Source organism: Nicotiana tomentosiformis, chromosome 4, assembly GCF_000390325.3.
Source record: "Nicotiana tomentosiformis chromosome 4, ASM39032v3, whole genome shotgun sequence".
In the NCBI taxonomy this organism is placed as follows: domain Eukaryota; kingdom Viridiplantae; phylum Streptophyta; class Magnoliopsida; order Solanales; family Solanaceae; genus Nicotiana; species Nicotiana tomentosiformis.
The window spans coordinates 115220636-115290292 of record NC_090815.1 but is presented as its reverse complement, the minus strand read 5'-3'; the positions used below and the strand labels follow the sequence as shown (position 1 = coordinate 115290292).

Below are 69657 nucleotides of genomic sequence, written 5' to 3'. Positions count from 1 at the left end.
ATAAAGGAATACTACCAAGTAGCAACAAAATGATCATACAACTATCCTTTTGTTTTATCATTTTGTTCATCAAATCTGCAACTATGAATGAATAATTTTGACACGAAGGACACTTGTCCTAGGATGCTTTGGCTGAGAACTGTGTGGCTTCAACTGCTATTATTCAGAACTCGCCACCACTCGTATAGTAGCCGATATTCTTGTCCTGGAAAAATATTATGAAACACTCAGGATAGTTGAAGAGACCTGACAGCCCACAAACTAGATTCCACATCCCACCCCGTGTAAGACGCCAAACAGAATCTTCTTCATGATTAGGGAAGAGGGGAGAAGAGAAAGAGAAAAAATAAAGTGGTGGGGTGGGGTGGGGGTGGGGGTTGGAAGCCTGATCACAAAAGAATATAACTTGCCTGGGATATCATCCTTTGCTTGTTTAGAAATTGAGTCCGGGCCTTGTTTTTTTCTGAATTTGGTGACTTAAACAATCTCTGCAAAACAGAACATTATCCCAAAATAAATGCTTCCCCTCAAATTCAACCAATAATTCAACAAACAAGGAAAAAGCATTTTGGAAAAAATACATTTATACAACAAAGTCATTTGAAACAGATTATGAGATGAGCACTTCTTCCAGTAATAACAATTACTACCTTCGCTCCATATTATTTGTCGCTTTGGCAAACCAAATATTGATGCAACACATTTTACATTAAAACAAAGGAAGCATTTCTTACTTTTTTTTCTCCAAATGTAACCTTACTGCTCCAATGAGTGGTGTCAATTATCAAGACGCTTATGCGAGAGATAAATGGTAATTTAGGCAAATACTCTTACGTTTAAGAATATTAGATGTCTTTCTCAAAGAGCGCAAAAACTTTAAAAGACAAATAATATTGGACCGGAAGCAGTAAAAATTAAAGTATTTCATAGAAGCTAAGCATGCTACCTTTTCAGCGCCGGATACACGGTGCTCAACACCAGGCAATTTCTTCTTTGGCGTGAAACCAAATACATCATGAAGAAACTCATTTTCCTGCATAATTTGGAGAGGAAACAGCTAATGACCACCGATTAAACGATTCCAATAGCCCAAAAACTTGATTTTTTAACTTAGAAAACAAACCCGCATATGCTTCACAAATCCTCCTCCAAGGAAGTGCTTAAGGAAGTTTAACTGTTAAAAAAACAATGATTTCAGCAAATAAGCAACCAGCCGTATTTTAAAACCAAAAAGAAACAAAAGGGACCTGTATAAGTTGAGCCCAAGTACTTGTGCTAAGCGGTTCTCCACCAATCTTGGTCGAGGCCTCAGGACTATACCCATCCTGATGTTAATTGTCAGAAATTAGAAAATGCAGCAAAAAGAAAAGAAAGAATGTAAAAGGAGCAACTTGAAGATAGCGAATTACCTCGAGAAATTCCAATATATCTCGAAATGTGTTTCTTTGGTGGTTAAGATCCTTCTTGGCTGATCCTTTACCTCCAGCTTCTGCCGAAAGGGTTCTTACCTGGTTCAGGACTTTTGCCCTTAATCCCTGTATATGTAATAATTCCCTAGATTTGTTAGCTTCATCTGTGGAGCTGTCACTAGATCCTTTAGCTTCACCAGAAAACTTTTCCAGACTCCCAACTTCAAAAACTAAAGCAAGTGCTTCGCCTGCTGCAATGCGCACAGATCGATCTTCCTTGTCTAGAAGAGTTGAGAAGTAGGAGATTGACCTGCATCACAAGTAAATGATTCACCATCTAACACTATCACCAAACACAAGCCTTACAACAGCTCATAATTCTCACACGTCTAATTTTCCTTGGACCGATGCAACAATTACAAGTTCTTTTCATTCTTCTTCCATGATCCCTTTTTCCTTCTTTTTTTTGTGTGTGCATTACAAGTTCTTTTCATTCTTCTTCCATGATCCCTTTTTCCTTCTTTTTTTTGTGTGCGCGCGCACTGTGTGGAGGAGGGAGAGGTTCAAGTGGGGATTTTAGGAGAGTTACTCACCCTTGCCAACTTTTTGGGTTAAGTGTCCATCCATCCATGGTAGTAAGGAGGAAAGACCAAGAAGATACAACTGCTGTTATCATTGCTGGTGAAGGTTTAGCAGATGAAACCTGATCCATAAACCAGGACAAGTTAAGAACTGCCTAAGCAAATAACTGATTTGATTGACAGGAATCAAGCATTTTATAATTTAATTTGTTAGAAAACATCCATATACAGCAATAAGATACTATACGACCTATTTCAGAAAATGAAAAGATGATCACGAATAACATACATTAGGACCCAGTTTTGGATGAATGACTTGCCACATCAATTGCATCGACTTTTCTGTTTTCTCCGGTTCTTCGCCACCAATAAAGGTAATAATGGCCAAACACTCCAGTAGCTAAAACCACAAAAACCAAACAGCAGTCAGCTCCAAGCTAGCTAACACCAATATTAAAAGAACTTTTCACCATCTATGAACATACCGAGGATATTTTAGAATTATCAGACCGAGATTTAAGAGCCTCTGAGATAGGTGACACTGATTCTTCCAGAACCTCGTGTGCTTTGTCCCCAGGGCCAGCAGTTAAAGCAAGAAGCCCTATCACCCCAACAAAGAAAATTGAAAATTTTCAAACTCAAACATTTGGCCGAATGATCAAGTTAAAAGGACTACAATTAATCAACATGCACAGATGACTAACCAATAACATGAGATGCCAAAGCTATCTCCTTGGAGGAACCACGTTTAATGGAATTCAAACATTGTTGCAGTAATGTGGCAAACCTGAAGGATAGAACATAACTGTGAGAAACACACAACAAGGCATGCACCTAGAGCTTTTTTTCCTCGTATAAAGTAAAGTAATTTATTACAATGAGAAACATGCACCTAGAGATCTTAGAAGTCAAAACATGATAGACGACAGGCAAGTCTGGTGGAAGTTTTCGACAAGAGGTTTCACGTTTCATTCACAATTAGATTATAGTCATGGCAGCATACTATTTTATTTACTATTGGATGAAACATGGCAGCATATTAAATGTGCATATGATATAATGCATTGCTTGTTACGGCGCATAAAATTAAATTCCTTACCAAAATAAATACCAAAATGATGACTATACCACCATTACAATGACATTAATAGTGCCTATTGAACTAACTGAAGGGTTCAAGGAACATTCTAAGCCATTATTGAATGGGCTATAAAATCTGACTAACCAATAGGAAGGCTCTAATTCATAGAATACCATCACAGTGGCAGCAAATTTTCTAAAGATGGTATTACTTCATCAAAAAAAATTCTAAAGATATTACCAGTTCTAGCCAAGCTCCCCTCCCCTCCCCCCCCCCCCCAAAAAAAAAAAAAAAATTGAAACAAAAGTCCAGAACAATACAATATAAACAAGCACAACTGATAAGACGTAGAAGCATGCACTTAATCTACATCAAATTTCCTATGTATTCAACGAATCAGAATAATATGATTTAATAAAAGTAGGAAAATTCTCATACTTCTTTTCAACAAATTCATGCTGTATGTTACTATTGAATGCTTCTATAATAGATGCCAAAGCCTTCTCTCTTGTTGAGCCCCTACAGCCAACAAACGGGTAGAAATACTAGTTAGCCACATTCTTCATCAGAAACAAAACCTCAAGTGGAGCAAATGATAAAAGATGGAAACTTCAAAAATAAGTAATAGTATAGTCAAACCTTTTCTCATAAAGGGCGTCCACGCACTGATCAAGGACAGTCTCCTTATCAAATTGAACCTCCTCTAAACCAGACAACATCATATCCGACCGAGTAGTTGACGATGAACTAACGCTATCCGTGTCATCGCTATCCAGCATTGCAGCACTCCTACGTTGCGAACTTCCTAAGAGGAAAAAAAAAAGATCCACCAGCAAACACTTTAATTCCCAATTCCATTTGCCTATCAAAACAAAACAAAACCAAAAAAAAATCCCAATTCCATTCTGAAATTCCCAAAGTTCCCCACAAAGCAACACACTTTACCCAACCCCACAAAAAATAGGGTTTCCTTTTATGCTTAACCCATTTGGATCCTATTGTTAGCAAAAACAACTACTACTATATTTAAGTAGCGAGAAGTTAAAAGAACCCAAAGATCAGTATTCGTTTCAAAGACAGAAACCCAATTCAAAAAGCTGATATTTTTCAGGATAAACAAGTTAAATAACAGAAACCCAATTCAATAAAGTCTCTATTTTCACAATAAAAAGGTTATAGAACCAAAACCCAATTCAATTTCATGATAAACAAGTTCAATAACAGCAACCCAATTCAACAAAGATGATATTGTTCACGATAAACAAGTAAAATAACAGGAACCCATCAATGAAGTTTATATTCTATCACAATAAACAAGTTAAAGAACAGAAACCCAATCCAATTTCAGGATAAACAAGTTAAATAACAGCAATCCAATTAAATAAAGTCTATTTTTTCACGGTAAACAAGTAAAATAACCGAAGCCCAATTCAATAAAGCTTCTATTTTTTCACAATAAACCGAATTCAGTTTGACGATAAGCAAGTTAAATGATAGCAGCCCAATACAATAAAGTTGATATTTTTTGACGATAAACAAGTAAAATAGCAGAAACCCAATTCAATAAAGTCTCTATTTTTTCACAATAAACAGGTTAAAGAACAGAAACCCAATTCAATTTCACAATAAGCAAGTTAAATTACAGCAATCGAATTCAATAGTTTCTATTTTTCACACAAAAAAAAGTAAAATAAACGAAGCAGAAACTTACTTCTACCCATGGTGACAGCTCCAGGTAACAAAGGTTAGAAGCAAATACAAGGTTGACTAAAAATCTGACGATGAAAATCAAAATCAAAAGGCAAAGCTGGCTTTGAACAAACAGAGAAATCAAACTTCTTAATTGAATCGAAGAACAATGTATCCATAAAGTAATTTTTTGGGAAGAAAATTTGAGAAACGGAGAAGATCTAGAGATTTCGCACAAGATTACAAGGAAAAGAAAAAGAGAAGTATTAGGAGAAAAAGCCTCTGCTATTTATAGATCTAAGCACAAATAATAATTGGAAAGTTTTTTATTTTTTTCATAGAACGAGATATTCAGGTGGGTGGCTGCGAATATTCGGGAATGGTGTGAAAGGAAAAAAAAGGGGATGGTAGGGCTGATGACGTGGCGTGATCAGAGCCGTAGAGTTGGTTACCGGAGAGTTTGAGAGTCCAGTGGGGTCCATGGATATGTGAAAGACAGCGTTGAAATAGGGATACACGTGGAAAATGCACGTGCAGAGTTTCCCTTCCTACGGAACTGAGTGGCGTGTGTTTTATTTCCTTTTTCTTTTTCTAGGTATCGTGTTTCTTGAGTGTGTATTTGTTACGAAACTAATATAAGCTTCTTCTTCTTTTTTTTGTGGTGAAAAATGTATTTTTATTGTCAATTACAGTATCTATTGATAATTGTGCATATTTTGATTATTTCGTTGAATATTTATTTACCAAGTATTAATTAGGTGAAGTTCTAGCTATAAAATAAATATTTTTGCCTTCGTCTGATTATTTCCTTCTAATTAGTATCTAATATATTCACATTTTGTTGAAACGCCAAACTTGCATTTAGTTATCTGTTCTAAGAAGAAATAAATTGACAATTTCTTTACCGTCAATATTTATATAACTTTCTATCGAAATTTCTTCAATCAAAAACTAGTTCGAGAAGCATCTCTCATTCACCACGACGTAGACTATCTTATTCCGATGATGATAAATCATAAAGTTTATAGTATATACAGTCAACATTCTCTATAATAACTTTGTTTGTTCCGATATTTTTTTGCTTTTATAGTGAATGTTTGTTATATACCTATAACAACATTTGACGTTTACATATGTTTTGACTGTTATAGATAAAAACTATCCAAAAATTAATTATTTTTTCTTTTTTCATGTTACATATACAAGATAGAAAAATTATTAAAATTTAAAATCTCAAAAGATATGCATATTTCACTAGTCAAATATTGAAGAAAACTAATATATTATTAATAAATTTATAACTAAAAATATAAAAATTTAAACTCTAATGCGGGTATTTTAAAGTTACCTAAAAAATAATTTTTTCAAGATTGATGGAAGAACTTTGTAATTGTAGCTTGTTTCGTATATTTCATTCTCTTACTAGCGATATAATGCATGAATTGGTGAAGATTCGTGTCCAAATTTTTCAACAAAAAGGTATCAAATAGTTTTTCCTTAAAGTCAATCTAAGAGCTTAACAATTAAATTTTCTATCTAAATATTTTTTAAAAATTGTCCAATAAAAAAGATATTATATGCATATCTTCAAATGTTATATCTTATGCAAGATAGAAACATTATTTAATGAAAAAGATTGTGTGCATATTTTTAAAATTATTAGTAATCTTAAAGGTTCTATATGGCTATTATAGATAGGTAATTTTACAAAGAGCGTTCTGCTATAAAAATGGTTGTTGCTGTCATAGGTAAAAAGCTGTTATAGAGAGGTAAAATATAACTTTAAAAAATCGATTCTGGGAAAAACCTAACTTTTATATAGAATAACTGTTATATAGGAATATTGTTATAGATAAGTCTAACTGTAATACCCCAAGCCCCTGAATATGTTTTCCTTACAACAATAAAATTATTGACTTGTTTTATTGAAATACTAATGTTCTCTTTCTTTTTTCTTCAAATTGTTTTCCAACAATAAATATATTGTAATATGCATTCTGCTGAATACAAGATGTGTTTCACCATCATTTAACTCATCATTAACAGCAATTTTCTATTAAAATAAACAATGAAAATGTTCTTTTCTGGCAAGTAAAAGCTGTCCCTCTTAATTCCACTTGATATACTAGTTTTTCGTTTTGATAACCAATCAATGAACCGAAATGATTTCTTTTAATTTTTTCATTTAATTCTTCTATTAGGATAAGAAATGTCCTATATTCACCTTTCAATAACAGAGAGATGAGAAATTATTATGTGAGAGCTCGAAGGGATTATCATGTGGGAAGTCAAAAGGATTTATTCGCAAGAAGGGAAGTCCCCACAAAAAAAAAAAAAAAAAAAAAAATTGAGATAAAACAGAAGAGGAAAAGCTCCTAATCACATCAAAATTTCATGCAGTTTAGACATTTTTCTAACAACATTAGTTTAAAGAATTCCATATAAAGTTCCTTTATCTCCGGTACGGAAAATATTTTCTTGGAAAATAAGTAATAATCTTATTTATTTTTCAGTATTTTGTATGCGTAAACTTCCAAATACATAAACCTCCGAACTCATAATTTTGAAACTTGTAAAATTTCGAACATGTAAATCGAAAGATGAAAAACTAAAACTGAAAATATATAAAAAATAAAAAACAAATTCGGGAGGGGGGAGGGAGGGGGGTGCAGAAAAATGAATAAACAGAAATTTAAAATTACAAAAAAAGTACCCAAAAAAAATGTGCGGGGGAGGGGGGTATGGGGGTGGGGTAAGGCAGTGTGAGGTGGGTGGTGCAGAAAAATAAAAAAATAGAAATTTGAAATTACAAAAAAAAAAAAAAAAAAATTGCAGGGTGTTAGTAGGGTGGGTGGTCAAAAAAAAAAATTGAAATTTGAAAAAACTAAAACCTTTTTATGAGAGGGGGTGAGGTGGGTAGGCATGGGGTGGGGTTAGGTGTATGGGTGTGGGGTGGGTTGGTGAGGGTGGAGAAGGTTGAGAAGGAGTTTTGGAAAGGTTGAAAAGGTTAAGTTCTATAAAGCGGTGGTTAGACCGGCCATGATGTATGGGGCTGAGTGTTGGCCCGTTAAGAATTCACATATCCAGAAGATGAAAGTAGCAGAAATGAGGATGTTGCGGTGGATGTGCGGGCATACTAGGATAGATAAGATTAGGAATGATGATATTCGAGAGAAGGTGCACGTGGCTCAAGCAGGCAACAAAGTCGACTATTCGTCTTCACTTCCTCAAAAGTGCTAAAAAGTTTGATGACAAGATGCGGGAAACGAGGCTTAGATAGTTCGGGCATGTTTAGAGGAGAAGTCCAGATGCTCTGGTACGGAGGTGTGAGCGGCTGGTTGTGGAGGGCACGAGAAGAGGTAAAGGGCGACCTAAAAAGTATTGGGGAGAGGTGATCAGGCAGGATATGGCGAGACTCCAGATTTTCGAGGATATGACACTTGATAGGAAGATGTGGAGGTCGAGTATTAGGGTTGTAGGTTAGGAGGTAGTTGAGTCGTGCCTTACTTCGTACCATTGTGGGACTAGCCATGTATGGTTTTTGTCTAAGATAGCTAATGGCAATGTTGTGTCTTACTATTTCACTTTTCAGTGCAGGTCATATTTACTAGCTGTCGCTTTTGCTTTGCATCATGGTGTTCCTATTTTTCTTATGATTGTTGTGGTGATACTAATATTGTATCAATTTGCTTTGCATCTTTTTTCTGGATTTCATGGTATTCCTATTTTTCCTATGATTGTTGTGGTGATACTGATACTAATATTGTCTCCCATTGTCTCCTTTTGTCCTTTTGTCTTTTTTGTTTTCTTGAGCCGAGAGTCTTTCGGAAATAGCCTCCCTACTCCTTCGGAGTAGGAGTAAGGTTTGCGTACACACTACCCTCCCCAGACCCCATTAATGGGATTTTATTGAGTTGTTGTTGTTTTCCCTTCTTTTGAAAAAATATTTTCCAAAATATTTAAAACAACCAAACATGAAAAAATTTAAAAAATTCATACCAAACACACCCCTCTTTTCCCATTTTTGTTTCCATCTCGTGAAGCTACACCTATTGCAAATACCATATAAAATTCATGATATTGAAAGCCCCATTTTTGGTGATTTTTGGAAATGAAAATAACTCTTATGTTATTTACACGTGAAGAAAAATACTTTCCAACTTTACTCAAATCAATAGATATATATCATGTGTTTTTACATATATTTTTGTAACTTCTATAATTACTAATACTAGTTTATGCTATATTTTACCATGATCTATCACTTATTCATAATTAACTGAAAAATATGATACTTCCTCGGTTTCAATTTATGTGACAATGTTCGAATTTCAAGAGTTAAACGAATTATTTTTTACCGTAATTTTTTTATATGCCTTTTAATATTTTAAATTATTAATTATTGTGACTTATAGTATTTTTATGTAGTTTTCAAATATATAAATTTTATTTTAAAAAATTTAAATATTTTGTAATTAAATACACGGTCAAAAAATAGGAAAAACTACCATCTATAACCCCTCAAAATTTTAATAGCCCATATTTTTTTTACTTACACGAAATGGCCCTTCGGCCCAAACATATTACATCTAATAGTCCGAAATATCTATTTTGTATATTTTTTGTATAGTGGCAGTCTATTTTGTATATCTTTTGTATAGTGACAGCCTATTTTGTATAATGACAGTCTTTTTAGTATATATTTAGTATAGTAACAGTCTATTTTGTATATATTTTGTAGAACGACAGTCTAGTGTATATAAATTATATAGTGGCAGTCTATTTATTATATTTTTATATAGTGACGGTCTATTTTGTATATATTTTGTATAGTGACAGTCTATTGTATATAAATTGTATAGTGACCGTCTACTTTAATATATTTTTTATATAGTGACAGTCTATTTAGTATATATATTGCATAAAATTTGTATAAAGAGTGTACCGTGCATCTTGCAATGTATCCATAATATATCATTAATGTATTCCGAGCACTTTTGTATCCAAAGTGTATAGACTATTGTACAATGTATAGATTTTGTATATATTAAGTGTATTGTGCATTTTACTACGTAGTGATGTAGTAAAATGTATATATGAAAGATTTTCTAGAATTTAATATTGTGTTAAAAATTACAATGTTGATAGTTATTGACAATTTATATCTATTATATAGTATTTATTTGAATGTACATTTACGTTCTTTGTACGTAAAGGGGTATTTGATTTAAAGAATGAAGAACATATTATTGTGTATTAAATAAATAAATAAACCTATGAAACAAAAACCATAACACTAAGGATATATTATTTTGAAGATGACCGACTGCTTTCATCTAGCAAATTAAGAGTCAACAACAACAAGGATATATTTTTTTAGGTTTTATTGTACACTATTCTATTTTTTATAATTGAAAGTTTTTTTGATTTGGTTAGAAAATTAAAATAGTTCTGTATTTCACGTTGTTTGGGGATTAAAGATATATTTTTTATTTTTAAAAATGAGATTCTTAGAAGAAAAAAAAGCATTTGAAATATCTGGCGTCGGGTTTGGGATGCGTTCGATGGGGCTTTTTGTTTCATCAACTGACTATTGTAATTAATTAATTTCTGGCCAGTAACCGTTAAAAGTTTGGCCGAGCAGCCAACAATGATAAAAGCTAAAAAAAATATCACGTAAATTGAGATAGAGGAACTGAAGAAGTATCTTGTAAAATCTAATGATTAACTTTTTAAAATTCTTGTGTACTTTCTAAAAAGCTTAGTCAATAAAGTTTGACTCAAAACCAGCTCATCAATTTCAATATTAACTGCCCATTTTTTTCTGTTATTTTTCCAGTTATATAAACCGGTAGTTCTTTGTGTAATAAAAATATCACAAGAACGCGCCAGAAAACTTAGCAGCATCAAAACGGTTACCATATAAATGTAGAAATAAGAGAGAAAAATCAAAGAGAGATAGAGAGAAAAAAAGAAGAAGCTAAAGATGGAAAATCCTGGTTCAAGTAAAGCAGAAGTGCAGCAATACACATACAATGTAGCTGAACAATTAGATGGTGGCAATGATGATCATACTGATGATAATTACATGCAGATATTATACAAGAAAGAAATCGCCAACCCTATACTCAATGATCAAGAAGCTTTAAACATTATCAATGAGAATTGGATTCAAGAATTTCGCACTGCTGCAATCCACTACATTCTCAGAGTTAGTAATCAAAAACCCCATTAATTAATAATGTGAAAGAATTAATACTGATTTTCTTATTTTATTTTGATGCAGACAGGGGAAAGATTTCAGTTTAGAATCCACACAGTTTACACGTCAGTGATATATCTTGATAGGTTTCTTGCTACACGGACAGTAATTGTAAGTGAATTAAGATTCCTCTGAAAATGGTAGTATTATTGATTGGGTTATTTTCTGAATTGCTATAATCTTGTTTGTAGAGGGGACAAAACTGGTCAATAAGGGTAATAGCAGCAGCTTGTTTATCATTGGCTGCAAAAATGGATGAAAGCAGAGACACATTGCCATCATTATCAGAATATCCTATGGAAAATTTTGAATTAAATAGTAACCCAATTAATGCAATACGGATGACGGAAGATTTGATTTTAGATGTCCTTAGATGGAATATGTGGTTTGTCACTCCTTTTGCTTTCACAATATTTTATTTTCAATCAAGATTCTGCAGAGAAGATTCAAGAAAAGATTATATTAGAGCCAAAACTATGGAGATCATAATGAGTGTACTTAGAGGTAATGAGGTTCTTTAATTTTCCCTGTTCAATTCGTAGATTTATGACAGTAATTATAGTTATTAAGAGTTACCACTAAGTAGGTGTTTGGACATACAAATTGTAATTTTTGAAAAAAAGAGAGTAGTATTTGGAGTTAAGTTGAAAAATGATATTTGAACTTTCGAATTTTGTTTGTATATGCATTTCACTTGAAAAAATATTACAGTTTTATGAGTGGGGATTTTTTTTTTTTTTTTTTTTTTTTTTTTTGAAAAAGTAGACAAAAACCACTTTTTGATTTCTGAAAAACTCATTTTCGAATTTTTTTTTTCAAAAAAACTTGCAAAATTTCTTGGACAAACACATTTTTGAAAACAAATTGAAAAAAGGAAAAAAAATTTAATGGACAAACAGGGCCTAAAAATTTGCCTAATTTGTTGTGCAGATGTGAGGTTAATGAATTACAGACCATCTGTAATAGCAGCAGCTGCAACATTATTAGCACTAAACCAAAACTTGACCAAGGAAGAGCTTGTGATAAAAGCCTTGCTTTTAAATGGAGCTGCGTTTCTTCAAATTGTGAGTCTTTTTTTTTATTAACTTTTTTCATATTCTCCTCCGGATTATATATGTTATTTGTATAATCTAATGTAATTACTGTGTTTGATTCAGGATAATGTGTGTTACTGCTACTATAAATTGTTAGAGCTGAACAAGAACACCACCTTCAGGTAAAAAAGAAAGCTCCCTTTTGAGGATGATGAGAAACAATCTCAAGAGAAGAAATAAAGAGTTTTTGCCAAGAATTCTTCTCAAGAATCAGATTGTAATTAGCTTCCTTTTGTTAAACACTACATTGAATATGAGCAAATTAATAGATGTTGGGAGAGATTAGAGGGAATAAAACTAGAATGAAAGAATTCTTCCTTATTGTAAGGATTGTTGAAGTTAGTAAGTTGAGTGACCGATAGTGTAAGTAATACTTTAGGATATGAGTTTGCTTCTCTTTCTTTTCATAATATACCAAGTAAACTCTGATTTTTAAGGGGTTGAATTTGTTTGAATGTTTAGGGGCATTGCCTTCTCTTCTGGACGTACGGTGTGGGTACTTAATTTTTAAATTCCCCCCCCCCCCCCCCTTCATATTGTGAAATCTTTATATTCCCTGGTAACAAAAAAAAAACCTTTTTAAAGGTTAAATTTCCTTGTTGATTTACACGTGTTGTATCACATCCTTGTGTACTTCATTTTGGCGTATTATTTATTGCACGAACAATCTCTATATCTCATTCTTTGACTGCGTTATTCATTTGATGGTGGATGGACTGATCAGCTGTTTTGTTGTTTCCTTATGCTCTTTAACTTGGGGTTCAATGCAGTAAAAAACTCACAGATTATAAGCTCTCAAATGATGCTTAGGAGAACAAATATAGGACGGGATTAGAACAAATCTAATCCATCTCTAACTTACTATTTCAAGAATTTTTTAAATTATTATTGTGAGCTCTGGGATCTCTGTTTGTTACCCTATCAATATGGTAGTTGTAAAATGGAATAGCGGAACATATATTTGTTTATCAATGAGTGCACCTAATCGGTCCCAGGTAAAATAGGGCAAATGCACAATGAAATGTAGTTACATTCATTTCATTTTTCTCTTTACCCCTACTGCCTTGGAAGGGCAAAGAGTCTATTTAATTCTTTGTTTGTTTATTTTTTTTTTTAACCTTTGAATTTAGTTTTAGGCACAAGTAAGCCAAAATCATTTCATAATCCTTTCTTGTTGTTAGCTTCTCCCTTAACATCACAAGTCCTACCTTGGACAGTTGGACTAGCCTTTTTCAAACTGCCAAGGCTGCCACTATACTGTTAGTTTTTATGGATTTCATGGTGTTTTTAACGCTGAAATCATTTTTCATTAAATATTACTAATTTCACCTCAATCTTTATTCTTATAACTATAAATCATAACACAGCTTATGTATGTGTAGAAGTTGCCGATAGCACAACTATCAACGTCTGTCCAAATTTTTACAGTTTGACCTAAACTAAAGCATGCACATAGCTGTGAACTGAAACCCTATCATTTTTACAGTTTGGCCTATACTAGAGCATGCACATAGTTCACATACCAGTAGTCGAAAGGTTAAGCATTTACTGCAAAAGTAATGGACCATATGCTAAACAGACTACAGAGCGAGATGTAGATCGGAAAATCGTTCGACAGAGGTCCTAAACCATCTTTAGACGAAAACGTTGAGATAATGACAAGGTAGTAACTTCAGTTACCTCAAAACAACGATGGAAAGATCTAGTAATGGTTGAAATAAGTTAATGGAGTTCAAACAAAAAGAGAATAAGGGATATGATTGTTCCAAAATATTGATATAATGATCCAATGAAACAAAACCAACCAGAAGCATACCATATCAAGGTGTCATTACAACCATGACATGTTCAGAAGACGTTATACTTCACAAGTCATTGATTCAAAATTTCAAATCCCCTTGAGGTGTACAAGAGAGCGCCAGCCGTCCAATATCTTCAGAACCGTTTTTCCAAACGTTATAAGAAGCTGTCGGAAATTGATAAAATTGACCAACCCTTGCTTTTAAGTTAAGATCTTCAACCTTCAAGTCTGTGCTTTGACACTTCTGATTGATAGCAACTTAACATTTGAGTCGATGCCCTTGAGTGATGTTCAAGCAAGTTGTCACTTACTAGTTCCTCCAACTTGATTTCAGGTTGATCCTACTGGGATCATCTTGATGGCAGCAGCAATCGGCATGCCAAGAAATCCAATTGCAACACTTGTAAACCACTGGTGCCATGTAAGTGGACAAGTGCTTGCAAAGGTACCAAGGAATTCAACAATAATGATCTGGAATAGAACTGTACAACCGAGGACGCTGACGAAAACATAATTGTTCAATATACCATTGAAGACATTTATCTTGTCCATATCTCTAGAGCTAATCTCATTGAACACCTGCAAGAAAACGCAAAGGTAACACTTGAGTTTTACTAGTGGATTTGAGTGAAGTTCTAATAAATGGCAGAAGTTCCACGCTTCCAGCAAACTGTTTAGTAACCTCCGCAATCAATTTAAATGTGGAATTGAGATGACATACTTTTTTCCATTTAGCAGAAACATTAATAACTACTAATGCTTGGAAAGCTTTCATGATTACTTGCAGTGATCTATCTGTGTTTTGAACTCACTTTACAAATATCCATTAACATCAACAAAATGTGAATCTACTCAAGAAATAGAAAAACATGACAATATAATTTTTTGCTAATAATGCATTAGAAAGTCGTGAAAGATTATATATTGAAAAGGAAAACTGGAAAATTACCTGACAGAATACAAATGAGTTGAAAATGAGTGTGTTAAGAATCAAGTCGGCATCTGAGCCATCAAGATGAAAGAGAGCTTTGCCTGAAGTCTGAAGATACCATATGACTACAAATTGGTAAAGAGATTGTCCCAAAATGTTCCTCCACATGACATTGCTAATGAAGTTCCCCTTCCTTCCTACAGGGGATCGCTTCATCAAGTCACCATTAGGAGGTTCAGTAGCTAGAGCAAGAGCTCCCAGGGTGTCCATTATCATGTTAACCCATAGAAGCTGAACAGCAGTAAGCGGAGCATTCCCTGAAAATGCATAGAAGATACATCTCAAAATCACACCTTTAGGGGAAAATGTGTTAAAAGTAGTAAAAATTACTTCCCGCGTTTCAATTCATATTTATGTAGCATTAAAATATGTAAATTGTATTTCAAAAAGATTGAAAATTCCATGTCCGAATTCAACCGAAAAGCACTCTGAAAAGGTTCACATAAACTGAAATGGAGGGAGTAATTTTCTTAGGTCAAGATACGCTACCTGTCAAACAGGCTGAAGAAAAGTTGACAATCAAGGCAACAACATTTACAGTCAGCTGAAATTGAACGAACTTTTGAATATTCACATAAACTGAGCGCCCCCATTTGGCCACAGTCACAATTGTTGAGAAATTATCATCTAAAATTATGACATCAGCACTCTCTTTAGCTACCTGGAACAGAAAGCCAGACAACATGATGACTACAGGCAGATAAATGAACATTAAATAACCATATAATGTTTCCACTATGTCCTACTACACGAAGCAAGATGATACAACTAATCACTTTCACTTCGAAGCCCAAATTGTAGAGGGAACATACTATGTAAGGGCACTTCAAATCTTTGAGCAAGAAAATGGGAGGTTTAACAAGTTGCTGAATGACAATTTGCAGCTTCTATAAATGCTAGACGGATAGCAGCTCTTTAGTTTTAGTAAGCCAGAATTAGTAGAAGGAATCATAGGATTCTAAAATCATGGAGTGCTTGGTTTAACAGTACAACTGCCAAATCTAATTACAAAGATTTCCTTATCAAAAATAAAATCTAATTACAAAGTTTAAATAGCTAAAAGGAAGCTGGACTAATACACATCAAGAGAGAAGTCATTCAGGAAAAACCCACCAACAGCACTTGTGAGGTTATACATATTGAACATCAATGATTAACAAAATAATAATCATATCTATACTCATTACAACACTGTATAACAGAATCTATATAATTTACAATCTTTGGCCAGGAATGTAAAGATCAAATGAAATCTAAATTGTATAGAGAAAAGCCTTAATAGGAACTGCAGTTGAAGCTAGGTTGCTTATGGCGTTACAGAAGGAAGATACAAAAAGAGATAATTCCATTAGCACTTGGCAGATAAAAGAAAGTGGAGACATGCCAAAACTTCTTATTTTGTGGTAAGAGTAAATTCTTTGTGAAGAAACAATAGGCTGGTGAAAGAAAGATCATGATTTCCTTAGCAATAAAGAGAAAAGAAATCCATAAGCATGCAGCTGGAAAACAAAGAAAGTAGAGCCCTGTCAAAACTTCTAATTTTGTGCACAGCAAAATTCTTTGTGAAGGGAACATTAAGTTCGCGAACAGAAAAGCATCACGACTCCTACAGTACAGGACCAAATTAAGCATCTTGGGCCAGAACGCACACAACTAATACATCCTTTGAAGGTAAATCACATTACAAACTTCCTCTGAAAATTTTACAGTTTCATTTTTTTGGGAGAACGGGCCAGGAATAGCAATGTAAGCACAAATAATTTATTTAATTTCCCATTTTCATCATCTAATTTGACCTAGCACACAGATTTAAGTGCAGAGTGCAGTTACTCTATATGCAAGTCAATATTTTTTGTCAAACATTCTAATATTACCCCCAGCATGGTTAATTAATTGGTCAATTTACTAGTAGTTTCTTGTAGAGTGAAGATACTACGTGGAACTTTTGTGTGACAAAAACATAACTTTTGTTCATATAAAATCCAATAAGGGAAAGTGCAATTTTCAGTGGAGTGGAATATAACAAATATGCTAGCACTTTGCTAGCAAATAACAAAAAACTCTCCCTCTTTAATCGACAATTATCCTTCCAAATCAAAAAAATGGTTCAGTGTCTCATATTACTATTTTTCTTTTAATGATAATGATGTCCGGGTCAGCTTGCGTGCACCTCAACTATTCCATCGGCTACCTGCTACCTCCCACTAGCACAGGTGCCGTGCCGATAACTCTGCCAGCTAAGTCTTAGGCAACTTAGAAGAAATCACCTAATACTTTTTGTCTCTGTTGGGATATGAACCTGAGACCCTCATAGTTCTCTACCCACTTCATTGACCATTAGGCTACTCTTGGGTGCAACAAAAAAAAGGGCAGTGATAAGTAGGGGTGTTCATCGGTCGGTGCTGTACGGTATTTAGACAATTCGGTTCGGTATTTTCGGTATTCGGTTTCCTAAAATGTTATACCAATACCGTACCTAATTAAATTCGGTATGGTTCGGTTTTTCGTCTTTCGGTTTATTCGGTACGGTAACTTCGGTTTGTTCGACTCTAAAGTAACTTTTTGAACGTAACATTTAGGGGAGAAAAACACCTTAACTAGCCAGCAAAATTAAAATTATAACTAGCCAATAAAATCAATCTTATGAATGCAGCAACACTACACATCATATATGAGACTTCTATAAACAGGAGCATAAGATTAGAATAATGTTTACAAACTTCTTCAATATGTAAATATGTCTGCTCTAAAGCTCTAACTTGCATCATCATAAAGAATGCACCGGACACCAGTAAGCTTCTCAAAATGTGACCAAAATAAGTATTTCACAAGTGTTGTTTACAGAAACCATTCTGTGTAACATCCATTAACCACATAGACAAAAATAGGTGGCGCGCAGGCTTTAACAAAAGAACATGGAACTAGAAGCCAGGCACAGCTTACAGCGAGAGAGCTGGAGAGATTTGTCTATGGTCTGTCTAAGTTGAAGTAAGGTTTGAAAATGGTGGATTTTAGATTTCTAAACCTAAAACTAAAAGGGGGAAACGACTGGGTGTAAGCAGGTAACCAAAAAAATGGGGGGAAAGGTACATATAGTGAAAATAAAAGGTGGGAAATATTAAAAAAAAAATAACTAAGAATAAAGGGAAGTATATTTTTATAACTTTTATATTTATGCTATAAATAATATGTATATTATGTAATTTAGTATGTATTTCGGTATTTTTTATTTTTTTAAAAAATACCAAATACCATACCTAATACCAAATATTTTTAAAATTTAAACCAAATACCATACCAAATACCAAAAATTTCGGTTTCGGTATGGTAATTCGGTATTTACCGAATTATGCACAACCCTAGTGATAAGAAACATCACTTTCATAATCTCCCTTCTAACGTTCTATTCAGTTAACATACACTGGATAGCAGTACTTTTGACATTGGATTATCTGCAGCTGAAATAGCGGGCAGTGCTCTCAAGATTGCAATTGCTTGAAAGATCAACAAGTTTCAAATCAAACCACTCTTGAAAAAATAATTCATACTAGTACAACAGTATTTAAGTATCACCTCAGTCCCAGCAATGCCCATAGCAAGACCTATATCTGCTTCATGCAGGGCAGGAGCATCATTAGTGCCGTCACCAGTCACTGCAACAACTTCTTGGAAGGTCGTACGTAAATGTTTCACTAGCGTATGTTTATCCATTGGAGAAGAACGTGCCATCACCTAAGGAAGTAGAAGAAGAAGAAGAAGATATTACTTTCAGATATTAATCTCTGTATGTCACCCAATCAGCAGCAGCAAGCAAACAAATGAGATAAGCTAATCCACTAGGAAAGCTAGGAGAATCCAAACAAACGATCTCAGATTAAGATAATCAGCTTGCTTTGCAAGCATAACAACAACAACAACAACTAAACCTCTGTCCCAAACAAGTTGGAGCCTATATGAACCCTCTCACTAGCCATGTTTCTCCATTCAAACTCATCTCAAGCCAACAGTATATCAAATAAGTACTAGAAGTTCATCACTTGCTGTGCATGAATGTAAAACAACATTTCTTTACTTGATAGGTGAAGTGAAACTGATATGCTTTAGATTAAATCACAATTCCATTATAACCAAAATTGCTGTAAATAACAGTATTCGCATCAAAAAGACCAGGAAACAACATATGCATACATCCAAGTGAAATAATAATTTCAGAAGCACCTGTAACTTTGGAATAATTTCTTGCAGCTCAGCCTCACTCTTCATCCTAAATACTGGACCTTCGATTGCAATACCATCATCAGTCAGAATTCCACATTCTCTAGCAATTGCTTTAGCAGTATTTATGTTGTCTCCAGTGACCATTCTCACAGTGATTCCAGCTGACCTACAAATTGCGACAGACTCCTTGACACCAAGACGAACTGGATCTTTAATGCCTACAATTCCTATGCAGGTATACCCCTCAAAGGGGATAGGATTTTCAGCAGGGTACTCATCACTGATGTCCTTGTAGGCAAGGCACAAAGTTCGAAGAGCTTCATTAGCAAATAGTTCAATTGTATCTTTCAGATTGTTAATCGAAGCTTCATCTAGAGGAACAATCTCACCACTAGAGCTCAGGACACTGTCACAAGCAGCCAAAATTATTTCAGATGCACCTTTACAGTGGGCACGGAGACCTTTTCCAGGAAGTTCTATAACAACACCCATTCTCTTCTTCATTGAATTGAATGGCTCAACCTTTACAAGTGTTGATGATTGACGCTCTTCCTGGAAATTCCCTCCAAGCAAAAGGCCAAATTCCAAAAGAGCAGCTTCAGTCGGTGTTCCCAGGATTTCAATCTTTCCATCTTCATTCTTAACTATTTCTCCTCCAGTGTTATTGAATATAGACTGGATTAATATTCTCAATGCAGAATTAGAAACTTCAGAGCAGAATTTAGAACCATCCTTAGAGCTTTCAATTTCTGTGATTTTACCGCAAATGCATGCTTTTACAACTGTCATATGATTAGTCGTCAGTGTCCCAGTCTTGTCACTACAGATGGTTGTTGCAGAACCCATCGTCTCACAAGCAGCCAAATGGCGCACAAGTGCCTTATCATTCATCATCTTCTTCATAGCAAATGCCAGACTCAATGTCACAGCTAAAGGAAGCCCCTCAGGAACAGCAACCACAACAATTGTAACTGCAATAGCAAAGTATTCCAGCATTTCTTGGGCATCATCCATAGACCAGCTCCAGTGGGACCCTTCCCGTAGTTTGTGGCTATACAAGCCTTGCACCAAGACAGCAAATGTGATGACAGCAAAAAACAGACCTATTTTGCCGATAATAGTTGCCACTCCATTCAGTTTAACCTGCAATGGGGTCTCATCATCTCCTCCTTCACTGAGAGTAGCCATCAGTTTACCCCACTGAGTTCTCATCCCAACAGTAGTGATAAGCATTTTACAAGAACCATCACGAACTTTGGTTCCAGAGAGGAGAAAAGGATTTTCAGCAGTCACGTTAATGGGTTCACTCTCTCCTGTTAAACTTGATTCATCTATCAACAAAGAAAATCCAGAAAGGAAGAGTCCATCAGCTGGTACCTGATCACCAATACCAAGATGAACAACATCACCAGGAAGTAAATCATATATTGATATTTTTTGCCTGTAGCCATTTCTAGTGACCTGAACTGTAATCTTTTTCTTCTCTTTATCTAAATCCTTAAACTGTAAAGATTGTCTATAGTCACTTGTAGCAGTAACAAATACCACCAGCAGGATACTTGCAACAATACCAAGTCCATCATGTGCGCCTTTCGGCCATCCTTCAGTTATTATGCCAACAACCAAAGACACAAAAGCACATACAGCAAGTATCATAAGGGTCGTATCTTGAAGTGCTTCCCATACAAAAATCCAGAAGCCCCTTTGTGGGCTCTCAGCAAATTTATTGATTCCATAAATTTCTTTTCTTTGGTTAAGCAAATCGGCAGAAGTACAAATACCATCGGTGATTGATGTTGATAGCTTGTTTGCAATACCCTGAACCGCACCATGGACTTTCAGCTTCCTCAAATTGTGGCCCTCGACTATTGATCCCAGCTCATCACCACATATTTCAAACCCAGCAGCTTTCACTTCCTCTGGGACAGTGTAACTTACTCCTGATGATATTCAGTTGATTATCAATTAAAGAGGCAAATTTAAATACTGGAAACTGGTTTCACTGAAATATGCAATTACACACCTTGGATAAAGCTAAGTGCAGCTTGTGAAACCAGAACAGCAACTCTTAGTTTCTCCTACATTAGTGAAAATACATATCATACCAATTTTTCAGATAGAAGAATGGAAAAACCAACTCTCTGAAGTCAAAAAGATACGGTTCAGATTACTTCTTTTTCTTAATGAGCAAATTTTACTTGAGCACAACACAGCAGAAAGATGTTGCTTGAAATGCCTTCCAAGAAATTTAAAGAAATTTGAAAAAAGGACAGCCCGGTGCACTAAGCTCCCGCTATGCGCGGGATCCGGGAAGAGCCCGACTACAAGGGTCTATAGTACGTAGCCTTACCCTGCATTTCTGCAAGATGCTGTTAAAGAAAATTGAAAATTGCAGTTCATGATAGCCCCCCCCCCCCCCCCACAAATGAGTGAGTTTAACAAACTTTGTTTAAATTAAAGTGCTACTGAAACAGTATGAACTTTAGAAAAGCTCCAAAGCAAGTGGTGAAAACTGTAACAGAACAACCAATGATATAACTCTTTCAGAGCTTTACTATACAAAAACAGGAGTAAACCTACAAAAATTTTGAAACTAACTTGTTAAGGAGAATTTGGAAGAAAGAATGCCAACAAGGCACTTGAATCAAAACATTGTTTCAAAGACGCTGTGGAACTTCTATTCTAAACTACTCTTTTTTTTTTTTTGGAGAAATCTCCGAGGGCCAGTAACGCACAGTTCAAAACTCGATGGATAATGGGTCCGCTCCTCTATCCTACTTCACTTGAATACCAGGCTTTTGTTTGCAGCAGATGATTTTTCCTCTCCATTAAAGCTTTTTCTTTTAGGCAAATTTATATCAACCTCAATCCCAAACTAGTTAGCATGTCTATATGAATCATCTATACTCATTCTGCCATTTTGCTATATTTTCTTTCTAAGCCAAATTCCCCAAAAAAAAAATGTTAACAGTCCTTTTGCTGCTTGAGCTTGTTGCAGCTATAGATTGTATGTGTGGAAACAATAACCGAAATATCAGTTTCACAATAACATTTACCATGTAGATCCTAAGGGCAAAATTGGAAAGCGAAACATGAAATGGAAAAGTTAACTAAAGCAGATATTTTGTAGTAACAAACCAATAATTGCACAGATATTTGTATAAACCTGATTGGAACGCTGGATAGCGCGAGCTTCGAAGCGCTTGGAAAGATTCGCTGTGAATCTGAACCTACGCTTCGGATTTTTCACGAGCCAACACAGCTTCCTCCATCTCTGTAGCGCTTCCTCCGATGAGTTCTTCGCTTTTACTTCTCCAAAATTCTCCTTAATATAATCCTCCATATCTCTTCAACTTCTTAACTACAGCAGCTTTTCAAATCATAAGCTTAAACTCACTAACAGATCGAGATATTGTTCGTATAAACAAGTGTTTATTCTCTAACAGTATCGAAATTCGTTACTTAGCTTTCCACTGTTTATATTATCCGTTTAGTACCTAATACGCCGTTACAACTTTAGAAAAAGAGGTTAACGACAGTGACTACTTTTGCTTCACTATTGACTAGAGAATGTACTGTTCAAGTCAAATCTAAGTTTGATTCTTTTGAAAAAAACAAATGAAGCAGTTGAGAATGTAGAGAAAAGAGATCTGCTACAGCAGTTTTGTGTAACGGATGAGAGCCGCCGTGTGGTCCGCCGCGGTTCAGCTTATGGAATTGGGGGTTTCCGAAATTGGCGGTGGCGTGTAATGGAAGTGGAACAAGTGAGGAGTCAAATGGTGTGATGGGTTGCTCTTGGAAATTATTAGATGCGTGACACTACACGGTAGGACAAGTATGCAATGTCAAGGCACATACCGAACCTTCCCCTTAGATACTTTAGACTTACATGATAGTTTGGATTTAATATTTTGAGCGGCAATATAGTGGTACTAAGTTTATATAAAAATGTACTTGGAAAAAAGTTCGTTTAATAACGTTATTTGGATAGTTGTAACTTTTTAAAATTTTTGTTACTACTCATAGTATTTTGTGAACAGTAAAGTTTGATTGGATCCTTTTTTTTAACCTATTAACCTATGTGTTAGAGGCGGGCCATAATTTAAAGATGACGGGACACATGAACGTACTGATTAATCAGTGCCCAAATCGAAATTTTGATTTTAAGGATTTCAAGAAAAACATATGACATTTTTGCATACATACATTTATATTTTCATAATTTTTATCAAAGTTTAGGAGTCTATTAATCTCTCTTATCTAAGCATAGGTTCGCCGCTATTATGAGTAAATCATGATGATAAATTAATTAATATGATAGCGAAAATAATGAAGTTTACTTTTTTGTGCATATTGCTAATTCAAACAATGACTGCTACTAAAACCTAGGTGCATGAGAATTATAATTTTTCACAATGAAAAGCTAGCCACTTGCGTTGCGTGCCCATAACGATAAAACTAGTGGTAATTAATAAGTGGGAGCAAGCATACAAAAACTAAAATGTTGGCACAAAAAGACATGCACTACTTGTCAAAATCCTACTACTATAAGTTGCATAAACAACGTTATCACTATGCTCCCACATAAGGGATATAACTTACTCCCTCCTCAAATAAACTACTCTCTCCGATTCACAATAAGTGATCAATTTATTTTTTTATTTTGATTCAAAATAGTATCCATTTATTTAATCAAGAAAAAATTTAATTTATTTTTACTCTTTTATCCTTATATGTATATTCCTAAAAAAAAATTTTACTTCTCACATTAATATTTAATTAAGGGTAATTTAGTCATACTAGATATTTTTATATAGAATTTAGTATTTTCTTAATGAGCATGACTAAAGCAAACTAGTCACTTATTATGGATAGAAAAGAACAATAATTAAGGAGTGCCTAAAAAATTAAATAATGTAATAAATAAACCAATGAGTCGAGATTTTTTAAATAAAAAATAAAACTTCTGGAGGGCGGCCAACGTAAATGTCGTCCCCTTTGTCAACACGTGCTTGTGTTTTCCGTTCAACTTAGAGAAACTAGTAGCCAATCAGATCTACTACTAAAATAAATACATTTTCTTACTATTTACTATACTCTGTGGTTCACAAGAAGTGATTTTTTTAATTGTTTTCACACATATTAAAAAATTTGCCTTTTAATATTAATTATCAATTAAATTGATCATATTTGAAAAGCTTTTCTTCTACACAGTGCCAAGTATTTGTATGGGCTGCAAATTGGGATCTCTTGTAGGTGAACAAGGGGTGAGATTCAAAAATAGTCAGATTTACAATTGGTAATTGAAAATATAGCCACAGTTTTAAAATTAATCGAAATTTAGTCACTTTTCATGTAAAGATAAATCTGAACGAAAATACTGTTCAAAATTCGAAAAATATTCCAGCATAATATACTGGAGTTCCAATATAATATAATGGTCCACCATAATATACTGGTCCACCATAATATATTGGTCTAATATAATATGCTGGTCCAACATAATATGCTGGAAGTTCATACACATGTACTCCAATCTCCAGTATATTGTGCTGGAACTTTCCGTGTGCTGGAGTTCCAGCATAATATCCTAGAAGTTCATACAAAGATGCACCGATCTCCAGTATATTATGCTGGAACTTTCCGTATTGCAGCAAAATAGTGGCTATTTTTTAATGACTTTGCAAACGCTGGCTATTTTTCAATTATCAGTCTAAAAACTGGCTAGCCCGTGCTATTTTCAGGTGAACAAGGGCTTAAACTTTTAAGTTTCATGTGGGAAGAGAAATGTATAATTTTTAACCGCTTTCACAAAAAGTAACCGATAAAATATGTATATTTTTTTATATGTATAATATACACAGTTTAAACTTTTGACTAGCAAATATAATGGAAAAGGGCCAAAAATGCCCTTGAACTATTTGAAATAGCTCAAAATTGTCCTCCGTTTATTTTTGGTACCAAAAATATCCTTGCCGTCTATATTTTGAACCACAAATGCCCTTAAATCGTTAGTCTTGCCATTGAAGGTGACATGGCAGTCCAACTGGGTTAGATTTGCTTACATGGCCATTCACCTAAGCAACCCAACATGGCAAAATTATTTTTTCACAAAAATTATTTTTTCAGAAATTTTTTTAAAATACAAAATCAACACTTATTCCGAAAAAAGTATAAAAATTTTCGGAAAAATTATTTTTCCGAAAAAATATTTTTACTTTTTTCGGAATAAGTGTTGATTTTGTATTTTAATAAACATTTTCGAAATAAAAAAAATTTTCAGAAATTTTTTACTTTTTTCGGAATAAGTGTTGATTTTATATTTTAATAAAAATTTCCAAAATAAATAATTTTTCCGGAATTTTTTTACTTTTTTCGGAATAAATGTTGATTTTGTATTTTAATAAAAATTTCCGAAATAAATATTTTTTTCGGAAATTTTTTACTTTTTCGGAATAAGTGTTGATTTTGTATTTTTTTTTTAAAAATCCGAAATAAATAATTTTTCCGGAACTGTTTTACTTTTTTCGGAATAAGTGTTGATTTTGTATTTAAAAAAAAAAATCGAAAAAATAATTTTGCCATGTTGGATTGCCTAGGTGGATGGCCATGTAAGCAAATCTAGCTCATTGGACTGTCATGTCACCTTCAATGGCAAGACTAACGGTTTAAGGGTATTTGGGTTCAAAATATAGACGGCGTGGATATTTTTGGTACAACAACAAACGGAGGACATTTTTGAACTATTCAAATAGATCAACGGCATTTTGACCCTTTTTCGCAAATATAATTAGTTATGATTGACCGGCCAATTTGGGAATGCCTAATGAGTCTTAAAGATGCTTGATCAGTAAACCAAGAATTATGTTTATTGAAAACTTAACAAAGTTTTGAAGAGTCAAGAATGCTCTTGAACTAAACTCTTCCGAGATTTGCAACGAGAAATCATTTTGTTAGGTGGTTCCTTTGATTGGAGGAAAGTTATTGAGCTCAGGCCTGTAAATCTCCATCATATCCTCAGCTATTTCATATGCACGGGATGGAAAATTAAATCAAAATTTTATAGAAAGTAAGAAGTGGTAAAAAGGAGACAATTTTATGTTTATCATCATCACTAATTTAAGCATGCAATTAGACATTTTAATGTTTAAACTAAAGAAATAGCAGTAAACTTCAATGATTATAATTGCATACTTGTTTACGAATGCAGTTAATCACTTATACTAGAACATTATAGCGACTTAAAACTGGAAAATGGAGTAGGGTATGCACTTACATGATTATTTCCGTTAGGGGTGGCATGTGGGCTGGTTCGGGCCCTAAACGGGTCAAGTGGGTCGGTTCAAACGGTCCCGGTCCCTAACTAAACGTGCCAAACAGTCCCGGGCTAATCGGTCTTTTTTTAGGAATCGGCCCGGGATCGTGCTCACGAACTCATGGTCCCGGGCTAAATGGATCGGGCCCGCGGGCTAAATGGGCCCAACGGCTAAAATATTATTTTAAAAAAAAAATTAGAATTGAAATTAGAGATAAAAAGATGTAAAAAATAATATCTAGGGCAATGCCTTGTAAATTTTATTATAGAATTGTGACCTAAACTTTTTAATTCAAAATTTAAAGACAAAAATATTGTAAAGAGATATTCAAAGCAATGCCTTATAATTTTATTATAACATTAAAAAAAATGACAATATCTTTCTTAGTCTTCCTCCCCCCTATGGAATGAGCACAACAAGCTGCTAATACCATCATTGAGAAGAAAAAGAAACTAATCAAGATGTGCAAAATACAAGTTAAATAATACATACTATTTTTTGTTTATACAAGTTAATTTTTCCAAACGACTCTTATATTTTTTTTAAAAATTTACCGTTGGGACCGTTTGGCCCGCCAAGGGACCGGTCTGATCCCGGTCCCTTGGCGGGCCAAATGGTCCCGGTCCTAACAGTTCTAAGCCAAGAACCAGTCCACGAGACTGGCCTAGGCCCACATCTACAGGCCCTACCGGTCCTGGCTCATTTGGCCCGTTTGAACAGCGGTCCCGGGCCCAGACCGGCCCACTTGCCACCCTTATTTCCCTCATTACTACTTGGGGAACTTTCAGAAATGATCATTGTTTTGAGGCTTATTGCTGGGAGTATCTATAATTTAACTAATTGTACATTCCATAGCTACTAATTACTTGCCATGAGATGTATGTCGTTGTATTCAATTTGGTTATATACATTGTATTCAATTCGAATGTATTCGTTTTTATATATTTTACACTGTATTCGATTTCACTGTATTGAGTTCAGTTGTACTCAAATAATAAAAAATCAAGAAATAGGGTGTATACCTCTCTATTCAATTCGGCTGTATACACTGTATTCAATTCGGCTATATTCATTCTTAACTATTTTACATTGCATTCAATGTCGCTGTATTCAATTCAACTATATTCAACAACAAAAAAATCACTAAAACAGTAATATTCGACCGTATTCAATTCACTATATTCATTCGTAGTTGCTTTTATACGGTATTCAATTTACTGTATTTAATTTGATTGTATTCAAGTTGAGCAGGACTAAGATAGAATACTTAGAGTGCAAATTCAGTGACAGGACTCATGAGTCACACATGGATGTGAAGCTTGATACTCAAGTTATCCCCAAGAAAGGTAGTTTCAAGTATCTCGGGTCTATTATACAGGGTAACGGGGAGATTGACAAGGATGCCGCACATCGTATTGGAGCGGGATGGATGAAATGGAGACTTGCGTCCGACGTCTTATGTAATAGGAATGTGCTGCCAAGACTTAAAGGTAAATTTTATAAAGTGGTGGTCCGACCAACTATGGTATATGGATGGGGTGGAGTATTGGCCAATTAAGAACTCACATGTGCAGAAGATGAAAGTAGTAAAAATGAGGATGTTGAGATGGATAAATGGGTATACCAGGAGAGATAAGATTAGGAATGAAGCTATTCGGGACAAAGTGGGAGTGTCCTCAGTGGAGGACAAGATGCAGGAGTCGAGGCTGAGATAGTTCGGGCACGTAAAGAGGAGAAGCATTGATGCTCCTGTCAGGAGATGTGAGAGGCCGACCATGGCAGGTTTGAGAAGAAGTCGAGGTAGGCCAAGGAGGTATTGGGGAGAGGTGATTAGACATGATATGGCGCATCTTCATCTTACTGAGGACATGACCCTTGATAGGAAGGTATATATGGAGGTCGTGGATTATGGTAAAAGGGTAGTAGGTAGTTGTAAGTTTCTCCTTTTCTTATCAGTTACTTTAGTAGCACTCAAGTTCCTGCATATGCTTAAGTAGACCGTTATTTCGTCATGTAATTTAGTTCACTTATGTTATCGTATTTCATGTTGTTAGTACTAGTTCCCCCTCCTTTTCCCCCATTTTCTCTTTCTTCTTCTTCTTCTTCTTCTTCTTCTTCTTCTTCCCCTTCCTCTTCTTCTCACTCTTTCTAAGCCGAGGGTATATTGAAAACATCCTCTCTACCTTCACTAGGTAGGTGTAAGATCTGCGTATGCACTACCCTCCCCAGACCTATCACGACCCGAAATACCACCATAGATATCGTGGTGGCACTTAGTCTCTAAGACTAGGTAAGCCGATTACAATTACGTTTCGAGCCTTTTTTTAAAACATATAATTTAACATAAGTGTCGAAACCAAAAGCGGAAATAAATATAAAACCTCCCAAGACTGGTAATACTGAGTCACGAACTCTAACTGAGTACATAAAATGATCCCAAGGATCGAATATACAATACTGTTCGAATAAAAGTGTACAGTACAATAAAAATAGAAAGACTCCAAGGGACTGCGACGACCAAACAACCCTACCTTGAATCCTTGCGATCACACTCTAGTCTCTATCCGAATCCGATATCTCCAATACCTGGCTCTGCACAAAAATGTGCAGAAGTGTAGTATGAGTACATCACAGTCGGTACTCAGTAAGTATCAAGACTAACCTCGGTGGAGTAGTGACGAGGTACAATCAAGACACTCACTAGTCATTTAACCCGTGCAATATAGTAATATACAGGAATAATAGAAAACACATAACAGTGACGACAACAAAGATCAATCAGGGATATGAACAACAAGGCAACAAGAACACCATAAATATTGCTCAAACGAATAAGGAACACAAGTACAACCAATTAATCAAGTCTTTCAAATATAAATCTTTCAAATATATGGTTTTAAAATAAAAATCTTTCGAATATAATTCCTTCAAATAAATATCCTTCGAGTATAATTCTTTCAAATAAAAGTTACTCTCTGACACCTCATTTCATAATCATAAAACACGGGTCTCAACCCACTTTCATATTTTCACGGCACCTCGTGCCCATATCTCTATTACAACCGCACGGACAACTCACATACCAAAATATCAACGTATATATGATTCTATGATCAATTTATTTTCAATAAAGTAAGTTTATAATTTTTAAACCAAGTAAGAAATCAACAAAGAAATGAGTTTATTTTTGAACTCGTTTGAGTGAAGAAAATGACATTTCAATTAAAATGAAGCATCCGATAGCTACTAATTTGGATGTAAAATTTATAAATTAAAACATAATAGCAATTTCTTTTATTCGAAAGAACTCAAACCTCGAAAACCAGTAAAAACCAGAAACACAAATCCTCAGAGTCTTGTACAAAGAGCCAAAGCCAACACAATATAACAAGGAATACAAAACACATAATAAAATCAAATATTACATCACGGAAGAGCACAAGAATTTACATATCACGGAAAAAAAATATACCAAAGGCAAATGCAACCATTGAGAAATATCAACAAAGGGCACTTCCGAGGTACCGCCTCTTAGTCCCAAATCATAAATAAATTTCAACAAAGGGCACTCCCGAGGTACCGCCTCGTAGTCCCAAATCATAAATAAATTTCAATCTTTACTTATGTCACCGCGGGAGCCTTCACATTTAGTTTTTTAAAATTATTTTTCCCGAAATAGCATTCCGCGTTTTAGCCACCCTTATCACACCACATGGCTTCTAGTAGTTCCCCTACTAGCCACGCGTATTAAGGCCCCCTTATCTCACCGCATGCATTTTAACACTCGACCTTATACCATCGCATGCGTATCAATATCACAATATATCACAATTCGTACCTCAAGTGCCCGATTATCACAACATAACACAACTTCCATCTCAAATGCTCAAATATCAAAACATATCACAAATTGCACCTCAAGTACTCAAATATTACAACATATCAAAAATTGCACATCAAGTGCTCAAATATTACAACATATCATAAAAATCAAAAATACATTATTTTTCACAATAAGGAGCCCATGGCTCGACCATAATATACACAAAATTTTAATAAAAATATCCGGAAGTGAACAACTCAACAAAATAATATTTCACAATTTAACACTTTGCCTCAATATGATTTACGGTCTTTATAACTCAATACCAATTTCAACAACATAAACTGGAAAGTAATTCATCAAGGAACAACGCCTTCTTTAAATCCAATTTTTTGGCAAATAGATTAATGCATCCTTTTAAACTTACACAATAAATTATTTGCAAATGAATAATCCATAATGAAATTATCTCCAGGAAATATTAACTCAACAAAAAATGTAGGATTCACATAAAAATCAAAGTGGCAATCACACCAAATTATCATATAAAAACAAATTCAACAAAGAAGGATTTAGGCATGGTAAATAAAGGATTTACTATGTTCCAATAATTTTTTAATTTAATATATAAGGGTGCCTACAAATTTCAACCAATGTAATTTGCACATATTAACCAAGTACGTACTCGTCACCCCACGTACATAGTTTTTAATTACACAATTTTTACCTAAGACTCAATGCCTAAGGGGTAATTCCCCCACTCAAGGTAAGGCAAGATACTTACCTTTTTGAAGTTAGGACGATATTCCAAAATAACCTTCTTGCTTGAATTGACCTCCGGACAACTCAAATCTATCCAAATTAATTGTATAACTTCATTAAAATTCATCGGAAATAATTCTGGATAATAAAATGTCAACTTAAAATTTAATTCTAAAAAGTCAACGTGGAGCTCGCCTCTCGAAACCTGACAGAATTTTCACGAAATCCGAACATCCATTCCGATACGAGTTGAAACATACCAATTTTATCAAATTCCGATAACGAATCGGCCTCCAAATCCTCAATTTAAGGTATAGAATATTTCTACCATTTTCCACCCAATTCACTAATTTCATGATAAAAACAACAATAGATTCATATATTTTAACCAAAATCGAGTTAGGAATTCTCATCCCAATATTTTCCTTGAAAAACTATCGAACAATCGCCTCACCTGAGCTTCCTTCGTCCAAAAATGGAAGAATGAGACGAAGTCTCAATTTTTGACTTTATTCTGCTGCCCAGGGGTTTGTTCTTCGCGTTCGCGACCCTCCCCTCGCGTTCGCGATGAACAAATTCTTCAACAACCATTTCCAAACTCTTCTCAGACATCTTCTAGTATAATAGTCATAACTATTTGTACAAAATTTCAAATGATAAATGGTTTGACTTTTTGAAAACTAGACATCAAGGGCTACAACTTTCATGCTTTTCTAATCTCCCATTTTTTTTTTTATAGATTTCGAGATATAAGCTTCCAAAATCAGCCCTGTGCAGCAACAATTTCTTCTTCGCGATTTCCAAACTCTTCCGAGATAGCATGTAGTTTATCTATCATAACTTTTTGTACACACCTACAAATGCCAGACAGTTTGATTTTCTGAAAACTAGACACAAAGGACTACAACTCTTATTTTTGGATCATCTCCAAATTCCTATAGATTGCAAGATATAAGCTTTCAAAGTCGGGTGACGGACAACAGGATTTCCTTCTTCGCAAATGCGAGAGTCTTTTCGCGAACACGAAGAACAACACCAGACATCAGAAAACCAACATCCAAAGTAGCCCAAAATGATCTGAAACACACCCGAGGCCCCCGGGACCCCAATCAAATATACCAACAAGTCCCAAAATATTTTACGGACCTACTCAAGGCCTGAAATCACATATAAAAACATCGAAACGATGAATAACACCTAAATTCAAACTTAATGAAACTAAGAAATTCCTACTTTTACATTCGATGCTGAAACCTATCAAATCAAGTCCGGTTGACCTCAAAATTTGCACACAAGTCATAAATGACATAACGGACCTATTCCAATTTTCATAATCAGATTCCGACTCCGATATCAAAAAGTCAACTCCCCGGTGAAACTTTCAAATCTTCAGTTTCTTATTTTCACCATTTCAAGCCAAATTCAATTACAGACTTCAAAATAAATACCCAGACATACTCCTAAGTACGAAATCATCATACGAAGCTATTGAAATCATCGAAATTCCATTTCGGAGTCGTTTGCTCAAAAGTCAAACTCTGGTCAACTCTTTTTGTTTAATCTTCAAAAATAAGAATTGTCCTTTCAATTTAATATTGAATCATCCGAAAACCAAACTCGGCCACACATGCAAGTCATAATATATATCACAAAGCTACTCGTGACCTTAAGTCGTTGAACGAGATGCTGATTCTTAAAATGACAAGTCGGGTCGTTACATTCTCCCCTTCTTAAACATACGTTCGTCCTCGAACGTGCCAAGAATTATTCTGAGGACAATAAATTACTGAGTTCTCATAATCCAAAAATCCTAACCTATCGTGATGGCGCCTATATCAGTACTAGGCAAGCCGATAACATTAATAACCCACAATTTCCTTTAAATTTAAAAACGTAATGTTTAATACAATACCAAAAATCTAGCAATTTCCGATACAACACTCCCAAAACCTGGTGTCACTGAGTACATGAGCATCTAATATGAGTACAAGTCTGGAAAATATGCTCTATAATAGTCTGAGACCAAATACAGTAAACAAGGAGATAGAGAAGGAGAGACAAGGTCTGCGGAACACGGCATCTACCTCAAACCTCCTGAAAATACACTGCGCGAAATGATCAGCACCCTCTATGTTCAGGAATATCTGGATCTGCACACGAAGTGCAGGGTGTAGTATGAGTACAACCAACTCAGCAAGTAACAATAATAACTAAGGAACTGAAGATAATGACGAGCTACACAGTCATAGTTCACTTCCAGTAGTTCCAACAAAGATTAGACATGCTTTCAAATCCGACAGTTTAAGTCAAATCAATTTATACAGTTCAATTTCAAGTAATCCAGATATAAATTCTTTCAGAGATTTCACAACAATGACAGATGGCAACCAAGTGCAACAACAAATGCAAAGCAAGTACAACCTCTCAGGCAACAGTCACTCAGCTCATCACAACAGCTCAACCACTCGGCTCTCAGCCCTCAGCACTCACACTCAATTGGTACCCGCGCTCACTGGGGGTGTGTACAGACTCCGGAGGGGCTCCTACAGCCGAAGCGCTATAATCTGCATGGACAACTCACGTGCCATAATATAAATATCTGGATCCGCACGGCCAACTCACATGCCATAATATAAATATCTGGATCCGTACGGTCAACTCACGTGTTGCACGGCCAACTCACGTGCTATAGTATAATATAAGGATCCGCACGGCCAACTCACGTGCTATATTATTACAAGGATCTGCACGACCAACTCACGTGCTATATTATTACAAGGATCTGCACGACCAACTCACGTGCTATAGTATAATATCTCACAATCAGGCCCTCGGCCTCACTGAGTCATAAATCTCTCCAGTCTCTCGGGCTCTCAATAATCATGAAATCAGCCCAAACAACAATGATATGATGTATCAATAATAATAACAGAGACTGAAATAAAATGTGCAAGTAAAAACTAAGACTGAGTCCATATATAATTTAGCAGGCAATTCAACAAGTACACGACCTCTGTGGGTCCCAACAGTACTATCACATAGCCTAAACATGATTTCTAACATGATTTACAGTCAAATTTTGTCAACACATAGAGAGCATATAGCTAACAACAAATTATTCAACTTTAGAATTTCTCGGGACGGGCCAAGTCACAATCCCCTCGGTGCATGCCCACACGCCCGTCACCTAGCATGTGTGCCACCTCCAAAATAATCACATGATACCAAAATCCGGGGTTTCATACCCTCAGGATTAGATTTAAAACTGTTACTTACCTCAACCCATATAATTATTTATTCCGCTATGCCCTTGCCACGAGAATTGGTCTCCGAAATCCTCGTATCTAGCCACAATTAATTCGATTCAGTCAATACAAATTATTGTAATTAATTCCATAAGGAAATACTAATTTTTTAAATAAATCCGAAATTAACTCAAAAATTGCCCGTAGGGCCCACGTCTCGAAACTCGACAAAGGTTACATAATATGAACGCTCCTCCAACCACGAGTCCAACCATATAAATTTCACCAAAATCCGACACCAACTTGACCCTCAAATCTTCAATTAAAGCCTATGAAGATTTCTACCATTTTCAACCCATTACTTACCCATTTGAACTTAAAAATCTTTTCACAACCTTATTGGTATGTATACATAATACTTTTACACCCAAGAATCATACTATAATTCACCCATTTTTACTCCAAACCCAAAATTGAAGGATTAGGGAAAGAAATTCTTACTTCTTTGAAGCCCTAGCAAGATTTTTGTGAAAACTTCAAACCTTGAACAAGAATTGATGGATAAATCACTAAGTCTTCACTTTCTCTCTCTAAAATGCTCTCACCTCTCTCTAAAGTATAAGATTTTGGCTCAAAAATGAGGTTCAAGGGCTATAAATCGAAGTTGGGTCGGGTCAAAAATTAGAAAGAATGGAAGCTCTGACACAGTTATGCGATCGCATAACAGGTATGCGGTCCGCATACCCGCCGCATAATTTGGCCTCCAAAGCTGGGCGTTACTGACTCAGTCTGCGATCATTATGCGGTCCGCATACTTGCTCTGCGGGGTGCATAGTGCACCGTAGTTTTTCCTCAAATCTTGCCCCTCTCATGAGCCACTTTGCGACCATTATGCGGTACACAGAGTGATTCTGCGACCGCATAGTGGTCGCAGAAATGACCATTTTCCGACAAAATTTTCCTTTATACATCGGTGCATTGTTCAACCCAAAAAGTCCGAGCCGCGACTCGCAAGCTCGCCGCGAGAAATTTCTATAATCTTTGTACTAATTGATCTACCTCGGCACCACCAAACCTTAATTTCCTTAGCAAAATTTCTCCGGGGTCGTTACACATAAGTTAACATCCGGTCAACCTTTTCAACTTAAATTCTAAACCTTGGAACTAAGCGCTCTAAATCATTTCAAAACCTCACCGAACCCAAACCAATTACCTCGGCAAGCCAAATAACAACTGTAATTCACAATTTGAGAAGTAAATGGGGGAACGGGATTGCAATAGTCAAAACGAGCGGCTGGATCATTACATGAGTGTATTCTTACACACATATTCGCGGGTGATTCCACGTCACCGCAAATTTAACATGGATCCGACAACGCCATCTCAATTGAAGATTATTTCTCTCATCCATACTTATAAACTTTAAAACCAAATTTCTTACACTCCAAATATTTTTAAAAGGCCTGATTTTTATATCAACACACGGTATTAGTCTCAACCAACTGTAGCAATTTGTGCCTACGCACACATCATACGTATGCCCATAACCACATCTCTGGTCATAAAAATTGTTCATAATCAATTTCAGCATCGTCAATTAACCTCATATTAGCTAAAATCTCGTTTCAAATTTTCACAACACTGACAGCTAAATGTGAGGTATGAAGACCTCATAATTAATTACCCGACTTAACGAGTCATGTTTAACGCCACCTGGGCACTCGCCTCGTGGGCTAAAATGGCTAAATATGCACATAAAAGCACATACAAGAATTATCAAATAAGCCTAACAGGCATGACTCCCTATTAGTACTATAGTACAAATTAAATTTCACAAAAGGGAGAATTTAAAATACATGAATTTAACCATAAAGATCTCATCCTGATATAACTTCCACCGTGACACGTAGCCCGGGTTAAACATATCAAATAACATTAATCCGCGAGGAACCCATCCTAAATTCTGCATCACAAGTACTTTGCACATTGTGCCAACTGAAATTTTTCATTTTTTTCCTCTTCTTTTTAATAAATTCTGTGAAACAATTTCACAACACATAATGAACCCCCATACCGGTAGGGCATATAATTTATAAAATTATAACCAATTATCCCGAAATTACACCAAAATCCACTGTAGTAAGTAACAAAAAGTCACTTTTGGACTCATAGCCTTCAATAGTGTGCAAAACAAAATGATAGACATGGGCTAACGCCATCAAATCTCCCAACAAGGATAAACACGTGAGTGGTGTACAAATCACAAACTCTCCCTATATGGAGCACGGTAGAAGGTCTCACCTCGATAATCATAATTAAATCAAAATAAGAATAGTGCTCATTTTAATATAAATTAAATCATACCTGTAACAACACCATCTGGTCTATTGGCCTCAGCCAAGTCATAGCAATTATATCAACGGGCCAGGCCTCCCCTTCTTGGGTGCCATCTACCTACCTGTCCTTTACCCCTAACTGGTTATGCACGTGGAGTATTAACTAGAATAAAGCCTGTAGCCTGAGTGTTCTGATGAAATTCACCCCTCCCAAGTCTGGGACAATTTCTCATGATGTGCCTAGTATCACCGCACTCATAACAACCCCTCCGCGGGCGCGACTGCTTATACTGAGTTTGTGCCGGATAACTGGAATAACCACTGTTAGAACCCCATGTCGGTGGTACACTAAAAGTATTAACTGAAGCAATACAAGTATTCTGAATTACGGACTGGGCTAACCAACTTCCCGAGCCTCCACAATGATGAGTCATAGCTACAAAGTAGAATCCACTAAGTCCTCCAGAGTTCCGAGACCTTTTGGCCTCCTTAGACTCCTCCTCCTCACTTCGAACACATTCTAACATCCTGACAATCTCTACTACTTGCTGAAATGGAATGTTAGTCTGCAACTCTCGAGCCATACATATTTTAAAATCATAATCGAGTCCTTTAATGAATCTGCGAACTCGCTCTCTAATTGTAGAAACCAAGATAGGTGCATGGCGGGCTAACTCACTGAACCTGATAACATATTCTGACATTGTCATGGTGCCCTGATGCAACCGTTCAAACGTTGTGCGCCACGTATCTCGGAGAGTCTAGGGAACAAAATCTTTCAAAAGCATCGCCAAAACTTAAGCCCAATTTGGTGGTATTGCATCGGCTGGTCTACCTTCTTCGTAAACTTGCCACCATTGATACGTTGCGCATGACAGCTGAAATGTAGTAAAGGCAACTATGCTCATTTCCACAATGCCCATGGTGCAGAGAATACTGTGATATTTTTCTAGAAATCCCTGGGCATCCTCGATAGCTGTGCCACTAAAGGTATGTGGATTATACCTCTTAAATCTCTCAAGTCTCTTTTGTTTTTCTTTTGATGCCTCTGGCCTGACCTCGGGCTGAACCAGAATAACAGCTTGTACCGGTACTACACTTGGAACCTAACTAACGTGAAGCTGTTGCTCTGGAGTACGGGCGGTAGGACTCTGGACTCCTCCCCCAATCTGTGAAATATTTGGTGAAACGGAGATCAATCCCGCCTGAGTCAATGTATCAAACTTGTTTAGGAACTGTGCTAAAGTCTACTGAAGTTGGGGGGTAACAACAGGTGCCTCCGGTACCTATCCCCCAACTGGAGCAACTGGCGGCTCCTAAACTACTACTCTGACATGTGCTCTAGCTGCAGAACGTGCCCTTCCTAGGCCTCAACCTCGGCCCCAGCCACTACCTCGGACCCGGACTCTACCTCGGCCCCGGTCTCTTGCGGCCCTAGCAGAATGCGCGGGTGTCTGCTCAGTTGTTCCGGTAGTACGTGTCCTCACCATCTTGAGAGAATAGAGATACAAAGGCTCAAACTCCAAAATCAACAAATTCCGCATGATAGGAATTAAAGAAATGGAAATTTCCTAACAGTTCTGTAGCCTCTCGAAGATAAGTACAGACGTCTCTATACCGATCCGTAAGACTCTACTAGACTCGTTCGTGACTCGTAGAACCTATGAACCTAGAGCTCTGATACGAACTTGTCATGACCCAGAATCCCACCACAGGCATTGTGATGACACTTAGTCTCTAACACTAGGTAAGCCGATTATAATTACATTTCGAGCCATTTTTTTGAAACATATAATTTAATACAGGTGTCGAAACCAAAAGCGGAAACAAATATAAAAACCTCCCAAGACTGCTAATACTGAGTCACGAACTCTAACTGAGTACATGCAGTGATCCCAAGGATCGAATATACAATACTGTTCGAATAAGAGTGGACAATACAATAAAAATGGAAAGACTTCAAGGGACTGCGACGACCAAGCAGCCCTACCTTGAATCCTTGCGATCACACTCTATTCTCTGTCCAAATCTGATATCTCCAATACCTGGCTCTGCACAAAAATGTGCAGAAGTGTAGTATGAGTAAACCACAATTGGTACTCAGTAAATATCAAAACTAACCTCGGTGGAGTAGTGACAAGGTACAGTCAAGACATTCACTAGTCATTTAACCTGTGCAATATAGTAATATACAAGAATAATAGAAAAAAAGTAGCAGTGACGGCAACAAAGATCAATCAGGGATACGAACAACAAGACAACAAGAACACCATAAATATTGTTTAAACGGATAAGGAACACAAGTACAACCAATTAATCAAGTCCTTAAAATATAAATCTTTCAAATATAAGTTCTTCAAATAAAAATCTTTTGAATATAATTCCTTCAAATAAATATTCTTCGAGTAAAATTCTTTCAAATAAAAGTCACTCTGTGATACCTCATTTCATAATCATAAAACACAGGTCTCAATCCACTTTCATATTTTTACGGCACCTCGTGCCCATATTTCAATTACAACTGTACGGATAACTCACGTACCAAAATATCAACGTATATATGATCCACAGGATCAATTTATTTTTAATAAAGTAAGTTTACAAATTTTAAACCAATTAAGAAATCAACAAAGAAATGAGTTTATTTATGAACTCGTTTGGGTGAAGAAAATGACATTTCAATTAAAATGAAGCATCCCATCGCTACTAAATTGGATGTAAAATTTATTAAATTAAAACATAATAGCAATTTCTTTTATTCGAAACAACTCAAACCTCAAAAACCAGTAAAAACTAGAAACACAAATCCTCCGAGTCTTGTACAAAGAGCCAAAGCCAACACAATACAATAAGGAATACAAAACACATAATAAAATCAAATAATACATCACAGAAGAACACAAGAATTTACATATCACAGATCAACAAAATAACCAAAGGCAAGTGCGGGTGCGCAGGTGCGAGCCTAGGCTCCGCAGGTGCAAAAAGCCTGAGCAGAACCCTTTAAGTTTGAGGGTTCGATATTTTCACCCATTTTCGGATTTTGGAGCTCGGTTTGGGCGATTTTGGAGAGGAATTTTTCCACACACTTGGGGTAAGTGTTCTTGACTCCCTTGTGATTTTATTTCATGAATTAATCTTCATTTTTTGTGTATGATTATCGAATCTTCAAGAGAAATTGAAGAAAATTCCTATAATTTCACAAAACGAATTTTTGAGTTTTGAACATCGATTTGGAGTCGGAATTGAGTAAAATTAGTATGGTTGAACTTGTAATTGGATGGGTGGTCAGATTTTGTAAGTTTTGTGAGATTCCAAGACGTTTTGGAGTGTAATTTTGGATTTTGTGGAAAAATATTTGTATTTTGATATGGAATTAATTCCTATAATTGTGTGGACTGAATCAAATTTATTGTGGCTAGATTCGAGCCGTTTAGAAGTTGATACGCGCAAAATGGGATTTCTGGAGCATTTTGATCTTGCTCGGAATTGGATTCATCTTGTTCGAGATAAGTAACTCTTCTAATCTTGGAGCTGAGGGTATGAACCCTAAATATACATATTATCTGAATTGTTTGAAGGTGACGCACATGTTAGGGGACGGGCGTGTGGGCGTGCATCATAGAAATTATGACATAATTATTTTTGTTGAATTTTGTAGTCAAATAATCTTGGTATTTTCTATATAGTTTTATATGTTGAAGAAATTTAGCTGAGAATCATATTAAAAATCATGTTGAGGCTATGTGCCAGTATTATTGGGATCCACAGAGGTCATATTGCTGTGAATTATTTGTTTTAAATTGAAAATTCATACTTAGTCATATTCATTTCATTACATATCATATCTCAGTCTCTGTTGTTATTTATTGATATATCATATCATCATTTTCGGGCTATTTTCATGACATTGTGAGCCCATGAGAGAGAGTCTAGAGAGATTGATGACTGAGGGAGGCTGAGGGCCTGACTGTGAGGATATTTTTGGGATAGGGCTGCACGCCGCAGCAAGCCATGTTGGCTTTATATACAATATTATTATTATGTGGATCGGGACTGCCCGCCTGTAGCAGGCCTTATATGATTTATATAGCACGTGAGTTGTTCGTGCAACACGTCAGTTGTGCGTGCGGTTTATAGCGCTTGGGCTGAAGGAGCCCCTCCGGAGTCTGTACACCCCTAGTGAGCGTGGTTGATATTATTGAGGGATGGATCTTCCCTGTACATGGATCTTGTCCGAAGAATTATATACCTGGAGATGGATCTTCTCCATGGGTTGGATTGGCCCTACTCGGTACTGGGTGACTGATGATCAGTTGATGTGTATATTCCGGGATGGATCTTCCCTGGGCTGGGTTGGCCATATACAATACCAAGTGATTGAGCATGATGAGTGGAATGTGTGAGAAAGTGAGATTGAGTACTCTGAGAGTGTGAGTACATGAGTTCATCTCTGAGATACATTGCATTGACATGCACACATGACATATAGACATAGAGATATATTTTTCTCATGCTGTTCGGTATCACGTCATTCATGACTTCTCACACATGTTGACATATGGGCATAGTGATGTATTTATTTTACACTGGCTATCTAGAAAGAAAATGAAACATCTTAATTATTATTGAAAGGATTTTTGGGAGAATTACTGTTTTCGAACTTATTCATATTTTTGGCAACTTCGATAAATGATTTGGGTTTTCACTGATGTACTTGAAAGGCAAAACTATTTTTAGATATCATGATTTTTGTTGAGCATTTTATCTCTGAGTTACTTCTTGTATTACTTGCTTTATATCGTTATGAACTGTTATTGGTTATTGGTGTTGGACCCGACCTTGGTACAAGCTCGTCACTACTTTCGACCTAAGGTTATGTTTGTTACTTATTGAGTACATGGGGTCGGTTGTACTCGTACAACACTTCTGCACCTTACGTGCAGATATTGGATGTTGATGTCGCTGTGTTCATTGGGAGCTGGATCTGAAGATGTACTTCCGTTCCGGTTGTAGCTGCCTCTTGTTCATGGTAGCCTTAGATTCATAAAACTCTGTTTATGTACTTTTCAAACAGATGATGTATTTACTTCATACCAGTTTTGTAAACTCTAATCTTAGCAGCTCATGATTTGTACTACCAGTCCTTGGGGAATGTAAAGATTCAGATATTTTCTTTTGCTTAATTGTCTTGTTAAATTACATTGAAATGGGATAGTTGATAATTGGCTTACCTAACGGGTTGAGTTAGGTGCCATCACGACTAGTTGGATTTTGGGTCTTGACAAGTTGGTATCAGAGCTCTAGGTTCATAGGTCCTACAAGTCATGAGCAAGTGTCTAGTAGAGTCTTGTGGATCGGTATGATGACATCCATACTTATCTTCGAGAGGATATAGGGCATTTAGGATAATTTCACATCTTTCTTTCCTTATCGTACATAATTGATTCAGCTTGAAATATAACTTTTTGAATTCCTTCCATGCATTCTTGTGCGTATGTGAGCGCTCGGTATCAACTGTGTATCGCTGGATTGTGATTTCAGGGATGATGTGCGAGATGTGTATTATGTGTTTTGGTGATGAGCCAGTCTGGAGGACTTGAGGCCAGGTTTAGACCGCAGCTTAAGCTCGGTAGCTTCAGCTGTAACTTGTACATTTGGATTCATATATCCGGTAATATCCCTACGAGGGGAATTTGTGGTTCGATGAGCGGTGGAATGGCTTTATGATGAGTATGATGTAACTGCGGGATGTGTTAAGACGATTTGAATATGACGAGAAGTGTTTTCTTAAAATGTAAAAAAAGGGCCATTGGGGGCTTGATTTTCGTTTTGATGTGACGTTCAGTCTTGAGCATGAATGTTTTGAAAGATCTTTCACATTATTAAATTTTGGGACAAATTAAATTCTCATGTATGGTTAATGAGTTTGGACTCATATAGACTAAGTGATTGCATAGTAATGTGAATAGGGAGAGTTTCTTTTCTGCCAGCGGGGCGTATGTGTTGAGATTTGAATTTGAATCTGGTTGAGAAAGTTGACTTGGGTATCAAGAGAATGAATACGATCTTAGCGAATGATTGAGGTATTTTTATGGTTGGCGTTGTATGAGCTTGAGAAGAATTTTTGTTGAACTGACTACGGTATTATGACAGTAATAGAGTATGGATATTGTGAGTTATCGAGTGTTTAAATTTATGGCTTTGAGCCAAGTGGGGGAGTCTGCTATTAACAATTCAATTCATAGTTTTGTGTCAAAATTTTTGTTTTGGTCTGAGGTGTACTTGGGAATAAGTGATGACTTGCAGGGGTGGAGTTCGAGAATGACTTGAGTAAGTAAATTTCTGGATGTGGGTTGTGGCACATTAGGAGTATCGAAAAAATCATGGGATGAGTGAGCTGTTGTTTCTGAAGGATGTAGTGCACACAAAGTATGAATTTGATCAGTGGTATTAAGGCAGGGTTACTTCTTTGAGTGTTAATTGTGCTAAAGGAGCACATGTCTTTCGACCCGTTTGGGGCAGAAAAAATTAGATTTGAGCAGAGTGGATGACTCTTGAGAGGAATCTAATGGATTCATATAAGTGGCAATTGAATTTTTTTTTTCTGGATTCATATATCACTAGAATCGGTTATTTACATTGGATGGTGTCGGGACTTGCGGTAATTCTGCATGATTATGGATTCTATATTTCAGTATAAGAAAGGAAAGGGGGATAATTTTAAATTTACATAAGGTCTTTCAGAGTGGATGCCTCGGTTGTGGTGCTTTTGGGATACTTTAGAGGGAATTCGGTAGCTTATGGGCCTTAGGGCGTTGTGGTTCTGTGCTAAGGTTTGTGGGGTGAGTTATGGTTAAAGATCGTGGTGTTTTAGCAAGGAAACGTATCAATCTGAAGACAAATTTGGAAGGAACTCGGAGAAATAGGACAATTGGGTACTAGACTAGACCAGTATGGTAATGGTAGGATTAGTCCTTTGGGTAATTACGATGTGGTAATACTTTACAGATGTTTTGGTGGCAATTCTTGGGTTTGGTGACCTGCGTGGCCAGGTCGAGTTAGAGGAATTCAGTTCTAATAGCTTGGTTATGTGGAAATGGATTTCAAAGTGTTCTTGATGGTTTTTACCATGGTTTGAATCGGATATTTTCTACGGGTGTGGGGAACGTGTTGTGCATTGTGATTTCCTCGTAGAAAGAAGCAAGAGAAAAGTTTCTAACTAATAGGGTATGTAAATTGTTGGTGACTCAAAGTTGATAATGAGATTCTTGTTTTTGTCACATGATGGCATGATAGATGTGGTGTGTTGTGCGGGATTAAAATCTACATATACGAGGTGGCAGTTCAGTCTTGAAAGGAAGGTCTCGAATTTTGAACAACATGGTCATCTTCAAATATTTAGAAGAATGTTATAACTGCTCGGTAATCCCTGAGAAGGGTGCGTATTTCAAAAAGCGCATTGTGTTTTGATGTCATTGGTATTGCGGTACTCACCTAGTTGATAGACTACTGATATTCAAATTTTTGTTATGTGGCATGGAAGAATTATGGAAATATTTTGAGTGGGATGATCGTGCATTAAGGATGTGATAGTCATTCGGTCGGTAGAGATTGGATCAGTAATGGTGATTCATGTGTTCTAGGGATTTGGAGACTGGGAGTTTTCAGGAGCTTATTATTTCATGGTTGTGGACTGTGAAGTAGTGGCCGAAGCCAGCCAGATGATAGTATGTATTATGATTTCAGTTATTGTGGATTTTTGGAGGGTTATTTATCTATTTGTGGGTAACCAGAGCTGATTTGGGGGTCCATTGGTAGGCCCAATTAGGATGTGTATTCTACACCGAGTCAGATTTGTTGGCTCCATACTGCTATTGTTGAGGGATGTGCCATTTGGTTGATGTTGAGCTTATTCGTATTCTGAAATGATCTGTGAGTTACTCTTTTATTCTACGAGGAGTTGTGATTCATTGGTTATGCATACATGGAGCGGTTCTATTGGGGCCTCATGGCGAAATTCGAGCAAGATGAGTATTTGGGTATTGCATGATCGATTGTGTATTGGCTATGTTCTTTCAGGTTTTATGTGGAATTATGTCATTTGCCTCTTTGTCATTATTGATTCTGAGCAGGGTGACTCGAGGTATATAACCGGCATTTGGATGGGCTCATGCATTGCAGCGGAGTTATGTAAAGGTATGTACCTTGTGTTAGAATCGTGTGATGGTTCTACGGTGTGTGATGGATTTCCAACATTTCTTTGTGGCGGTACTTGTTAATCTTGCGGTGCGGTTCTCTCATTTGAGTCATTTCTCATGACTTAGTACATTTGAATTGTTGTGTATTGGCACACAGATGTCACGGTTTGTGGCTCTGAGTTATATTGGTGTGGCATGTTAGTGGGATAGTTGTGTTTAATAATATAAGGTCATTGGACCTAGAATGGGTACTATCATGTTTGATTACGGTATAATTAGGAGGACGATATTGAAATTTGGCTTAGAAAGTGATTATGGTTCTGGTTGGGGCGAGAGAGCTGCATGACTTGTTGATCTGATAAAGGATTTAATGCTAGTACTTGGTTGGTTTGAAGTAGTTACTGTGATCAGGAAAGGTGCTGCGAGCATGCGAGTTGTGTAGTATGTTATGTGATTATATCTGAGGTTAAGGTTATGGCTTGATTCAGCTTGTTCGGACTCATTTAGTGTGTAGATGTGAGATTCGTGTCTTGAAAAGAAATTCTGAAGTTTGGGAATTGAATTCCAAGGTTTATGGGCTAAGGTTAAATTAATGATTTTCAGTTGTATTGTATTGTCAGGCCTATATAGAATATGGTGACGTGGGATCACCCCCGGGTACGCGCGTGGTAAGATGGAATAGTGATTTGATGGCTTGGAAACAACTCTTGGCACGTTCGAGGACAAACGTATGTTTAAGTGGGGGAGAATGTAACGACCCATCCGGTCGTTTTGAGTATTACAGCCCCGTTCCTCCATTTACTGCTCCATTTGTGCTTTATAGTTGTATTATGACCTATCAGATTAGTTATTTCGGGTACAAAGAGATTTCAGAATGAATTGAGACATTTAGTCTCGTAATGAAAAGCTTAAGTTGAAAAAGTTGACCGAATGTCGACTTATGTGTAAATGACTTCGGAGTTAAATTTTTATGATTCCAATAACCCCGTATAGTAATTTTGGACTTAGGAACATGTCTGGAAAATTATTTGGAGGTCCGTACTGGAATTAGGCTTGAAATGGCGAAAGTTGAATTTTTGGGAAGTATGACCGGGGGGTTGACTTTTTGATATCGGGGTCGCAATTCGATTCTGGAAATGGTAATTGCTTCGTTATGTCATTTATGACTTGTGTGCAAAATTTGAAGTCATTTCGGATTGATTTGATGTATTTCGGCACAAGATATAGAATTTGAAAGTTCAAAGTTCATAGATTTTGAATTGGGGTATGATTCGTCGTTTTGATGTTGTTTGATGTGATTTGAGTCCTCGAGTAGGTCTGTGGTATGTTTTAGGACTTGTTGGTATATTTGATTGAGGTCCCGGGGGCCTCGGGCGAGTTTCGAATGATTAACGGATAAAAAATTGGAGTTGTGAGGTTGCTGAGGCTGTAGCCCTTCTAGTGTGATCGCACCTTCGAGGTTCTTGGCCGCATGTGCGATGCCGCAGGTGCGGTAGCTCGAGTGCATGTGCGGAGTTGAAGGGTGTCAGCAGAGGTCGCAAGTGCGATGGGATTTTCGCACCTGCGATTGCGCAGATGCGGGCAGGGATTCGCAGAAGCGAAAAATGGTGAGGAAGTCGGGCATCGCAGGTGCAACATTTTTCCGCAGAATCGGGTGCGTAGGTGCGATCCCAAGCTCCGCAGAGCGAAAAGCCTGGGCAAAACCCTTTAAATTCGAGGGTTCGATATTTTCACCCATTTTCAGATTTTGGAGCTCGGTTTGGGGGATTTTGGAGAGGAATTTTTCCACACACTTGGGGTAAGTGTTCTTGACTCCCTTGTGATTTTATTTCATGAATTAATCTTCATTTTTGGTGTAAGATTATCGAATCTTCAAGAGAAATCAAAGAAAATTCCTATAATTTCACAAAATGAATTTTTGAGTTTTGAACATCGATTTAGAGTCGAAATTGAGTGAAATTAGTATGGTTGAACTTGTAATTGGATGGGTGGTCAGATTTTGTGAGTTTCGTCGGTTTCCGAGACGTTTTGGATTGTAATTTTGGATTTTTTTGAAAAATATTAGTATTTTGATATGGAATTAATTCCTATAATTGTGTGGACTGAATCAAATTTATTATGGCTAGATTCGAGCCGTTCAGAAGTTGATATGCGCAGAATGGGATTTTTGGAGCATTTTGATCTTGCTCAGAATTAGATTCGTCTTGTTCGAGGAAAGTAAGTCTTCTAATCTATGAGTTGAGGGTATGAACCCTGAATATACGTATTATGTGAATTGTTTGAAGGTGACACACATGCTAGGTGACAGACATGTGGGCGTGCACCATAGAAATTGTGACGTAATTGTTTCCGTGGAATTTTGTAGTCAAATAGTCTTGGCATTTTCTATGCAGTTTTATATGTTGAAGAAATTTAGCTGAGAATCATATTAAAAATCATGTTGAGGCTATATGCCAGTATTATTGGGACCCACAGAGGTCATATTGCTGTGAATTATTTGTTTTAAATTGAAACTTCATACTCAGTCATATTCATTTCATTACATATCATATCTCAGTTTCTGTTGTTATTTATTGATACATAATATCATCATTTTTGGGCTACTTTCATGACATTGTGAGTCCATGAGAGAGAGACTGGAGAGATTGATGACTGAGGGAGGCCGAGGGCCTGACTGTGAGGATATTTTTGCGATCGGGCTGCACGCTGCAGCAGGCCATGTTGGCTTTATATACATTATTATTATTTAGATCGGGGCTGCCCGCCTGCAGCAGGCCTTATAGGCTTTATATAGCACGTGAGTTGTCTGTGCAACACGTGAGTTGTGCGTGCGGTTTATAGCGCTTGGGCTGAAGGAGCCCCTCCGGAGTCTGTACACCCCTAGTGAGCGTGGTTGATATTATTGAGGGATGGATCTTGTCCGAAGCATTATATACCTGGAGATGGATCTTCTCCATGGGCTGGATTGGCCTTACTCGGTACTGGGTGACTGATGATCAGTTGATGTGTATATTCCAGGATGGATCTTCCCTGGGCCGGATTGGCCATATACAATACCGAGTGATTGAGCATGATGAGTGGAATGTGTGAGAAAGTGAGATTGAGTACTGTGAAAGTGTGAGTACATGAGTTCATCTCTGAGATACATTGCATTGACATGCACACATGACATATAGACATAGAGATGTATTTTTCTCATGCTGTTCGGTATCACGTCATTCATGACTTCTCACACATGTTGACATATGGGCATATCGACGTATTTATTTTACACTGGATATCTAGAAAGAAAATGAAATATTTTAATTATTATTGAAAGGATTTTTGGGAGAATTACTGTTTTCAAACTTATTCATATTTTTGGCAACTTCGATAAACGATTTGGGTTTTCACTGATGTACTTGTAAGGCAAAACTATTTTCACAAATCATGATTTTTGTTGAGCATTTTATCTCTGAGTTATTTCTTGTATTACTTGCTTTATGTCGTTATGAACTGTTGTTGATTATTAGTGTTGGACCCGACCTTGGTACAAGCTCGTCACTACTTTCGACCTAAGGTTAGGTTTGTTACTTATTGAGTACATGGGGTCGGTTGTACTCATACAACACTTCTGCACCTTGTGTGGAGATGTTGGATGTTGATGTCGCTGTGTTCGTTGGGAGCTGGATCTGAAGATGTACCTCCGTTCCGGTTGTAGCTGCCTCTTGTTCATGGTAGCCTTAGATTCATAAAACTCTGTTTATGTACTTTTCAAACAGATGATGTATTTACTTCATACCAGTTTTGTAAACTTTAATCTTAGAATCTCATGATTTGTACTACCAGTCCTTGGGGAATGTAAAGATTCAAATATTTTCTTTTGCTTAATTTTCTTGTTAAATTACATTGGAATGGGATAGTTGATAATTGGCTTACCTAACGGGTTGAGTTAGGTGCCATCACGACTAGTTGGATTTTGGTTCGTGACAGGGCACTTCCGAGGTATCGCCTCGTAGTCCCAAATCATAAATAAATTTCAACATAGGGCACTCTCGAGGTACCACCTCGTAGTCCCAAATCATAAATAAATTTCAATTTTTTCTTATATCATCGCGGGAGCCTTCAGATTTAGTTTTTTAAAATCATTTTCCCCGAAATAGCACCCTGCGTTTTAGCCACGCTTATCACACCGCATGACTTCTAGTAGTTTCCCTACTAGCCGCGCGTATCAAGCCCCTCTTATCTCACCACATGCGTTTCAACACCCAGACCTTATACCACCACATGCATATCAATATCATAATATATCACAATTCGCACCTCAAGTTCTCAATTATCACATCATAACACAACTTGCACCTCAAGTGCTCAAATATCACAACATATTATAAATTTGCACATCAAGTGCTCAAATATCAAAACATATCACAAATTACACCTCAAGTGCTCAAATATTACAACATATCAAAAACTGCTCATCAAGTGCTCAAATATTACAACATATCACAAAAATTAACAATACATTATTTTTCATAATAAGGAGACCATGGCTCGACCATAATTTGCACAAAATCTTAACAAAAATATCCGGGAATGAACAATTCAATAAAATAATATTTCACAATTTAACACTTTGCCTCAATATGATTTACGGCCTTTATAACTCAATACCAATTTTAACAACATGAACTAGAAAGTAATTCATCAAGGAACAACACATTCTTTAAATCCAAATTTTTGGCAAATAGATTAATACCTCCTTTTAAACTTACATAATAAATTATTTGCAAATGAATAATCTATAATGAAATTATCTTCAGGAAATATCAACTCAACAAAAAACACGGGATTCACATAAAAATCAAAGTGGCAATCACACCAAATTATCATATAAAAACAAATTCAACAAATAAGAATTTACGCATGACAAATAAAGGATTTACTATGTTCCAACAATTTTTCAATTTAATACATAAGGGCACCTACGAATTTCAACCAATGTAATTTGCACATATAAACCAAATACGTACTCGTCACCTCACGTACATGATTTTAAATTAAATAATTTTTACATAAGACTCAATGCCTAAGGGGTAATTCTCCCACTCAAGGTTAGGCAAGATACTTACCTTTTTGAAGTTAGGCCGATATTCCAAAACAGCCTTCTTGCTTGAATTGACCTTCGGACAATTCAAATCTATCCAAATTATTTGTGTAACTTCATTAAAATTCATCGAAAATAATTCCGGATAATAAAATATCGACTTAAAATTTTATTCTAAAAAGTCAGCCCGGGGCCCACCTCTCGAAACCCGACATAATTTTCACGAAATCCGAATACTCATTCCGATACGAGTTCAACCATATCAATTTTATCAAATTCCGATAAGGAATCGACCTCCAAATCCTCAATTTAAGGTATAGAAAATTTATACCAATTCCAACCCAATTCACTAATTTCATGATAAAAACAACAATAGATTCATGTATTTTAACCAAAATCGAGTTAGGAATTCTTACCCCAATGTTTTCCTTGAAAAACTCTCGCAAAATCGCCTCACCGAGCTTCCTTTATCCAAAAATGGAAGAATGAGATGAAGTCTCATTTTCTGACTTTATTCTGCTGCCCAGGGGTTTGTTCTTCGCATTCGCGACCATCCCCTCGCTTTCGCGATGAACAAATTCTTCAACAGCCATTTCCAAACTCTTTTCAGACAACCTCTAGTCTAATAGTCATAATGTTTTTTTACAAAACTCCAAATTACAAATGGTTTGACTTTTTGAAAACTAGACATTTAGGGCTACAACTTTCATGCTCTGCTCATCTGTCAATTCCTTATAGATTTCGAGATATAAGCTTCCAAACTCAGTCCTCTGCAGCAACAATTTCTTCTTTGCGATTTCCAATCTCTTCCCAGATAGCATGTAGTGTATCCATCATAACATTTTGTATACAACAGCAAATGCCAAACGGTTTAATTTTCTGAAAACTAGACACAAAGGGCTACACCTTTCAATTTTGGATCATCTCCAAATTTCTTATAAATTGCAAGATATATGCTTCCGAAGTCGGGTGGCGGACAACAGGATATCCTTCTTCGCGAACGCAAAGAACAAAATCCTAGAAGCCAAATCTTTCTTCGCGAACGCGAGAGACACCTCGTGAACGTGAAGAACAACACCAAACATCAGAAAACCAACATCCAAAGTACCCCAAAATGATCCGAAACACACCCGAGGCCCCCAGGACCCCAACCAAATATACCAACAAGTACCAAAATATATTACGGACCTACTCGAGGCCTCAAATCACATATAACAACATCGAAAAGATGAATCACACCTGAATTCAAACTTAATGACTCTAAGAAATTCCAACTTCTACATTCGATGTCGAAACCTATCAAATCAAGTCTGATTGACCTCAAATTTTGCACACAAGTCATAAATGACATAACAAACCTATTCCAATTTCCAAAATCGGATTCTGACCCCGATAACAAAAAGTCAACTCCCCGGTCATACTTCTAAACCTTCAATTTCTTATTTTCGTCATTTCAAGCCAAATTCAACTATGGACTTCAAAATAAATACCCAGACACACTCCTAAGTCTGAAATCACCATATGAAGCTATTGAAATCATCAAAATTTTATCCCGGAGTCGTTTGCTCAAAAGTCAAACACCGGTCAACTCTTTTTGTTTAAGCTTCAAAATAAGAATTATTCTTTCAATTTAATCCCGAATCATCCGAAAATCAAACTCGACCACACACGCAAGTCATAATACACATCACAAAGCTGCTCGTGACCTTAAGTCGCTGAACGAGACGCTAATTCTTAAAACGATAAGTCAGGTTGTTACAAGAGCCCACTTGTGGAAATATACTGGGTTTGTTGTTATTGTATTCAAATAACAAAAACTCAAAAAATACAGGGACCTGCCATAAAAATAACCTTCGGAATACATAACTACAGGCGAAAATACAAAAAATAAACTGTATTTGTATTGAAAAATACAGAATACACTCAAAATTTGAGTATATTTGTACAGAATATAATGTATTTATATCATTATATGTGACTCAATACCAAAGAAGAGAATAAAGTTTGCCGGAGATGACGTCTTCCAGCCAAGTAAAACAATGTATACATTGTATTAAAACTAAAAAATAGAACGAATAAAAATTCGGCCAAATCTGAGAATATACTATCATATGTATCTACCAAAATCCGGTAAGACGAATAAAAAATCCAGCCATAATTTGTATTTCGTTGTATTTAATTCAGCCGCAAGAAATAAAATAAACTCAAATCTGATAAATACACTCAGATCTGAGAAACTACACTTGGATTTGAGAAATTCGGTCGGTTGACCATGGATTCTAGCCAGAGATGATGGCGAGGGTGGAGGTAATGACGAGGCTAATATGGATTGAGGAATTTGAGGTACTAAATTGAGGAATTTTTATAACAGATGAGGGAAGAGAGAGTACAAAGGAGAGAAAAAAAAAATAAAAAAGAGGTCGAACGGTAGTATTTCGGAGGGTTAAGCCGGCAGTAGTTCTTCGACGAGATTGTAACACCAGAGAGATAGAGATTCTAAGGGAGAGGGGGAGGCAGCTAGGCTATAGTACGAAGATGAAAGGAGGAACAGAGAAAACAGTTACTTTAGGATTAGAATCCTTTAGAGAGGATATTTGCTATAAAACCCAATATGTAGCTATATTTTATAATTAGTTTAAAGTGTATTTATTTATGATAAATATAATGTATAATTTAGTTATTCCATGTAAAATTTCCTTTTGTAAATGAAATAGTATTTCTATTTATATGATATTTGTGAACACATTTTAAGGTAGTTTATGATGTTTTGCAGTGGTGAGCTGATGTGGTGCTTTATTTTTTACTATTGCTTAAGATTTCTTTTTCTTATTTGCAAAATGGGTTTGTTAGATTTATTATTATTTTGACAAATTGATGATTGGGGGTTTGTTTTTGATGATATTTGGAGGTTATGCTTCAAATTTGAGCTCATTTGGAGTAGATTTAGGTGTTAAATCGTATATTGGATTGTTAAAATTCGAAGAATAAATTTATGTTTCTGGTAATTTGCACTTCATAGCTATTTAGCCGTAAGTGCATAAAAACGTTGGTTGTACTTCAGACCTATTTGTCTTAAGTGCATCTGAAGTGTAATTTTTTCACTTCAAACTTATTGGCCTTAAGTGTATGAAATCATTGGTTGCAATTCATACCTATTTGCCCTTAAAGTGCATTTGAAGTGTAATTTTTTTCACTTCAGACTTTTTGCCTTAAGTGCATGAAACCATTGGCCTTACGTACACTGAACTACAATTTTTTCACTTCAGACTTTTTGGCCTTAAGTGCATGAAACCATTAGTTGCACTTCAGATCTATTTGGCCTTAAGTGTAATTTTTGCACTTTAGACTTAATTGGCCTTAAGTGCATTGCACTTCATACTAATTTTTTTAACTTCAGACCCGGTAAGTCTGAACTTGATTGTAAAATAGGTAGGCTTGCAATTTTCTTTTGCAAAGTGGGTATAAGTTCAATTGTAACACAAAAATCGGGTATAGATGAAAAAGCCCCCATTCACTAAATGGAAGTAATTCATTCATTTTCTTTTCTAGTGTTATATTAAAATACAATTTACTGATTTTACTTATGCGAGTGAATGTACAAGTAGCATACTAATAATTGTCATTTTCAGGCATAGCTTGTACTATTACTAGCACTTAATTTATCAAGATGAGCCAAAATGTAGCAGTTGACAAAAGTCTAGGAAAGTTTTTTTTATCCTTATCTATCTTCAAATGGATAACAAGCAAAATCGGTGTCCCATGACTGTACCGACCATGCCGGTCATTTTGAGAGTGTAGCCATGTTCCCCCATTTACTGCTCATTTTGTGCTTTATAACTGTTATGTGACTTGCCGGGGTAATTGGTTCGGGTCCGGAAAGGTTTCGGAATGAGTTGAGACACTTAGTCTCAAGGTTGAAAGCTTAAGTTGAAAGGTTGACCGGATGTTGACTTATTTATAAACGACTCCGGAATGGAGTTTTGATGGTTCTGTTAGCTCCGTTGGGTGATTTTGGACTTAGGAGCGTGTCCAGATTATGATTTGGAGGTCTATAATTGAATTAGGCTTGAAATGGCGAAAATTAGAAATTCGAAAGTTTGACCGAGAGTGGACTTTGTGGTTATCAGGCTCAAATTGGGGTTCCGGGAGTTGGAGTAGGTCCTTGGTGTCATTTGTGACTTGTGTGCAAAATTTAAGGTGAATCGGATGCGATTTGATAGGTTTCGGTATCGTTTGTAGAAGTTGGGATCCCTTAGTTTCAATTGGCTTGAATTGTGGTACGATTAGTATTTTTGATGTGTTTGATGTGATTGGAGGGCTCAACTAAGTTTGTATAGTGTTTTAAGACTTATTTGTATATTTGGTTGAGGTCTCAGAGGCCTCGTGTCACGACCCAAAAACCAACCGTTGTAATGACGCCTATCGTGGTACTAGGCAAGCCACTACTCAACTATCTTAACACAGTAAATGCTTTAAAATTTTAGACGGAAGCAATTAATATTTAAGAAAACCTTTTAGGGATCCACTACACAATAAAATCTATCCCAAAACCGAGGAGTCATCGAGTACATGAGCATCTATACCAGGAACAGTCTAATATAATGTCTAAGGAATAAGAACTGAAATGAGATAAAGATAATGAAGGAGAGCCAAGGCATGTGAATGCCATGCAGCTACCTCGATCGTCTCCGAGATCAGCTACTCAAATATCAACACCCGCTATGACCGGAAACACCTGGATCTGCACACGAAGTGCAGGGTGTAGGGTAATTACAACCAACTCAGTAAGTAACAACAATAAATAAGAAACTGAAAGATAGTGACGAGCTATGCAATTATAGTTCATTTTCAGTAATCTCAACAAGAAAGTAGACCTGCTTTAAAAATTCGGCAGTTTAAGTCAAATCAATTTATAAATGCCAAGTTCGAGTAAAATCCTGATATAATATCCCTCAGAAGTTTCGAAACAATGCCATATAACAACTATGCGCAACAACAATGGATGCAAATACCGCCTCTCAGGGCAACAATCACTCAATCTTTCTCAATAGCTCATCACTCGGCTCTCAACCCTCAACACTTACACTCAATAGATACCTACGCTCCTTGGGGGTGTACAGACTCCAGAGGGGCTCCTTAAGCCCAAGCGCTATATCGCTACATCGTGCAGCCCGATCCCATATAAATATCCATAAGGCTCGTTGCAGCGTGCAACCCGATCCATATATATATACAGCCCTAAGGCTCGTTGCAGCGTGAAACCCGATCCATATATACAACCCTAAGTCTCGTTGCGGCGTGCAACCTGGTCCATATATATACATATAGCTCACAACTCGACACTCAGGCCCTAACTCAGTCACCAACCTCTCCATTCTCTCGGGCTCTTAGGAATCATAAAAATCAGCCCAAACAAAGATAATATAATGTATAAGCATGAAACAAGAAGAGACTGAGATATGATATACAAGTAAACCGTGACCGAGTACATGACAACAATTAGCAATTAATTCAATGAGTACACGACCTCTGTGGGTACCAACAGTGTAGTCACGTAACCTAAGCATGACTCCTAACATGATTTGAAGTCAAATTTCTATAGCACAGGGAGAGCATATAGCTAACAACAAGTTATTCAACTTTACAGTTCCACGGAATGGATCAAGTCACAATTCCTATGGTGCACGCCCACATGCACGTCACCTAGCATGTGCGTCACCACCAAACGAATCATGTAACAACAAAATCCGGGGTTTCATACCCTCAGGACCAGATTTAAAACTGTTACTTATCTCAATCCGAGCCAAAACTCTACTCCAAAATGCTCTTTCCTCGCGAATCGGCCTCCAAACATCCCGAATCTAGCCACAAGCAATACAATACAATCAATACGGCTAACGGAATTAATTCCATAAGAAAAATATGAATTATAAGCCAAAATCCGAAATTGGCTCAAAACCGCCCCCAGGTCCACGTCTCGAAATCCGACAAAAGTCACAAAACCAGAAAGCCCATTCACTCACGAGTCTAACCATACCAAATTTATAGAAATCCAACATCAAATGGACATTCAATTCCCCAAAATTAACTCTGCAAATCCCTAGCCTCAAACCCCCAAATTTCACCTCAAAAACTCACCAACTAGGTGTAAAATCAATGGGGAAACATAATCATTGAAGAAAAATGGACACAAGGATCTTCCCTCAAGAATTCCCCTTGAACAACTCTCTCAAAATCTCTAAAATCCGAGCTCAAAATGTTAGAAATGGTGAAAAATCTCGAAACCTCGTATTTATATGTTCTGCCCAGGTCTTCCGCACTTGCGGCCCAAATCCCGCTTTTGCGGTTGAAAGTTCGCTTCTGCGAAAATCACTAACTTCTCCAGCTACCGGACCTACGTACACCTTTCCCCTTCTGTGGAAGCGCTTCTGTGCAACAGTTCTGCATCTGCGGCCTCACAAGTGCGAAAGAACCCGCACCTGCGCCACTGCCAAGCCTCCTGGTTTTCGCTTCTGCGGGCTCGCACCTGCGGTTCCCACTTCACAAGTGCGATTACTACAGCAACAACAAAACTTCAGCTGTTTCCTCAACTTATTTCCAAGTTCGTTAACCACCCGAATTCAACCCGAGACCCCCGGGACTTCAACCAAACATACCAACAAGTCTTACTACCCAATACGAACTCAGTCGAACCCTCAAATCACCTCAAACAACGCCAAAAACACGAATTCCACAAGGATTCAAGCCTAATGAACTTTGAAATTTCCAAATTCTACAAACAACGTCAAAATCTATCAAATCACGTCCGATTGACCTCATATTTTGCACACAAGTCATAAATGACACCACAAACCTACTACAACTTCCAAAAATCCAATCCGACCCTGATATCAAAAAGTTCACTCCCGGTCAAACTTTCCAAAATTCCAACTTTCGCCATTTCAAGCCTAATTCTACTCCCGACCTCCATATCACAATCCGGACACGCTTCAAAGTCTAGAATCACCCAACGAAGCTAACAGAACCATCAAAATTCCAATGCGAGGTCGTTTTCACCTAAGTCGACATCCGATCGACTTTTCCAACTTAAGCTTTTAATAAAAAGACTAAGTGTCTCAATTCACTCTAAATTCTCTCCGGACCCAAACCAACTAGCCCGATAAGTCATAAAACAACAGTGAAGCACAAAAATGAGCAGAGAAGGAGAATGAGGCTACAACTCTCGAAACGACCGATTGGGTCGTTACATCCAGGGGGAGTATCAAATAGGCTACAACCCTCATAAACAAACGTTCGTCCTCGAACGGGTCTAGAAACATACCTGGAGTATCAAATAGGTGTAGATATCTGCTCCACATCTCTCGCTAGGTCTCCCAAGTAGCCTCCTCAACGGGCTGACCTCTCCACTGCACCTTCACTGAAACTATATCCTTTGACCTCAACTTTTGAACCTGTCAACCCAGAATAGCCACCGGCTCCACATCATAAGTCAAATCACCATCCAACCGAACTGTGCTGAAATCCAAAACATGAGACGGTTCGTCAACATACTTTTGGAGCATAGAAACATGAAATACTGGATGCACACCGACAAGCTAGGTGGCAAGGCAAGCTTTTAAGCCACCTCCCCAATCCTCTGAAGTACCTCAAACGGCCTAATGAAATGAGGGCTCAACTTGCCCTTTTTCTTGAACCGCATAACACCTTTCATGGGTGAAACCTTCAACAGAACCTTCTCCCCAACCATGTAAGACACATTACGCACCTTCCTGTTGGCATAACGCTTCTATCTAGACTGCGCCGTGCGAAGCCGCTCCTGAATCAATTTAACCTTGTCCAATGCATCCTGAACTAAGTCTATACTCAACAGCCTAGCCTCACCAGGCTCAAACAAACCCATCGGAGATCTACACCTCCTCCTATACAAAGCCTCATATGGGGCCATCTGGATGCTCGACTGATAACTGTTGTTGTAAGCAAACTCCGCGAGTTGCAAAAATGAGTCCCATGAACCCCCAAAATCAATGACACACACACATAGCATATCCTCCAATATATGAATAGTGCGCTCAGACTGCTAGTCCATTTGAGGGTGAAATGCTATACTCAACTCCACCTGAGTGCCCAACTCTCACTGCACGACTCTCCAAAACTACGTGCCTCTATCTGAAATGATGGAAACCAGCACACCGTAAAGGCGGACAATCTCTCAGATTTAAATCTTAGCCATACGCTCTGAAGAATAAGTGGTGCTCACTGGAATGAAGTGCACGTACTTGGTCAGCCGATCCACAATCACCCAAATAGCATCAAACTTCCTCGAAGTCCGTGGGAGCCCAACTATTAAATCCATGGTGATCCGCTCCCACTTCCACTCTGGAATCTCTATCCTCTGAAGCAAGCTACCCTGTCTCTGATACTCATATTTTACCTGCTGACAGTTAAGGCATCTAGCTACAAACCCCACTATGTCCTTCTTCATCCTCCTCCACCAATAGTACTGCCTCAAGTCCTGATACATTTTTGTGGTGCCCGGATGAATGGAATACCGCAAACTGTGGGCCTCCTCAAGAATCAACTCACGTAGCCTATCCACATTGGGCACACAAATCTAACCCTGCATCCTCAATACTCTATCATCCCCAATAGTTACATCTCTGGAATCACCGTGCTGAACCCTGTCCTTGAGGACAAGCAAATGAGGGTCATCATACTGGCGCTCTCTGATGCGATCAAATAAACAAAATCGAGAAACCACACAAGCGAGGACCCGACTGGGCTCTGAAATCTTCAATATCACGAACCGCTTGGCCAAAGCCTGAGCATCAACTGTAAGAGGTCTCTCTCCAACGAGAAGAAAAACAAGACTACCCATACTCACTGCCTTCCTACTCAAGGCATCGGCCACCACATTGGCCTTCCCTGGATGATACAAAATAGTGATATCATAGTCCTTTAGCAACTCCAACCATCTCCGCTGCCTCAGATTGAGATCCTTCTATTTGAACAAGTGCTGGAGGCTCTGATCATCCGTAATCACCTCACAAGACACACCGTAGAGGTAATGGCTCCAAATCTTCAATGCATGAATGATGGTAGCTAGTTCTAAATCATGAACAAGGTAGTTCTTCTCACGAGGCTTCAACTGGCGTGAAGCATACGCAATCACTCTACCCTTCTGCATCAACACACACCCAATGTCGATCCAAGAAGCATCACAATACACTGTATAAGAGCCCAAAACTGACTGCAAAACTAGAACTGGAGCTGTGGTCAAGGCAGTCTTGAGTTTCTGAAAGCTTTCCTCACACTCATCCGACCACCGGAAATGAGCACCCTTTTGGGTCAATTTGGTTAAGGGCGATGCAATAGACGAGAAACTCTCCACAAAGCGGTGATAATAACCGACTAAGGCAAGAAATCTTCGAATCTCTATAGCTGAGGACGGTCTGATCCAACTCTAAACCGTCTCTATCTTTTTCAGATCCACCTGAATACCCTCACTGGACACCACGTGCCCCAAGAATTCCACTGAGCTGAGCCAAATCTCACACTTGGAGAACTTGGCATAAAGCTTCTCCTCCCTCAACCGCTGCAACACAACCCTAAAATGCTGGGCGTGCTCTTCATGACTACGAGAGTACACCAGGATGTCGTCAATGAACACAATAACAAAAGAGTCGATATAAGGCTGAAATACACTGTTCATCAGATGCATGAACGCTGCTGGGGCGTTGGTCAGCCCAAAGGACATCACAAGGAACTCATAATGACCATAACGGTTCTTGAAAGCTGTCTTAAGAATATCCGAGTCCCGAATCTTTAACTGGTGATACCCAAACCTCAAATCAATCTTGGAGAACACCCTTACTCCTTGAAGCTGGTCAAATAGGTCATCAATGCGTGACAAAGGATACTTGTTCTTGATTGTGACCTTGTTCAACATCCTATAATCAATGCACATTCTCATAGTACCATCCTTATTCTTCACAAACAGAACAGGTGCACCCCAAGGTGACACACTAGGCCTAATAAACCCCTTATCAAGGAGTTCCTGAAGCTGCTCCTTCATCTCCTTCAACTCAGCTGGTGCCATACGATACCGGGGAATAGAAATGAGCTGTCTGCCCGACACCAAGTCAATGCCAAAGTCAATATCCCTATCAGGTGGCATGCCCGGTAGGTCTACAGGAAACACATCCAGGAAATCTCGCACCACCGGAATAGAATCAATAGTAGGGTCCTCTGCACTAACATCCCTCACAAAGGACAAATAAGATAGACAACCCTTCTCAACCATTCGCTGAGCCTTCAAGTATGAAATCACTCTACTGGGAACATAGTTTAGAGAACCTCGCCACTCAATCCGTGGCAACCCCAGCATCCCCCAGCATCGCTAATGTCACGATCTTAGCGTGGCAATCCAGAACAACACGACATGGGGACAACCAGTCCATACCCAAGGTCACTTCGAAATCAACCATACTAAGTAACAAGAGGTCAACTCTAGTCTCCAATCCCCCAATAGTCACTACACACGACACAATAATAGTATCTCCTACCGGCGTAGATACATGAATAAATAAAACTAGATGACATGTATGGGTAAGTGGAACCAGGGTCAAATAATACAGAGGCATCCCCGTGGCAGACTGAGACAATACATGTGCATTGGAAGCAATGACATCTGGTCTGGAAGGAAGAGCATAGAATCGGGCCTGACCTCCACCTGATCGGCCTCCCCCTCTAGTGAGACCTCTAGATGACTGGGCCCCACCCCGAGTTAGCTGAGCGGGTGTTGAAGTAATTGGTGCTGAAGTCGTAGTCTGACTCCTCTGCTGAGCCGGACTTCCCGTAAGGCGGGGACAATATCTCTTGATATGGCCAAACTCTCCACACTCATAGCAACTCCCCGGTGCTGGTGGTGGGTACTGGAGGGAGCCCCGAGCACCGGGATAACTGGTAGAATGACCTGGCATAGACGAGCCCTAACCCGATGGAGCACAGGACGTACTCTGAGCTGGAAGGGCACTGAGAGATGAGTGACCCTGCTGATAACTGTGTGACTGTGAACCATGGCGAGATGATGCACCACGGTGAACTGGGCGATCCGTCTGAGCATGCATGTAAGGACGACCCCTGCCGTGGTAGAACTGACCCCCAGAAGGAACACCGCTGAATCCACCCTGTCCTCGAGGCCTCTTGGCCTCCCTCTCAATCCGCTCCTGGCTACGGACCATCTCTATCTGACGAGCAATATCAACAACCTCATCGAAAGTAGCACCAGACACCCTCTCTCTAGTCATAAGCAACCGCAGCTAAAATGTGAGTCCATCAATGAACTTCCTGATCCTCTCCCTATTGGTGGGAACCAACCACAGGCATATCACCCTGACGAAGCTGCTCGAACTACTTACGCAGCTCCTCTCTACGGGACTAAGACACGAACTTCTCCAGGAAAAGGACGGAGAACTCCTATCATGTAAGGGGTGCTGCGCCAACCAGCCTATGCCTCTCATAAGCCTCCCACCAACTGAGGGCAGCCCCAGAGAACTGAAAAGCAGTGAACGAGACCCCACTGGTCTCCAAAATACCTTCTATATGGAGAATCATCTGACACTTGTCCAAGAAACCCCGGGCATCCTCCACATCTGTACCACTGAAAGATGGAGGCTGTAGTCTCCCAAACCTCTCCAATCTCCGCTACTCATCATCAGACATAACAGGAACCATAGGGGCCTGAGCAGTTGCTACCGGCTAGGCTGGTAGTGCCTCCTGTATCTGAAGTCCTTGTACTACCTGATCTGGAGTACGGGCAACGGGGGTATGAGTACCTCCCCCGGCCTGAGAAGTGGCAAGTGCAGCCTAAGCTGAAATCGCCTGAGCAAGGCCGGTATAAAATGTCAGAATCTGAGCTAAGGACTCCTGAAGGCTTGGAATCACAATAGGCATAGGTGGTGCCTGAGCTGGTCCCACATGCTCATCCACAACTGGAACCTGCTACTGAAGTGGGGCAACTGGTGTATCTGCAGGTGCTGCCCTAGCTGCTGTGCGAGCTACACCTCTGCCCCTACCGCGGACTCTACCGCGAGCTCAACCTCTGCCCAGTAGTATGTGTCCAGTAGTACGTGTCCTCACCATCTGTGAGAGAATAGAACAATAGAAGTTTAGTTACCAGAATCAACAGATTCGCACGACAAGAATTCAAGAATGTGAAGTTTCCTAAGGGTTCGACAGCCTTTCAAAGATAAGTACAGACGTTTTCGTACCGACCCGCAAGACCCTACTAAACCTACTCATGACTCGTGAGACCTATGTAACCTAGGCTCTGATACCAACTTGTCATGATCCAAAAACCAACCGTCGTGATGGCACTTATCGTGGCAATAGGAAAGCCATTACTCAACTATCTTAACACAGTAAAAGCTTTAAAATTTTAGACGGAAGCAATTAATATTTAAGAAAACCTTTTAGGAACAGAAATAGACCCGCTACACAATACAATCTATCCCAAAACTGGGGAGTCATCAAGTACATGAGCATCTATACTAGAAACAATCTAATACAATGTCAAAGGAATAAGAACTGAAATGCGATAAAGATAACGAAGGAGAGCCAAGGCCTGCGAATGCCATGTAGCTACCTCAATAGTCTCTAAGATCAACTCTCTGAGATCAACTGCTCAAATATCAACACCCGCTATGACCGGGAACACCTGGATCTGCACACGAAGTGTAGGGTATAGTGTGGGTACAACCAACTCAGTAAGTAACAATAATAAATAAGGAACTGAAAGATAGTGACGAGCTATGCAGTTATAGTTCATTTTCAGTATTCTCAACAAGAAATTAGACATGCTTTAAAAATTAGGCAGTTTAAGTCAAATCAATTTATAAATGCCAAGTTCGAGTAAAATCCTGATATAATATCCCTCAAAAGTTTCAAACCAATGACATATAATAGCTATGCGCAACAACAATGGAAGAGAATACCGCCGCTCAGGGCAACAATCACTCAATCTTTCTCAATAGCTCATCACTCGGCTCTCAGCCCTTAATAGGTACCTACGCTCACTGGGTGTGTACAGACTCTGGAGGGGCTCCATCAGCCCAAGCGCTATAGCGCTGTGGTGTGCAGCCCAATCCCATATAAATAGCCATAAGGCTCGTTGTGGCGTGCAACCCTATCCATGTATATATACATCTATGAGGCTTATTACGGCGTGCAACCCGATCCATATATATAACCCTAAGGCTCGTTGCGGCGTGCAACCCAGTCCATATACATACATATAGCTCATAGCTCGGCACTCAGGCCCTAACTAAGTCACTAACCTCTCCAGTCTCTCAGGCTCTCAGAAATCATAAAAATTAGCCCAAACAAAGATAATATAATGTATTAGCAAGAAACAAGAAGAGGCTGAGATATGATACACAAGTAAACCGTGACTGAGTACAAAACATCAATTAGCAATTAATTCAACAAGTACGTGACCTCTGCGGGTCCCAACAGTATAGTCACATAGCCTAAGTATGACTCCTAACATGATTTGCAGTTAAATCTCTATAACATAGGGAGAGCATAAAGCTAACAACAAGTTATTCAACTTTACAGTTCCACGGAATGGACCAAGTCACAATTCCTACGGTGCTCGCCCACATGCCCGTCACCTAGCATGTGTGTCACCACCAAACAATCATGTAACAACAAAATCCAGGGTTTCATACACTTAGAACCAGATTTAAAACTGTTACTTACCTTAATCTGAGCCAAACTCTACTCCAAAATGCCCTTGCCTCACGAATCGGCCTACAAATGTCCCGAATCTAGCCACAAGCAATACAATGCAATCAATATGGCTAAAGGAAATAATTCCATAAGAAAAATACGAATTATAAGCCAAAATCCGAAATTGAAAATCTGCCCCCGAGCCCACGTCTCAAAATCCGACAAAAGTCACAAAACCAGAAAGCCCATTCACTCACGAGTCTAACCATACCAAATTTATAAAAATCCGACATCAAATGTCCATTCAATTCTCCAAATTTAACTCTCCAAATCCCTCGCCTCAAACCCCCAAATTTCACCTCAATAATTCACCAACTAGGTGTAAAATCAGTGGGGAAACGTAATCATTGAAGAAGAATGGACACAAGGATCTTACCTCAAGAATTCCCCTTGAAAAACCCTCTCAAAATCTTTAAAATCCGAGCTCAAAATTTTAGAAATGGTGAAAAATCTCGGAACCTCGTATTTATATGTTCTGCCTAGGTCTTGCGCACCTGCGGCCCAAATCCCGCTTTTGCGGTTGAAAGTCCGCTTCTACGGAAATCACTAACTTCTCCGGCTACCGCAACTCCGCACTCCTTTCCGCTTCTGCGGAAGTGCTTCTATGCAATAGGTCTGCATCTACGGCCTCGCAGGTGCGGAAACAACCTTGCAGCTGCGGCCACTGCCAAGCCTCCTCCTTTTCGCTTCTGCGGGCTCCTTCTCGCTTCTGCAGGCTCGCACCTACGGTTCCCACTCCACATGTGCGATTACTACAGCAACAACAAAACCTCAGTTGCTTCCTCAACTTACTTCCAAGTTCGTTAACCACCCGAATTCAACCCGAGGCTCCCGGGATCTCAACCAAACATACCAACAAGTCTTATAACCTAATACGAACTCAGTCGAACCCTCAAATCACCTCAAACAATGTCAAAAACACGAATTCCACATGGATTCAAGCCTAATGAGCTTTGAAATTGCTAAATTCTACAAAAGGCACAGAAACCTATCAAATCACGTTCGATTGACCTCACATTTTGCATACAAGTCATAAATGACACCACGAACCTACTCCAACTTTTGGAAATTCAATCCGACCCCGATATCAAAAAGTCCACTCCTGGTCAAACTTTCTAAAATTCCAACTTTCGCCATTTCAAGCCTAATTCTACTCCCGACCTCCAAATCACAATCCGGACACGCTCCTAAGTCCAGAATCACCCAACGGAGCTAACTGAACCATCAAAATTTCAACACGAGGTCGTTTACACCTAAGTCGACATCTGATCAACTTTTCCAACTTAAGCGTTCAATTAAGAGACTAAGTGTCTCAATTCACTCTGAATTCTCTCCAGATCCAAACCAACTAACCCTATAAGTCATAAAAGCACAATGAAGCACAAAAATGAGCAGAGAAGGGGAACGGGGCTACAACTCTCGAAACGACCAGTCGGGTCGTTACAGCTCGGGTGGAGTTCAGATGGTTAACTGATCAAGATTTGGAATTTGAAAGACTACTAAAGTGTACCAGTTCTGGTGCGATCGCACCTGCACAGTTTTTACCGCAGGTGCAAGCTTGCAGAACCGAGAAGGGAACCACAGAAGCTTCCTGGAAAGAAATGGACAGAGGTCGCAGGTGTGAGGTGATTTTCCGCACCTGCGATGCCCCATATGCGGCTGGATTTGAGTAGGTGCAGAGTTGGGCTGTCCTGGGGCAGGACGCAGGTGCGAGGGGATAACCGCATCTGCGAGCCCGCAGGTGCGAGCAAGGCTCCGCAAATGCAGAGTTGAGGGGTGAGGTCTGTTTCCGCAGAAGCGGATAGTGGACCGCAGAAGCACCTTCGCAGGTGCGGAACCTGGAGCGCAGATGTGAGCGCTGGGGATTTAAGTGATTTCCGTAGAAGCAGATGATTTTACCGCAAAAGCGGTTCCACATGTGCGGTTATTTAGCCGTAGGTGCGAAAAGTCTGGGCAGTGTCTTATTAACGAGGGTTCCGAGATTTTTCACCATTTTAAAACATTTCAAGCTCGGGATTAGGCGATTTTGAGATAGATTTTGAAGAGATTCTTGAGGTAAGTCACTTGTGGTTTATTTTTCCCAATAATTATGTTTCCCCATTGATTTTTCCACCTAGATTATATGGTTTTAAGGTGTAATTTAGGGGTTTGAGGCTAAGGATTTGGAGAGTTTAAATTGGGGATTTGGATGTCGATTTGTTGTTAGATTTTGTTAAATTTGGTATGGTTGGACTCGTGATTGAATGGGCTTCCAGGTTTTGTGACTTTTATCGGATTTCGAAACGTGGGCCCGCGGGCCGGCTTTAGAGTGACTTTTTGACTTTTGATTAAGAACTTGGTATTTTCTTACGGAATTGATCCCTTTAGCTCGTGTTGATTGTATCGAATTATTTATGGATAGATTCAAGACGTTCAGAGGTCGATTTGTGAGGCAAGGGCTTGCTAGCAGAGTGATTCGAGTTGCTTGAGGTAAGTATCGTATTTAAACTCGGTTGAGGCACCAGTTGCCTGATTTGTTGTGATAGCCACGTGCTTTTGGGTGCACACATGTGTGGGGATGATCCCAGGTGCAGGGCACCGGGGTTGTATATTCATATTTGGGTTGTGCTCGAGCTCCTATAAGCCAGAAATGACTGTTAAGCTTCGAGCTTCGATATCTAGTATGTGATAACAGTTTATGTGATCTAATTGAGCCATGATGAGTCTTCTTAGAGGATTAATCCCTGAACGAACTTGATAAATATTTTTTATTGATGAAATTTCCGGATTTAGCTACGATAGTACACTTTGCACATGCCTACACTTTAGCATGTTATTACACCAGTCAAGGGATAGGGGAATCTTATTTCATTCATTATATACTTGTACATTTGCTTTATGGTTTATGTATGATATTTTGGACTGGGGCCTGCGGCTATGCCGGAAAGATTATGTTATTGGCACGTGAGTTATCCGTGCAACACATGAGTTATCCATGCAGCACGTGAGTTGTCCGTGCGGGTCTATATATTGATATTATTAGCACGTGAGTTGTACGTGCAACACATGAGTTGTCCGTGCGGATCCATATATTGATATTATTGACACCTGAGTTATCCGTGTCGCACATGAATTGTCCATGCAGTGTGTTAAACTTGTATTTTCTTGATCATATATATGACTTACTTGTTTTCTCTCCCCCATATGCCATAATACTGTTGAGCAGGGCAGCGGAGAATCAGTGCACATGAACACACGGATATTCGTATCACGAAGCCTTATGGGCTAGCTTTAAATCTCACATCATGTTAATTAAAAAGGATGGAATTGTACTGATTTAACTAGTAACTTCAACAATTAAGCTTCTCTTACTTTGCCTTGTTTATTTGCGATACTTATTTTATTTTAACATATTTTATATTTTCGCGTCCATTCTATTTGCTTTAGTAGTATTCACTTAATAATCCAGATTGCATGCCATTCATTTTTCAGCTAGAATTGATAGATTATTTTTTCGTAAAATGTTTGACTGTTTGAGTAATGTTATGGCATTATATTTAAAAGTATTAATCATCTTATCAAGCATGCAGTCCATGATGTTCTTATAAAATATGTACTTTTAGTTTTTATAATTGAATAAAGTAAAATATTATTAATTTAAAAAAATATATCAATTATTTTTACTTTATTAGTTACAAATATATGATTAGTAATTAATATATTTTCAAGAAACAATATCTATCTTAAATGTCAAATTTAATATTATTATAAAGGCGTACATTTGTTAAATATTAACTTTTAATTTTGATGATTAACTTAATATTTAATTTAATCTAACTGTGTAATTATACTTGTGCAACTAAAATAGTAAACTTATAATTATACTATTACAAACAAACATGTCGTCGTAATTGCAATGTTGTGTAATTACTAGACTGTCTAGTTATTACCATAGTAATTACACCTCCATTGAAATTTGCAATTTTTGGCTATGTTGGTTTGCTGAGACTCTACTTCTAACCTCTCTCATAATACCCCCGATTCTTATGGTCATCAATTATCTATTAATTGTGACACAGTTTAAGAAAAATTCTGCTTATGCTACTGACAGAACATAAAGATGTAACTGGGAGATAAGCAACAATTGCATTTTCTTTGCTGAAAGTATATATATATTTTTAAATCGGATTCCCCAATTTTTTCATTAATAACGTGCAATCATGAACAATATTAGAGCACTTAATGGAGGTTCCATTAATCAATTCAAAAGTCGTAAACCTCGATTTAAAGCTACTTTTAGTCCATACAGTAGGACGAATAATTCTGCATTAGTGATAATCCAACTTTCTCTAATCCAACTTCTAGGCCCGACTTACCTTGAGGCACCATCAGTATTTAAATATTAGTGACGCTTGGAGAGAGGATTAATTAGTTGCTCTTGTCATAAAATAGACGCATGAGCTGACATGAAGATAAGGCACAACAAAAGGCTAAGTTTATTAACAACCTGGATTGCTAATGCCATAGTTTACTATGTATAAGAATAATACTTCATAGGATGTATAACTAAGTTATACATAGATTGAAAAGTACTCCCAAATAAGAAATTAATAATATATATATATATATATATATATATATATATGATGTTTTCTAACACCTATTTTAGTGTATAGTTTCCCTTCATGTCATTTTACACGATAATGTTCAATTAATAAGCATAGAGTTTAGAAAAGGAGGATAGACATTTAACACTGTAACGACCCGATCGGTCGTTTTTAATATTATAACCTCATTTTTCCATTTACTACTCAATTTATGCCTTGCTATTGATTTATGACTTATCGGGTTAGTTGGTTCGGGTCCGGAAGGAATTCGAAGTGAAATGAGACACTTATTCTAATAATTGAAAAATATTAAGTTAGAAAAGTAGACCGGATGTGGACCTACATGTAAACGACCTCGCATTCGAGTTTTGATAATTCCAATAGCTCCATATGGTGATTTCGGACTTAGGAGCATGTCCGGAAGAATTTTTGGATGTCCGTAGAGGAATTAGACTTGAAATGCCAAAAGTTGAATTTTTGGGAAGTTTGACCGAGGGGTTGACTTTTTGATATCGGGGTCAAAATTCGATTCTGAAAATTTTAATAGGCATGTTTTGTCATTTATGACTTGTGTGCAAAATTTGAGGTCAATCGAACGTGATTTGATAGGTTTCGACGTTATTTGTAGAAATTAGAAATTTCAAAGTTCAATAGGCTTGAATTGGGGCGTAATTCATAGTTTTAGCGTTGTTTGAGGTGATTTGAGGATTCGACTAAGTTCGTATGATGATTTAGGACTTATTGGTATATTTGGTTGAGGTCTCGATGGCCTCGGGTGAGTTTCGGATGGTTAACGGATCAAAAATTGAACTATAACAGCTGCTGCAATTTCCTTATGTTGGAAATTTCTTCTGCCAAATTCGAGCCCAGAAATCTCTCAGAATCGAGCCCATTTGTGAGCCCATATCGAGCCCAGAGTCGAGGGCCACGATCGAAGCCATGATCGAGCCCAGGATCGAGGGCCACGATCCAAGGCCAGGGTCGAGGGTCATGATTGAGGATCAGGATCGAAGCCAGGATCGAGGCCTAGGATCGAGGGCCAGGATCGAGGCCTAGGATCGAGGACCAGGATCGAGGCCCAGGATCGAGGCCTAGGATCGAGGACCTCGATCGAAGGCTAAGATCGAAGGCCAAGATCGAGGCAGAACCGAGGTTGTCTGGGCAGAATTATAAAAATAGGGACTTCGTCTCATTCGTCATTTTTGACAAATTGGAGCTTGAGGAGAGACGATTTTTAATATATTTTCAAGGAAAACTTGAGGTAAGTCCCTTGCAATTATTTTTACTCCATAATATTGAATTATCATCGAATAAGATTGAAACTTAAAAATTTGGAAATAAGATTTGTAGATTTGAGGGTCGAGTTGAGGTCGGATTTTGGTAAAATT

General features: G+C 37.6%; 3 protein-coding genes and 1 long non-coding RNA gene across 6 annotated transcripts in view; 2 read left to right on the top strand and 2 right to left on the bottom strand.

Moving 5' to 3' along the window:
• Nucleotides 1-5021, bottom strand: part of LOC104119730 (uncharacterized) — a 5170-nt gene extending 149 nt beyond the window's left edge. The window contains exons 1-13 of one of the 2 annotated variants that reach the window (XM_009631306.4): nucleotides 4783-5021; nucleotides 3711-3876; nucleotides 3510-3590; nucleotides 2695-2777; nucleotides 2476-2591; nucleotides 2280-2390; nucleotides 2003-2112; nucleotides 1410-1719; nucleotides 1248-1325; nucleotides 1124-1174; nucleotides 947-1033; nucleotides 411-488; nucleotides 1-205 (exon numbers count right to left, since the gene is read on the bottom strand). The exon at nucleotides 1-205 is cut by the window's left edge and continues 149 nt beyond it. In XM_009631306.4, the coding sequence (XP_009629601.1) occupies nucleotides 164-205; nucleotides 411-488; nucleotides 947-1033; nucleotides 1124-1174; nucleotides 1248-1325; nucleotides 1410-1719; nucleotides 2003-2112; nucleotides 2280-2390; nucleotides 2476-2591; nucleotides 2695-2777; nucleotides 3510-3590; nucleotides 3711-3876; nucleotides 4783-4792 (1323 nt within the window). In that variant the 5' untranslated portion in view covers nucleotides 4793-5021 and the 3' untranslated portion in view covers nucleotides 1-163. Of the gene's footprint in view, nucleotides 206-410; nucleotides 489-946; nucleotides 1034-1123; nucleotides 1175-1247; nucleotides 1326-1409; nucleotides 1720-2002; nucleotides 2113-2279; nucleotides 2391-2475; nucleotides 2592-2694; nucleotides 2778-3509; nucleotides 3591-3710; nucleotides 3934-4782 lie in introns of both variants that reach the window. The other variant, XM_070200182.1, reaches the window with a different exon arrangement.
• Nucleotides 5022-10746: 5725 nt separating this feature from the next.
• LOC104116148 (cyclin-D5-3-like) lies at nucleotides 10747-11543 on the top strand. The gene is made up of 3 exons (XM_009626947.1): nucleotides 10747-10971; nucleotides 11047-11127; nucleotides 11214-11543. The coding sequence occupies exons 1-3, from the start codon at nucleotides 10747-10749 to the stop codon at nucleotides 11541-11543; spliced, it is 636 nt and encodes a 211-aa protein (XP_009625242.1).
• Nucleotides 11544-11993: 450 nt separating this feature from the next.
• Nucleotides 11994-15331, top strand: LOC117281453 (uncharacterized). 2 transcript variants are annotated; one of them, XR_004512079.2, is made up of 4 exons: nucleotides 11994-12086; nucleotides 12180-12238; nucleotides 14252-14514; nucleotides 15052-15331. It is a non-coding gene; the product is annotated as an uncharacterized lncRNA (long non-coding RNA). The 2 variants fall into 2 exon arrangements; XR_011415601.1 differs by having other exon boundaries at nucleotides 12022-12086; nucleotides 13603-14514.
• LOC104116147 (calcium-transporting ATPase 1-like) lies at nucleotides 13812-22988 on the bottom strand. Its single transcript, XM_009626946.4, has 7 exons — nucleotides 22293-22988; nucleotides 21150-21204; nucleotides 19127-21066; nucleotides 18482-18640; nucleotides 15398-15569; nucleotides 14867-15165; nucleotides 13812-14496 (listed from the first exon to the last, which is right to left on the bottom strand). Exons 1-7 carry the CDS (start codon nucleotides 22467-22469, stop codon nucleotides 14248-14250), a joined length of 3051 nt encoding a protein of 1016 aa, XP_009625241.1. The 5' UTR covers nucleotides 22470-22988; the 3' UTR covers nucleotides 13812-14247.
• Nucleotides 22989-69657: the final 46669 nt, after the last annotated feature.

Excerpts from the sequence above, each read along its gene's own strand:
- LOC104116148 (XM_009626947.1), top strand. The coding sequence starts at position 10,747 with ATGGAAAATCCTGGTTCAAGTAAAGCAGAAGTGCAGCAATACACATAC. Across the intron at positions 10,972-11,046 it reads CAATCCACTACATTCTCAGA|ACAGGGGAAAGATTTCAGTT; the intron begins GTTAGTAATCAA and ends ATTTTGATGCAG. Across the intron at positions 11,128-11,213 it reads GGTTTCTTGCTACACGGACA|AGGGGACAAAACTGGTCAAT; the intron begins GTAATTGTAAGT and ends TCTTGTTTGTAG.
- LOC104116147 (XM_009626946.4), bottom strand. The coding sequence starts at position 22,469 with ATGGAGGATTATATTAAGGAGAATTTTGGAGAAGTAAAAGCGAAGAAC. Across the intron at positions 21,067-21,149 it reads TGCACTTAGCTTTATCCAAG|GAGTAAGTTACACTGTCCCA; the intron begins GTGTGTAATTGC and ends GAATATCATCAG. Across the intron at positions 14,497-14,866 it reads ACTCATTTGTATTCTGTCAG|GTGTTCAATGAGATTAGCTC; the intron begins GTAATTTTCCAG and ends GTTTTCTTGCAG.